The sequence below is a fragment of the Chenopodium album genome, chromosome 7 (assembly GCF_948465745.1).
Source record: "Chenopodium album chromosome 7, dcCheAlbu1.1, whole genome shotgun sequence".
Taxonomy (NCBI): Eukaryota; Viridiplantae; Streptophyta; class Magnoliopsida; order Caryophyllales; family Amaranthaceae; genus Chenopodium; species Chenopodium album.
The window spans coordinates 67,872,753-67,933,700 of NC_137840.1; the positions used below are offsets into that span (position 1 = coordinate 67,872,753).

General features: G+C 36.6%; 3 protein-coding genes and 1 pseudogene across 3 annotated transcripts; all 4 read right to left on the minus strand.

Moving 5' to 3' along the window:
- Window positions 1-712: 712 nt before the first annotated feature.
- Window positions 713-3,623, minus strand: LOC145638177 (7-deoxyloganetin glucosyltransferase-like). Its single transcript, XM_081689138.1, has 2 exons — window positions 3,041-3,623; window positions 713-1,931 (listed from the first exon to the last, which is right to left on the minus strand). The coding sequence occupies exons 1-2, from the start codon at window positions 3,564-3,566 to the stop codon at window positions 964-966; spliced, it is 1,494 nt and encodes a 497-aa protein (XP_081545264.1). The 5' UTR covers window positions 3,567-3,623; the 3' UTR covers window positions 713-963.
- Window positions 3,624-29,399: 25,776 nt separating this feature from the next.
- LOC145638178 (7-deoxyloganetin glucosyltransferase-like) lies at window positions 29,400-32,809 on the minus strand. Its single transcript, XM_081689139.1, has 2 exons — window positions 32,292-32,809; window positions 29,400-30,399 (listed from the first exon to the last, which is right to left on the minus strand). Exons 1-2 carry the CDS (start codon window positions 32,797-32,799, stop codon window positions 29,450-29,452), a joined length of 1,458 nt encoding a protein of 485 aa, XP_081545265.1. The 5' UTR covers window positions 32,800-32,809; the 3' UTR covers window positions 29,400-29,449.
- Window positions 32,810-41,380: 8,571 nt separating this feature from the next.
- Window positions 41,381-45,550, minus strand: LOC145640563 (7-deoxyloganetin glucosyltransferase pseudogene; annotated as a pseudogene).
- An 8,034-nt stretch (window positions 45,551-53,584) lies between these two features.
- LOC145638179 (7-deoxyloganetin glucosyltransferase-like) lies at window positions 53,585-58,771 on the minus strand. The gene is made up of 2 exons (XM_081689140.1): window positions 58,142-58,771; window positions 53,585-54,570 (listed from the first exon to the last, which is right to left on the minus strand). The coding sequence occupies exons 1-2, from the start codon at window positions 58,656-58,658 to the stop codon at window positions 53,630-53,632; spliced, it is 1,458 nt and encodes a 485-aa protein (XP_081545266.1). The 5' UTR covers window positions 58,659-58,771; the 3' UTR covers window positions 53,585-53,629.
- Between the last annotated feature and the right edge of the window lie 2,177 nt (window positions 58,772-60,948).

The window sequence follows — 60,948 nt, forward strand, 5'->3', positions numbered from 1 at the left end:
TTTATTTTATTTGTTTTATATTTTAACGTGATCTGGTCATGTTCTTAATTATAGTAGTCTCAGTGGCAAATCCAAAGAAATGCTAACTTGTGATGCAAATAATTTACAATACTTTGACAAGTTATTACTAATTACAGTAGCTTTAATTTTATAATCTACATACATTTACTTATTAACAAAGCAATATTGTTCGGTCCGTGAATTAATCATTTTATTCAGTTTTATTACAATCACCTTTCAACTATATGGTGTGGAGTACCAAATATTTTTTTTTTTCACCGTATAACTTTGGCTTTTTATTCAATTCTTTTCACAATAATTACGTCCGTGGGTGTTTTCATAAGTACTAATTGATGCATGATTAGTGATATGTCTTTAATGTCTAACAAAGATAATAATGTTAGCCTATTAACCCTAAATGGATCACCTCTTAACGCGAAATCTCCCTTATCTTCTATTAATAGTTAACATTAGTCACTATTTTTTTCTTTGCTTTTGAAGTTTCCTATGTTGTTTAAACTTAATTCAACTATGAAATTGAGGTATTTAAAATGACAAACCTTGGTTCTCTTCTCAATTTCTCCACCAAATTGCCTAGGGTTCATGATTTCTCCATCAATAATTTTAAGTTTTTCTTGTTATTGATTATGTTGCTTTGTGCATTGTGCATTGTGCTCTTGGACTTTTGAAGAAGAATAGAAGATGGGACCTCACAAAACTGGTTCCATAATTTTTCCAAAATTGATTATCATCAAAACATGCTGCCAAAGCCCAACAAGCCCATTATTCACCAAACATATTAGGCCTACTTGCTTGTTATGACATATCTTTGACTTGACCCACTCATACAAACACACACTTCATTAAATTACCTCTAATCCAAGCATACCATAATACAATATCATAAAAATAAGATAAAGAACTAGAAGTAATACTTTCATAAATCTAATCAGGGTCATTTTTTCAGTTTTTCAGTGGAATAAACACTTTATTCATCAATTGTTCCAGATTCAAGCATGATGATGATCCAGTAGGCATTGTTGATTCTTCAGCTAATTTTTTCCACTTCAATGCATTCTTACGCATTTCTTCACCCTTTTTACCTTCCATTAACTCAATCACTTGCCTCTCAACCTCATCCCTTTTAACATCTTTGTCTATCTCCATGCCCATGCCCCATTTGTTGCAAAAATACCAACAATTAGTTTGTTGCTCGGCGAAAAATGGCCAACAAAGCACAGGCTTTCCTCCACATATAGTATCAAGAGTCGAGTTCCATCCACAATGTGTTAAGAAGGCACCCGTGGCCTGGTGGTTTAACACCTTTTCTTGATCACACCAACTAGCTAACATCCCCCTATCTTTCGTTTCAACTAAAAAATCTGATGGAAGAATTGCGGAATCACCTGTTACAATATCCGGTCTAACTATCCATAGAAACGGGTGTTTGCTATTTGCTAGCCCCCACGCGAATTCTACTAGATTTTCATTTGTCATAGTTGTGATGCTCCCAAAACTTACATACAGCACGGTATTTGGCTTCATCGAATCGAGCCATTGAAGGCAATGCTTGTCCTCTTTCCAAAGATTAGACCTTAGAGACTTGATCCCACAATCACCATTATTATTTTCAAGTTGGTTTATATTTTGTTTTATTAGAAAATGTAACGGTCCAATGGTGTACGTAGGACCAACCATTATTTTGGATATGTCGTTGAGAACATCTTGTTCCAATGCATCAAAAGTATTGAAAATTACTGGTGATGAAGATTTGCAAGATTTTTCTACAGAAATCATCAAGAGATAAAGCAATATGTCATCTTCTTTCATGGTTCTAATGAAGCTTGGGAAATCTTTTAACCGTATGCCTTCCATGCTAGGGACCCAATCAACGATTGCATCCAAGCAGCCGTTTGTTAGGTAATTAGGATCTGCAAAAGTTAATTAAATCAGTACGTGACACTGTGGGACAGAGGAAGTATATACAGTATAGATGACGCTTATTTATTACAGTATTTTTTTTTTACTAAACCCCAACGTAAACATTCCTATTTCTATTGGCGACTTTAATGCCTTAATAATTGATTATATGATGTCTATTCATTACTTTTTACTATCTTATTTTCTTTAACAACCGCATAAAATCACTAAATTTACAATATTTCAAGTTCGCATGGAGTAACTTAACATTATATATGGGACTTGTTTGGGAAGTGACTTTTCATTGATTTTTGGCTTTAAGTTTTTTCATTTGGTCAAAGAGCCAAAAAAAATAGTTTAGTAAATGGCTTTTTAGCTCGCCGAAAACAAAGCTTTTATATCAAAATGAAAAAGCTATTTGGAGCAGCTATTGCCTTTTAGATATCAAAGTTTCTAATAAAATAAGGCACAAATTATACCAAACAAGTTTTACAAAAGTAAACAAAACCCAAGATAAATGGCAATACAAACAGCTAGTGATCAAACCAAGTTAAAACTAGTAAAAAACCAATTGTCAACAACTAATTGCCTAACAAATTAAAGCCCATATGTGTGGGATTGAATTAATTAGTTTCTCACCCTAGCTTTTTTTTTTTTTTTTTTTTTTTTTTAACATGCGTGCCATTTAGAGTTGTCAAATTCCTGACCCACCTCAATAACTCGACCTAAATTCAAATTGGAAGTTACTGAAAAAGAACTCGAACCGACCTGAATCTGAATCCAAAGTTATTGAGAAAGAACCTGAACCTGAACCTAACCCGACACAACTCAACCCAAATCAAACGACCTGAACTTGACCCAATTTGATCCATTTATCATATTTTTTAATGTCATGTTTTTACACTATTTGAGATAGAATTAATATTTTTAGCATGACCCGAAATTTAACTCAAGCATTGACCTAAATTGACAGGTGTAATTTATTAATTAATGTACAAAGTAGCAAGTATAGTGGATAAATATAAAAGTTAAATTAATGATACGGACTACTTACAATTAACAAGCTAGCAAATCGAATTCATAGTAATCGTAGATAAATTAAGGAACAAGGAAATAAAACCTTTGAAAGGCACAATGCCCTTCTCAAGAAGAGGTCGATATTGAGCATAACCCAAGAACCCACAAGCGCTAGCAGTCCATAGAAGAACCACAGGCAAGTCCCCAACCTCTCGAGCGGCATCTTGAGTGAAAGGCATGATACAATCCGATAAAATATACGTGACACGAGGTGTACCTTCTTCATCATTAAGCCTTACTAGAAGTTTCTTGAAAGGCTCAAGACAATAATTTAAAACAGCATGGAACATGGCTGGGACATCTTGGGTTGCATCGGGGTCCGAGGGTGGTATGCCATCCGGGATGGCCTCGAATCGAAAAGACGATGGGAGGCCATCTAGGAAGTTCGGACCCCTTGACCTTAGAAACCGACTATGGTTAAACTCGGTATTGACAAAGGTTATATGGATGCCTTTGGTATGGAGTAATTTGGCTAGGTTTAACATGGGGCTTATGTGACCTTGTGCGGGAAATGGGACACAAACTACATGAACCTTAGCCTCATTTTTTACTTCAATTAATGAGCCCATTTTTTGTTAAGTAGTTTGACTAAGCACTTTCACTAGGGAAAGCTATACTCTAGCTATTGGTGTGGTTGTTATGATGTACTAGTTGATGAAACAAGATCCATTTATATAGAAATTGCATTTACTGTTTATATTCCACTTGTATTGAATTTTGTTTTTTTGAAAGACACTTGCATTGAATTAACCGAGAACGTTCAGTATTTGTATGTCTGTTGATAACCTATTTACTAAAATGGTTAATTTAGCAAGAGTATTTACCAACATGACTATTCATAAATTCTAAACTAGCTAAGTAATTGACTTATAAAGGAAATTTCCGATTGAACCATGATAAAATCCCTTTACTCCATACTTTTTTTAGTGTGTGATTTGGATTATCCCCATATAATTTATATTCAAATTAAAGAATTAAGATCAAGCAATTTCTTACAGACTTTATAATACTCATGGCCCTGTTTGGGAGAAAGCTGAAAGCTGAAGCTGATTGAGTTAGCTGATTTTGACTAGCTGATTTTATTAACTGATTTGACTAACTTATTGTATTAACTGATTGTATAAAAGTTTTTGGTAAATAGCTGATTACTTAAAGCTGTTTAAGTATGCAAAATGACCAATAAGGACATTGGCATATTTAACTTTGAAGGATTAGTTATTTAATAAAAGAAAAATTACACTATAAACTTTGTAATGTTACAATCATTTTTATGATATTAAAAAAATTTATGTTTATTAAATTAAACCTGTTCCTTCAAAAAAATTATCTAACATAAAAAAAAACAAATAATTAAAAAAAAATGACTGATAAATAAAAAAAAAATCAAATTTATTTGGTTTGGGTCAAGGATTTCGAAAATTTTAGAGGAGATAAGAATTACTAAAAGTTAGATTAAAACATTTTGAAAGAAAAAAAAACAATAAACAAAACAAAGAAAAAACTGTACTAAAAAAAATAATAAACAAAACAAAGAAAATTAAAGGAAAAGATTGTTAAAAAAAAAAAGGAAAAGAAATTGAGAAATTTAACAAAATTAGATCTACTATGGAGTATGTGGACTTGTGGAGTTGAGGTAGGAAGAAGTGAGAAATGAATTGCAATTACATTGCTGACTTGCTGTATGTCATATGGTTTAATACCATGAGGGCAAATTTGTAATTTAAACTCACCTAACCAAATAAGCTTTTTGGAAACGTTGCTCATACCAACGTTTTGTAAAAAAGCTTATTGAGGTAAATAAGTTCTTCCAATAAGCTTGCTACCAAACACTAGTATTAACTTATTTGACTAGTCAATCAGCTAATGTTGGTCAAATAAGCTAATTTTCTCCCAATAAGCTGTTTACCAAACAGGACCCATTGTAGACACCCATTTGTGTCTCCCCAAAACCAAACCCAGTGATGAGTACCTTTCACGTCGAATCATAATCGAATGAAACGAAAGTGTGGAAAGGTCTAGTGTTGCGGAAAGTTTTATTTCTTTTCTTTTCTCTTCTCCCTGTTTTTGAAAACTTTATTTTAAGAAAACAGCCAATCCAGTTTGGTTGGTCCATGATATGGGTCCAATAGTGGTGTAGTTGGATGGGGTTTGCAAAGACCTTTCCAACGATATATTATAAGCCCAATTCCGATGAATATTGAGGAATTTATGGCCAATTTACTAAACTGGGTCCGGTTTGAGTTTTAAGTACGGCCCAATGATCTAGGGGAAGGCCTAATATGATTTATCATTCCTAATGTAATTAGGAATGGTTTTGGTCTTCTAGAACATTCTAGAAGGTCTTATCATTCTTAATTCAATTAGGATTCTTCAGAGTTTTAATTAGATCAAATAGCATTTTCGACTGAAATTATATTATTTTATCTTCCAGTACGGTAAGTTTATCAGTTTTTCGAAAACGCGTTGAAATCCAAATTGGCGTCCAACCCCAGGCCTTGGCGCCTGGAATCAGGATTGGCGCCAGACGCCAGTATTGGCGCCAGACGCCAGTATTGGCGCCTGGCGCTAGCCACTGGTCCTGGCGCCAATGAGCCAGGGCTGGCGCCAAGGTGTTTTTGTGGTCTTCAGACTCTGTTTTGATAAATTATCTTTTTTGGATGATTTTCTCTATAAATATCGTATCAAAACTCCGATTTCATAGAGAGGAATATTCAGGGATTGTCCATATTCATTCATCTACAATTATCATTCATCAGTTTTCAATAACATTCATGCATTCTTTCTTCTTTGCTTTTTAATACAAAATTCCGCATTCGCAAGATCTAGAAACACCTAGCCATATTCGAAGTTGCCTTCGCCCTAGACGTGAAAGGTTTTAATTTATGAGGGTTTGGTCCCAAATCTCTCTTTCAATTATTTAATTTAATTGCTTTGCTTATTATTTTCCTTGAAGTTACTAACGCGTGTATTTTGTAATTAGAAAAAGGTACGAGGCATCCAAGTAAGTATTTTAATTGATTAATTGATTTATGATGTAGATATCATGCTTATATTGTTATTTTGATTCCTAGTATCATGTCTAGGGTATTTTTAATATTAAATATGATTGCTATGATGCCTCTTATTGTCTTCCTAATATTTATTCATGTTAGTATCATGTTAGGGCTAAAGATTTGATTTTTATTGTTTAGTGACATGCTAGGGTTTGTTATTAATCTTGTTAGTATCATGCTTAGGATCTTGCTATGTTTTAACATGATTATTATTATTATTCATGATATTGATTATTGATTTATGTTGCTTGATGATTTATTTATTTATTTATTGCTTGATCACCTTTTATGTATGTTAAAGGGAATTGGTACTTGCAATCACGCTTAATAAGATATTAATAATCTTGTTAGGTTAACTTTGATTATAATTCAAGTGATCGCCAATAATAGTTTGTTTGTGCATTAATATTCAACCAACATAGATTAAACAGGTTTAGGGTTAACCTATTGATTGTATGTTAATCAGAAAGCGCACATGAATACGAGCAGAATAAAGTAGAGGCCTATTATTAGGGCAGGTTCAATCTCTTTTAGGTTGGATTTGTACCATCATCCCCGAACCCTATTTTGGTTCATGACCTTATGGAGTTGACGATCTCTTGGATCGTTAAGGGGTGTAACCTTCACCTCGTGAACGGTTTACAAGTTCCTTAAAAACTTGTTGGCGACTCTTTTGCTCTATCTTCTTCCCTTTTGGACGCCACCGTACTTTAGTGTATGATCACAGTGGGGTTCAAGCTAGTGGGATTTTAAAGGCTTGAAATTATTCCCTACAGTTTTTGGCAACTCCACTGGGGAGGATTTCTATTTTAATTCCTGAATTTGTTTCGGCAATGATTTAGAATGAGTGGATGAGACTCGAAAAGTTCTAAATATTTCATGTGCGTAATTTTGATTAACATTATTGTCATATGCATAAAAAGGTTCTCATTGGAAAGACCATCCGTAATGAGTCAAAAACATAGGATTTTTACACGTAGGAAATTTGAGAAACGTCTTTCACAACTAGGACTGAAATAACACCGCGCGAAACTGGATGATTTTATTGAGCACAGAAAGCTGCTGAGGCATGTGGGAAGTAGCGTCAGGGGCCAGAGCTTGGCGCCATACTTTTAGCCGTAGCGCCAGACGCCAGTATTGGCGCCAGGCGCTACAGTTAAAAGTTGGCGCCAGTCTCTGTTTGCTGGCACCAATTTCCCCCAATACCGAGCCAGAAATATGCATTCTAATTTCGACCGGTTTTTCGTATTGTTTGCTCGATCCTACTTCCTGATTGAATTTTTTTCTCATTTTTCTGAAACCCATATGTGTTCTACATATGGACATAACCCTCTGGGAATTCATGCTCTATCTACCCGATTGAACGCTCCTGGCAACAAAGGGTACATCTGAGAGGTTGAATTCACCAAACCATGGAAGCGAGTTTTTTCTAAAAAAACTCGCGGTGTTCTATCCACACGCGTTAACCCTTCACGGTTAGGCTTCTACGCGGTGCATCTGAAAAATTAACCATGGACCCTATTTGACTAAACCATATCCCGAACTTTAGAGAACTAGAGCCATGGTCAGGTTGCGAACTCATTGCATCATATTGTGCCTACTTGCCTAATTGTGCATTATTTGTTGTGCATATATATCCTATGCTCTTCTTAACCGTTTGTTGATTTGTGTTAAGATTATAATTAATGACTTAAAGAACTTTATTTAATTAATTAATTAATTAATTTGAGCTAATAAATAAACATAAAATCGAGTCAAAGTTCCTTTAAGTCAACCCGGATTTTTATTCCCGTATACTGCACAAATGTCAACTTGTTTTGGTCATAGATGAAGTTCTAGAAAGAACTACGAGTCTTACAACCTATGGATCTGTAGCCCCGAGTTTTATCTTTAATTTGGCGTTGGTTTCATCCCAATCAGAGTCGCAGATCAAAAGTTATGACTAAAATACCACAGTCTGTCCAGTTTAATGCATATACGTGAAGTCTTAACTTAATCTTTGCTTGAGTCTAGTTACATAGTCTAGCCACATGGTCATGACACGAGTCTTAACATGTCACTTACACTCACTAGTCTTAGCACACACTTTGAGTATACATCACCATGGCCATGTCTTAGGTTCATGCATGAGTCGGTTTTTTTCCGTCATTTGAGTTGAGGGGGTCCATTCTATTCTTAATTCTCCATATCCCTCCATCTAAATCTTCTTTCACATTTTATTCCAATTTTCCTTCATTCCTCCATCCATTGCATGTTGAATAAAGTTTGAGTTAAATAATTAATGATAAGTATCCCCAAATTCCTTTCCCACAGTACTTGGTCGAGGAGAGAAGGGCGATTAATCAAGGACAACCTCTTTATTCAAGTCTCGCTTTTTGATAAACCGATTCGTCAGAAGAGGAAGGCTAAGAAGATAATGGCAACTCAAGAAGAAGTCAATGAGCTTAGGAACCAATTGGTAACCATGACTGAAACACTGAAGCTCCTCACACTTAAGGTCGATGATCCCGTGAAGCATCAACGGATGGATCTCATGCAAGAGAGTCTAAGCAAGCTATCTAGTGACTATAAATTTCAAGGCATGAGTTCACAAGGGGTCTCGTTGGATAAGGAACTTCTTCCGCATAAGTTCAACACCGCTGACATCCCTAAATTCAAGGCAACAGATAACCCTTACTTCCATATAAGAGCTTTTGAAACTATAATGAGCATTAAGGGTATCGATAAGAAGGTTTTCCCCTCTCTGTTCCCACTATCTCTTGAAACCGTTTGCCAACAATGGTTCTTCTCCCTTGACAAGGAGAAAACCTCTACCTGGGAATCGATAGCAAACGCTTTCGTTGATAGGTACAAGTGCAATATCCAAGTTGAAACCGACCATAGACAACTTGAGATGCTAAGACAAAAAGAGAATGAAGGCTTTACTTCTTTCTTTAATAAATGGAGGGAAACTTCCGCCAAGATGATTGAGGTCCCCACTGAAAAAGAATCCGTGAGGATGTTTATCAAAAATCTCCAAGAAAAGTATTCAAAGCATTTAAAATATCAACACAACTTGAATACTTTCAAAGTCGTCTATGACATAGGTATCGAGATCGAAGATGACCTCGCAAAGCAAAAAGCTACTAACAATAGTAACCACGGTGGCTGGAAAGGAAAGAAGAACGACAATCCTTCTTCTTCCGAAAACGCCCACTCTAGTAATAATGTTAGTACCTTTGACCATAATGGTGTCTTAGCCATAGATAATCAAGGATCTAAAAGGAAACCCAGGCGAGAGTTCACATCCATTGGAATGACCTACGATGTTGCTTTCGATCGTCTCTATGATCGAGGATTAATCAAACCTATTGGCCCTACCGAGGATCCAACACCAGAAAATCGATCTTCGAGATGGAATCCAAATTCCTATTGCAAGTACCATCGAGGAAACGGTCATACCACTGATGAATGCTACAGGTTTCAAAATCTCATTCAAGACCTCATAGAAGCAAATAAGGTCCCATTGCCTCTAGCTAGCGAGAAGACTGGGTGATGATGAAGCGAATGACACAAGACAAGAGGCGAGCTGCAACGACAAGATTTCATGGCCTCTTTTTCTATTTCTTTTTCATCTTTTCTTTCCCCAATAAGTCTAGCATAGGCACCTTTTCTTTTCCTTTAGATTAATTTTGTAGATTATTTTCTTTCTTTTCCTTTAATAAAATGAGCACTTATTTTCTTGCATATGATCATTTCATTATATTGCATTTAAAAAAATAAAAAAAAAGAAAAAAAATCCATGTCGAATTAAGCACAAGGTATACTAATGATTTGAGGCACCCCTTGTAGCCACATCATATCTCCTTTCGCCCTTCAATTATACAATCCTTTCTTCATAAACCACTTTGAGCCTCGTCTAACGATAGACCCTTCTTTTTTCAACCTACATCTACCTAACCTTGGGATGGGATGGCGTGCAACTTATGCAATTCTAAAGAAAGCTTGAGCAAATTCAAAAGATAGCAAAAGCAAAAAATAAATAAAAGTGTACAAAAGGGTAAGTGTTCCAATGTCTTTGATATGAAAATATCTTCGATAAGAACACGTCTCAGATTGCGTCTCTTATCGAGTGCTCGGTACCGTGCCTGAGAAACATGAATGCCAAGTGAGTGATAGACCGCATGATCGGGATTGCCCACACTTATTAAAATAAAATAAATGCTAAAGCAAAAGAAAGAGCTAAAAAAAAAAGGATAGAAAACTTCAAGCATGAAAATACAAAGATTCAAAAGCAAAGTTGCACACCCTGGGGGCTTATCTAGGGTCTTGAGCCTTTATCCCCTTCTTCTTTAAACCTTTAGCCTAACCACGTTACAACCCTTAAAAGACCTTTTTGAGGTATACACACACTTGTGCGAGGTTTGGCTAGAGCTACGTTCGGCCTGATTCCTAACGGATACGTAGGCAACCTCACATCGAGGTGCGGCCGTAATAAACATGCATTCATATTCATATTCACACACTTGCACCATGATCATATCAAGGGATCTCCAATGCTCATCCCTATTCATTTAGAACTAGACTTGGGGGCTTGATCCTTACATCATTAGCTTACCTAGCCTAAGAGTCACCACCATTTGACTCTTTTCAATATATTTTTCCACACACTTAGCTCTTGCGGCCTAGCTTTAGTGTCACTATCACACACTGCACAGATACATGACCAAATATATTTCCCTTAGGAACCCTTTGTCATGAAATCTTAACATAACGATGAAGCATGCCTTGTCACATCACTCAAAATCACTCATAATCATCATTGCATCACGAAGTATGAAGTGCTTAGCCTCCGTGCCTAAGTTACCCAAATACTTTCATCATTGAGTCAACAGTTGAGATAGCCTAGGATGAATTAATCCTTGAACCTTGAGAGATAGTATCAAACAACATTTGACTAAGCTCATTCAACATGCATCTTCAAACTTTCGATTCCTTTTCGCGTCTTTCTTTTTCGGGAGAAAGTCGGTACCCTCCACAAAATTGACAGAAAATTTTTGCTTTTTTGCATTTTTCGAGTCGCACGATCACATTACAATGCACACATGAGTCATGTACACATTGAGTCATGTCGTGTCATATCACTTTGATTTGAGTCTAACACACATGTCATTTCACTTCGAGTCGAGTCAACCTCGAGTCAGTCAACATATCGAGTCAAGTTTATGCCTTGAGTCGTGTCAAGTCGATGAGTCAAGCAACATTAAGCCTTAAAATCAACCCTAAGATAATTAAAAAAGATTGGCAAAGTTCTATAGTCAAAAATAAATACAGATGCAGCAGAACAGGGAAGACCCTACTCCAGTGCCTGGCACCAGAGATATTTCAGCAACGACAGGGCTCGAAGCCTCCCAGAAAGGTGATTTCGACTTCATGCAGCAATTTCGGGTTCCTTGGTACGCTAGTTAGCCCCTATAAGCAATTTGACATGATTAAGTAGTCGGTTTGATTACAATCGTAGTAAGTGATTGACCTGACAAAAAATCGTCTCACTTAGCTTAAGCGCCTAAGTATTAGCTCATTACAAGCACCAAAGCATCAGTTCAAAAGCAAGCACTTAAACGACAATATTTCCAAATATGGATTGTCGCGCATTCTTATTAAACGACAAAGTTTTCCAAAAATTGGATTGTCATCCCCAACTGACAATATTTCCAAAAATGGATTGTCGTGCATCTTCTTCAACGACAATTTTTCCAAGATTGGATTGTAATCTCTGGCAAAGTTTCCAAGCGTGGATTGTCGTGCTCCTTCTTTGTTTGGCAATTTTTTCCAAGTTCGGATTGTCAACGCTGGCAAGTTTTCCGAAATTGGATTGTCATACACCCAGTTCCCTATGGCAAAATTTCCCAAAGGATTGTCGTAGGTCTCTACCCATCATAAATTTCGGCAAAGTTCCTCAACGTGTATTGTCATTCATTTCAGTAAGTGGCAAATTTTCCCGAAGTGGATTGTCGGTCGACTCTTTTTTGCAAATGTTCCAAGACGCGGATTGTCAATTGTGGCAATATTTTCCTAAAAGGATTGTCGCATAGCGTTGGCAAATTTCCAAGGTGGATTGCTTTCAAGAGTTATATTCCAAGATGTGGATTGTCGATCGTAGCAAAGTTCTTATGAAAGATTGTTACGAAGCATTGGAAACTTTTCCAAAAATTGGATTTTGACAAATTTTCTGAGATACGGATTGTCGCTTCATCGTGGCAACATTTCCAAGGATGGATTGTTACGTGGCATTGACAACTTTCCCTAAATCGGATTGTCATACATCATACAAGAGTTGTGTTGGCAACTATTCCCAAAGAAAAGAGGATTGTCATCACAGTAAAAGCACCGACATACTGGTTCACAAGCAGCAAAGCGCCGACATACTGGCATAGCAAATATTAAAAAGCAGTGATCTTTTCGAAGAATATCACAGCGAAGGAGGATAGTTTCAGGCGAAGCAATCTTCCAAATTTGGAAGCAGTTACAGGCGTAGCGGTTTTCAAGCGGGATGGCATTCTCTAGCTTGCAGAAGGTCATCAAAACAGTAAAGCAGCAGCAAATCGGTTACTTTCAGAGACGTGTGCTCGACGGTGCAAGATACGCGTTTCTTAACTCTTTTATCTGTTTAACTAATGCTAGTTTTGCAGGTATCGGCGTTATAAGATTGATTTAGGATCGCAGAACGTTCTGAATCATTCTCCGTCCCTATCGATACTTTGACTTTCGTTTTCGAAACATGCGTTTCTCCAAACTCAGTCAAAGTGGGGGCTTCTGTAGACACCCATTTGTGTCTCCCCAAAACCAAACCCAGTGATGAGTACCTTTCACGTCGAATCATAATCGAATGAAACGAAAGTGTGGAAAGGTCTAGTGTTGCGGAAAGTTTTATTTCTTTTCTTTTCTCTTCTCCCTGTTTTTGAAAACTTTATTTTAAGAAAACAGCCAATCCAGTTTGGTTGGTCCATGATATGGGTCCAATAGTGGTGTAGTTGGATGGGGTTTGCAAAGACCTTTCCAACGATATATTATAAGCCCAATTCCGATGAATATTGAGGAATTTATGGCCAATTTACTAAACTGGGTCCGGTTTGAGTTTTAAGTACGGCCCAATGATCTAGGGGAGGGCCTAATATGATTTATCATTCCTAATGTAATTCGGAATGGTTTTGGTCTTCTAGAACATTCTAGAAGGTCTTATCATTCTTAATTCAATTAGGATTCTTCAGAGTTTTAATTAGATCAAATAGCATTTTCAACTGAAATTATATTATTTTATCTTCCAGTACGGTAAGTTTATCAGTTTTTCGAAAACGCGTTGAAATCCAAATTGGCATCCAACCCCAGGACTTGGCGCCTGGAATCAGGATTGGCGCCAGACGCCAGTATTGGCGCCTGGCGCTAGCCACTGGTCCTAGCGCCAATGAGCCAGGGCTGGCGCCAAGGTGTTTTTGTGGTCTTCAGACTCTGTTTTGATAAATTATCTTTTTTGGATGATTTTTTCTATAAATATCGTATCAAAACTCCGGTTTCATAGAGAGGAATATTCAGGGATTGTCCATATTCATTCATCTATAATTATCGTTCATCAGTTTTCAATAACATTCATGCATTCTTTCTTCTTTGCTTTTTAATACAAAATTCCGCATTCGCAAGATCTAGAAACACCTAGCCATATTCGAAGTTGCCTTCGCCCTAGACGTGAAAGGTTTTAATTTCTGAGGGTTTGGTCTCAAATCTCTCTTTCAATTATTTAATTTAATTGCTTTGTTTATTATTTTCCTTGAAGTTACTAACGCGTGTATTTTGTAATTAGAAAGAGGTACGAGGCATCCAAGTAAGTACTTTAATTGATTAATTGATTTATGATGTAGATATCATGCTTATATTGTTATTTTGATTCCTAGTATCATGTCTAGGGTATTTTTAATATTAAATATGATTGCTATGATGCCTCTTATTGTCTTCCTAATATTTATTCATGTTAGTATCATGTTAGGGCTAAAGATTTGATTTTTATTGTTTAGTGACATGCTAGGGTTTGTTATTAATCTTGTTAGTATCATGCTTAGGATCTTGCTATGTTTTAACATGATTTTTATTATTATTCATGATATTGATTATTGATTTATGTTGCTTGATGATTTATTTATTTATTGCTTGATCACCTTTTATGTATGTTAAAGGGAATTGGTACTTGCAATCACGCTTAATAAGATATTAATAATCTTGTTAGGTTAACTTTGATTATAATTCAAGTGATCGCCAATAATAGTTTGTTTGTGCATTAATATTCAACCAACATAGATTAAACAGGTTTAGGGTTAACCTATTGATTGTATGTTAATCAGAAAGCGCACATGAATACGAGCAGAATAAAGTAGAGGCCTATTATTAGGGCAGGTTCAATCTCTTTTAGGTTGGATTTGTACCATCATCCCCGAACCCTATTTTGGTTCATGACCTTATGGAGTTGACGATCTCTTGGATCGTTAAGGGGTGTAACCTTCACCTCGTGAACGGTTTACAAGTTCCTTAAAAACTTGTTGGCGACTCTTTTGCTCTATCTTCTTCCCTTTTGGACGCCACCGTACTTTAGTGTATGATCACAGTGGGGTTCAAGCTAGTGGGATTTTAAAGGCTTGAAATTATTCCCTACACTCATATATATTCAACATAATATATGTATGCAAATATGCAATAGTTTTATATGTTATATTAAGTTTTGCAAAACAATATAGGGAGTACGAAAATCCATCTTTATTTTACTTCCAATCCAAATTTATTTAGCTACAGTAACTTTGAATAATTTACACTGTAACTAGTATTTGAGTCTGGGCGATGCCCCGAGTCATTATATTTTTCCTTGATGATAAATTTATTCGTTATACATATTAATATTTTGTATCAAAAGGTAACATAAAACATCACATATCTTGGTGGTAAGATGCTCAAACCTCTAATTAGAGGTTTGTGTTCAAATTTTGTGAAGAGCACTTTTACAAAAAAATATACTTCCTCCGTTTTTTTTTAGTTGACACCGTTTGATTTTTACACTATTCACACAACACGATTTGACTCGCTTTTGTGGTTTATAGATACGATAAAATTAACATATTCATGTGGGATCTTGTTTAAATCGTTTAAATGTATATTTTATTAATATATACTTTTTATAATTTTACAATATTAATAATTAGATATATTAATCGTTAAAAACATGGGTTGGCAAACATGATGATAAAAAAGGTGTCAACTAAAAAAAAGAGGAAGTAAATAACTAAATACTGACATGCAATAAATGAGAAACATATGGAAGGAAGAGCCATATGCCGTTGAGTGGGTGACATGGCGAATAAGAACATGAGTGGATGATGTTGCGTAATAAAGAGTGCATGTGACACATAAACTTTTTTAAAAACGCTTTTTAATAGATTAGTATAGACATAAACAAAAGTTTGAAATAAATGGAATACTAGAGGTCCTAGAAATTAAATGAAGATGTTATATTAGAGGAAGTATATGTGGAGGGTTGTGAGACATAAGTGAAATGTCTCACAATTATTAAAAAAATAAAAAGGTACAATGAAGAGAGAGAAAGGAGGAGAGAGCTAGGAAGAGTGAAAAAGTAATGTGGGCTCCACTAATACTTTTCAGACATATGATCACGTGCAAAAACGGACAAAAATTTATAGGGACCACAACCATTGAGTCTATATTTTGTTCCACTTAAACTTCACTTGAATTTTTTTGAGTACCACTGAGACTATATTTTATACCGCTGAAAGTGTATTTTGTTCCACTTAAGCTCCAGTGGTACTATTTAACAGTTCAATGAGACATCCCTAAAATAATGAGACATCTCTAAAATAATAGGGCACCCTGTTAAAATTCCTGGAACCAGAACCAGGTTCCCCAAAATGGGAATCGGAACCGTTTCTGAAAATTGGGAACCGAAGGGTATCCTGTCTTGTAATATACTTCCTCTGTTTTTTTTTACTTGACCTGTTTCTTTTATCACGCTTGCTAATGCAAAACTTTAACGATCAATAACTTAAATTTTTCATAAGTAAAAATTATAAAAGTTATATATTATGATAATACTTATTGAGACGAATCCAAAAAGATCATAGAAGAATATATTTTTCCTTACATATTATTCACAAAAGATGGTCAAAGGAGGGTGGTGAATAGTGTAAAAGTCAAAGCGGGTCAAGTAATAAAGAACGGAGAAAGTACTAACTTTTTGCATATTTTTTAACAAAATTGGTTGGTCACTAATTTATAATGTTTACAACTTGCAAATAAAACAAACTAATAGTAGTTGTCTAACAAATTTAATACATATACTCCCTTTTTTTTTTAAATGCATCACTTTGATTTTTGCACTATTCACAGACCATGATTGACTTGATTTTTTCACATCTATAAAAAAATGTTATTATATAATATTTCCTCTGTCCCCAATTGTTTGCCCCAAACCATAAATCTACTTTATTAAGGCTTTGGGCAAAAATTGGTGCATATGGGTTGACACAAATATCAATGAGGAGAGAGATAGAGAGAGTGCAAGTGGGAAAACATGCCAAAAGTAGTATGGAGCAATATTTTAGGGACACCTTAAAAAGGAAAGTGCAGCAAACAATTAGGGACAGAGGGAGTATATCATTAAATTCGTCATAATGCCTAATTTCATAATATAATTTTGTTATAATTTTTACAAATTAACAATTAAAGATATTAATGGTCAAAGTTGCGTCTTGGCAAGTGACAGTCAAACTGATGCAAATAAAAGAAAACAGAGGAGTATTTATAATTGTAATTTATTATTTTAATAAATAAGTTAGAATTGATGTATAATTTAAAATTAAATGATACTTTTATCAGGTTACAAAGTACCCTACAGATTTTGATTCCAAAATTGAGAACCCGAACCGGAACCGAAACCTGTTACAACAAGTTCTCCATATTTTGCTACCTGGAACTGGAACCTCTTGTACAAGTTCCTAACAAGTTTCGGTTCCGATTCAGGGCACTCTGATTTTTTTACTCACCCCTAATACGCACACTGCTAATTTGAATGGACCAGCCATATGATGCCATCCCCTTTCGACAACACCTCCACAAAAGTTGTGGCTGTTAATATGGATAGCTAGCTGCCATTGACTAGTAAGAACGTAATCTAGTTACTAGCTCGAGCAACTACGTCAATTAATGCCACTCAATTTATATCTATTTGATTGATAACAATAATCAAGATTTGTGTAGTAGACTAGTATTTGAAAGCTCTCCTTTCACCCATGCGAGAGGAAAATCAATAGATACTAGTGGGGTGATGGGATTACATACATGCAATTGATAATTTGATATGGATGTCTAAAAAATAAAAAAGATAAATCAATCGAAGTAATCAAGTAATAAGAGTTTCTTGACCTTACGACATTGCATATTGTAGAGGTTAGTTTTGTCGAAATTACAAATATAACACTGGCCTTGTTCAAGATAGTGACTAAACTAATATAAGGTTGATTTGGTCTTATTTCATTATGAGATATAGGTTTAGTTTATCGTCCTTTTCCAAACAATGAGGTAATGTTAAATCGTAAACTATATCTATGCTATGAAATAATTGAAATTTACGTGGATTGGTCAATAAAATCTAGACCATGAATAATTAGCGATCAAATTAGGAAATTTTGTGTAGAACAACCCTAAAAATAGGGTCATTTGTGAACAACTACCCAATTTTTTTTATTTGTTTAGAACTATCCGTAAGTTTGGAAAAGTTTGGGTAGCACTACCCACTAACGTTTTTCGTCTAATTAAAACGTTATTTTGGCCTAATTTTTCACTTTTGGGTTGATTCCAATTTGGGCTTTGGCAGCCTAGTATTTGGAGCTTTGGGCAACATTGGCAGGCCCAAAGCTCTCATAAATCACTACAAAATTTATCATCGAAATTTATACTACGTATCATACTACTAGTATATCTTCAAAGAGTCTGCCCCAATTTTTGTTTATCAGAAATTTGTACTTTCTCATCTTAAAATAAGAAAACAAAATTTGGCATGAACAACTTATAAGGTATTATTGTCACTGTTTAGGGTATTTTTACCCTGCCACGTGGCCCAATCAGAGGGTGACACGTGTCAGCCTCAGATTGGTCCAAAATGGACCAATCCCTGCTTGACATGTGTCATTCCAGAAATAAAGGGGAAAAGGCGGCCTTTAGGCCCAAATCCCGAGAACGCCGGAAAACGGCGCAGCCCACCTATGATTAGGGTTCAGTGACCTAATCAGGGGCAATTCCCAAAGACCCTATAAATAGGGAGATGTCTCTCATTTTGAGGGCACGTTTTACCATTTAATATATCTGCATTCTCTTACATCAGAGAAACACCTGAGCTTGGAATCCGAGCAGATACCCACCTAAATTTCCGTACTCTTTATTCCTTTTCAAGTTACTAACTTGACCGTCGAGGCTGAGCTCCAACCACCCGGAGTCTCCGTTATTGTGCAGGTGCAGCTCAAGCCGGATCAGTCTTCGTGACGTAACTCTCCCGAGGGACAAAAACACCCAAAACATTTGGCGCCGTCTGTGGGGAGAGTACCTCGAAGATGGTTCAAGAGTCTGTACCCCCTAACCGTCTGGGCGAAGACCCAGAAGTCTTTACAGACCATGAGGAGGATGAGGATCCTCAGGTCGAAACCTCCACAGCCGAAGACGACTCTCTCAGAATCAAGCGCATCCGGCCCAGAGAGACTCTGGAGCGGGGCGCCTCCCAGGCGGGTCCGAGCAGACCCACTGGGCAGCCGGAAGGGGAAACCCAAACGTCAGCTGGATCAGCCCCTGTCACCCGAGACGAACTCATGAGGTTCATGACCAGTTTCAAGGGCGAAATTAAAGAGCTGATCACCAAAGGCCGGGCTGGCCCAAGTAAAGGTCAGTCGGCGAAGAAGACTCCTCTAGAGAGGGGGAAGTCAGTCAGAAACCGGCAGCCCACTCCCCATCTAAAGGAGAAGGCAGCCGGGACCATTGATTGGTCAAAAATTCTCCTTCCTGGGAGGAACACCAATAACACTCGCCGGACCTAGCAGCCGGTGAGAAGTAAAAAATCAACACTTGATGCCCGGGAAATCATAAACCGGAGGAGAAACCAATTGCTGTCTGAGTCGGCTTCAACGTCGAACTTTCCAAACAGCTTCAACAACATTTCCGCAGGGAGTGCACCCTCCTTGCATGAGAGCCAGACAGGCGGTAATACCGTCCACTCTGGCCCTCACATGATTGGAGCTATACCGTATGCGCCTACTCAGGCTTACGGACAGTATCCCCTTCACTTCATGCAGCCGGCCTTCTTTGGGGGTCAGGCGGCATACCCAAATGTCCAGCCACTGGACTGGCAGCTTCGTCTGCTGCGCCTGGGTGAACAACCTTCTGCGTTCACTCGGGAGATAACCAAGGCGGCTCAGCCGGCCAAGGTTAAGAACGTGTTGGTTGGTACCTATGATGGTACCACCAATCCGGAAGGCCACCTCATGGCTTACACCAACCTCATGTACTTGCAGGGGTTGGATGATGCCACTTGGTGTTGGTGTTTCCCGGCTACATTGAAGGGCATTGCCCAACAATGGTTTGGTAATTTGCCAGCCGGGTCCATCGATAGCTTCAGGAAGCTCGCCTTCCTGTTTCCTTCCAACTTCTCAATGAACATCCCTGCGAAGAAAACAAGCCTTGATTTGAGCACTGTTAAGCAGGGAGAGAGAGAAGGGATGCGCTCATATGTCAGGCGGTTCAATCTGATAAGAATTCAGATTCAAGGACCGTCTGACGAGGTAGCTTTTACAAACTTTTTCAAGGGTTTGAGAGACGGGTCGACTTTTAAGTTCGACCTCGTCAGAAAAGGGGCTTTCACCTTACAGGCGGCCCTGAGGGAGGCGGAAAGCTACATCCAAGCTACCGACCTCTGCTCGCCTGGTAGCCAGTCGGACACCAAGAAGTCCGACAAACAGAAAGACAGCCGGCCAGCTCAGCCGGCCAAAAACAGAGAAGAAAGCAAGAAAAGAAAAGAAGTCTGGGCGGTTACTGACTCTGACCAGCCGTCCCAGAAGAAAAAGAAAGAATTTAAACCGTACGTCCCCAAGTACGAGTTTAATAAAGACTGCAACTCCATCCTCATGGAGGTAAAGGACCGGCTGTCCATTGAGAAGCCGAATCCTATGAAGAGTTCTGTCCAGTCACGGAACAAGAATAAATTCTGTCAGTTCCATGAGGAGGTCGGCCATGACACCAACGACTGCTTCAGTCTTCAGCGTGCGTTGGACCGTCTGGCTGAAAAAGGGCTATTGAAGTCCTACATTTCTAAGTCCCCAGCCGGGGCAAAAAAGAAAAACAAGGGTCAGTCCTCCAAGACTACCCCCCAGCCTGCTAGTAGTTCGGATACCGACAAGGAGCCGGTCTACACTATAGCAGGCGGGTTCTCATGTGGTGGCCCTACCATCCGGGGAACCAAGAGCCATCTTCGAAAGATGGACAAAGATGATGATGAACAGGCGGAAGCCAGCTCCTCCTTCCCAGACGTCTTGATCACTGAGAAGGGCAGGGGCAGCGTCCGCCGCCCGCATGATGACCCGATGGTCATTGAATGTAAGGTTGTCAATCAGCTGGTTGGGCGGATCCTTATAGACACCGGCAGCTCATCAGACATCATCAGCCTCCGGTGCCTGCAAAAGCTGAAATACAACGTCAGCAACATGCATCCGGTCACCCACCCCTTGGTTGGTTTTGGGGGTGGGATGGTCTACCCAGCTGGGAGAATTGACTTACCCATCCGGCTGGGAGAGAAAGGCCAGGGACGACATATTGTCGTCAGATTCTTGGTCGTTGAGGAGTTGACCGCCTATAACATCATTCTTGGCAGACCAACCCTCAACGTAGCCAAGGCAGTAATCATCCCGTCCCTCATGCTCATCAAGTATGAGAGGGATGACGGCTCTGTTGGTTCCTTGAACGGGGATCAGAAGACGGCCCGAGAGTGCTATCTCTCAGTCGTTCGAGATACCGTGGCCCCAGGCAGTCAGGAACCAATAGACCTTGACAATGTCAAGGATTCCGACCCAGCTCCTGCCCTACCAGCAGCCGGAAAGAAAAGAAAGGCACCTCTGCTGGTGAAGGTGAAGAAAGAGAAAAAATAGCAATCACTGACCGGTGAACGGTCAGATGAGCTCCGTCTCCAACCGGCTGGCGAAAGCATTGATCTCGTTCTGGATGACAGCCGTCCAGAACGTACTGTTAAGGTTGGGACGGTTGCTCATGTTACCTTGGGTGCAAGCTTGCAACTTCTGCTGAAGGAATTCAAAGACATTTTTGCCTTTGAAGTGGAGGAGATGCCAGGCGTCAGCCCGGATCTTGCTGTCCACAAACTCGCCGTAGACCCCAAAAAGAAGCCCATCCGGCAAAAGAAAAGAAACCACGGCGAGGAAAGAAGTCAGGCAGCAGCTGCCGAAGTCAAAAAGCTGCTAGACGCCAGGTTCATTCGGCCTTGTAATTTCCCCGACTGGGTGGCCAATGTGGTCCTTGTTAAGAAACCGAATGGGACCTGGCGCATGTGTGTTGATTACACAGACCTCAACAAGGCGTGTCCAAAGGATAGTTACCCGCTTCCAAAGATCGACAGTCTGGTCGATTCTACAGCCGGTCACGCCTTGATAAGATTTATGGATGCCTACTCCGGCTTCCATCAGATACCCCTGTGGAAGAAAGATCAAGAGAAGACGGCCTTCGTCACTGATCAGGGGCTATTCTGTTATACTGTGATGCCGTTTGGCTTGAAAAATGCGCCTGCCACTTTCCAACGGATGATTAATACGGTCTTCATTAATCAGATTGGGAGGAATGTGGAGACGTACATTGATGACATGGTAGTTAAATCCAAGCAGCAGGCGGATCACCTTGCTGATCTCCGAGAAACCTTCACCACACTCAGGCGGCATAAGGTTATGTTAAATCCTAAGAAATGCGTTTTTGATGTTGAGTCTGGGAAGTTTATCGGATTCCTGATTGATCAAAGGGGGATAGAGGCTAACCCCGAAAAGATACAGGCGGTGATTGATATGAAGTCACCCCGTTCTGTTAAGGAAGTTCAGAGACTCACCGGTTGTCTGGCCGCCTTGGGGAGGTTCCTCAGCCGGTCAGGCGACAAATGCCTCTACTTCTTCCAAGCAATCAGGAAGAAGACCAGATTTGAATGGGGGGATGATGCTGAGGCGGCGTTCCAGAGGTTGAAAGAGCATTTACATTCTCTACCTAGGTTGGTCAGTCCTTTGCCTAGGGAGACGTTGTACATGTATTTAGCCGTCTCAGACCATGCCCTCAGTGCCGTTCTCCTTGCTGAGCGAGACCATGTTCTTAAAAATGCGGAACTCCGGTACCCCATGGTTGAAAATTTTGGCCTTACTTTGTATATGGCATTCAAAAAATTGAAGCCTTATTTTTTGGCACATCCGGTGGTGATCTACACGGACCAGCCACTCAAGCGGCCAATGTCTACCTTGGACTCATCTGGGAGAATGTTGAAATGGGCTATTGAAATGCAAAGCCTTGAAATCACTTACGAGCCAAGAAAGGCAGTGAAAGGTCAGGCGTTTGCCGACTTCATTGTTGAAATGACTCGTCCGGTGGCTCCGGATAATCTTGATCAGGTTTGGAAAGTGTACGTAGACGGGAGCTCTACAAAGAACGGCTGTGGTGCAGACGTAATTTATGAGTCTCCTGAAGGAGACAGATTTGAATATGCACTACGCTTCAAGTTTCAGGCCTCTAACAATGAGGCGGAATATGAAGCCCTGCTAGCCGGCATACGCATGTGTAAGGCGGCAGGGGCCATGAAAATTGACGCCTACTCTGATTCTCAATTGGTCGTTAGCCAGTATGAGGGAAGTTATGAGGCTACCCATCCGGCTATGATCAAATATCTTCAGGCAATCAAAGAAGAGGCCGGGGCACTTGAGGAATTCCAACTAAATCAAGTGCCTAGGTCTGAAAACAATCAGGCGGATGCATTGTAAAAACTGGCATCTTCCGCCTGCCATGACACGCCTCGGTCTGTCTTTTGGGAAGTCCTGGAAAAGAGAAGCATCTATGAAGATCCCATTGGAATTCTGGACCGAAGCTCTACCTGGATGGATGGAATCCGGGCTTATCTTTCAGACGGCACCCTTCCTGATTCGCCACAAGAGGCAGCCGTCCTGAAGAAGCGAGCTGCGAGCTTCGAGTTGAGAAATGGAGAACTCTTCAAGGCGGGGTTTCTTAAACCCCTGTTGAAGTGTGTCACCCCAGAAAAGGGGAGGGAAGTTCTCGAAGACTTGCACTCGGGATTCTACGCCTCTCACATAGGCGGCAGGTCCCTGGCCGTCAGAGCCAGACGACATTACTTTTGGCCCACTCTTGAGGCAGACGCTAAGGAATTGGTGAAAAAATGTGACAAGTGCCAAAAGTTTGGCAAACTTATTCATCGTCCGGCTACTGATCTGACGGCCATCCATAGCCCAATCCCGTTTGCAAAATGGGGCATGGACATCCTAGGTCCTTACACGTCTGCTCTGGGCGGAAAGCGCTACATCTTAGTGGCTATGGATTATTTCACCAAGTGGGTTGAGGCTGAGGCGGTTAAAAATATCAAGACCTCAGACGTAATTTCCTTCATCTGGAAGAATGTTATCACCCGGTATGGGGTACCCATGTCTATGGTGTTTGATAATGGTCCTCAGTTTGAGACGCCTCAGCTAAAAACTTGGTTGGTAGATCAGGGGATCTCAAGCTGTTTTGCATCTATTGGCCGGCCCCAAGCAAACGGCCAAGTTAAAGCCTTCAACAAACTCATCTCAGACGGAATTAAAAAGAAAATAGAAAGAGCCGGTGGCTTGTGGGCAGAAGAGTTGATCCATGTCCTATGGGCCATCCGGACAACGGAAAATGGGGCAACCGGTAAAACCCCATTTCTCATGGTTTACGGTGCTGAAGCCGTCTTGCCCATCGAACGTTACGAGTCGACTCTTAGAGTCGTGCTGTATGATGAAGAGGCAAACTAGGAAGCAATGCGCCTGACATTGGATTCACTCCCAGAGCGCAGGGGCAATGTCGCCTTGCGTCATGAGATTTACCGTCTGAGAATGACTAGAGCCTATAACAAAAAAGTACACAAGCGTCCTTTGAAAGTTGACGACTTAGTGTTACAAAAAATGGAGGCAACCGGTAGGGCCAATGAGTTAGGAAAGCTAACACCAAATTGGGAAGGCCCCTACCGGATCTATGAAGAAGTAAGGGACGACACCTACCGCCTGGAAACCCCAGACGGCAGGCGCCTGCCTAGAACTTGGAATGTAGACAATCTGAAAAAGTACTACTTCTGATAATGTAAATTTTTGTAAACAAATGAACTAATCAATGAAATCAAACTTTGTTTGCAAATTGTGTTATTTTTTGATTCTCCATCCAAGGTAATACCCATGCGGGCTCTCCTTTACCCAACTAGGTTTGATACTTAGTAAAGGTTACATTTGTTGGACCGCCTGGGTAATATTCGGATCCCTTGTTTATTTGACTGACCCGTTTGTCTAAAAAACTAAGTTCGATACTTAGTGTAAATTCAATACTGATTAGAAACTAAGCACAAAAACGTTTAGTGGCTACACAACCGGTCTCCAACAAGACCAGAGGCTAAAATGGCCCGGATGGTTGCTCATTTTATAAAATCGCCTGTCCCAACATGGACAAAGGCGTCCGGCGACACCCCTCCTGGTGCAATCGTTGCAGAGAACAGACTATTTGTCGGTTCTATGTATCCATGCAGACGGCAAAAATTGAACGGCCAAATTGGTCAACTCATAGCCGTCTGACCAAAATAACCTACGAAGAACGAATAAGTTCCTAGATACCGGATGCCCATGGGCATCAGTCGGTCATCGGCTGAAGTTCTCACTTAGGTTATTTATTCCAAAAATTGCACCTCTTACCCCAATTGGGGCAAGAGTTCAATGGCTATGAAATCTCTACCAAGACGGACATACGCCGTCTGTCCAAAACGCCTGTTAGTGTACGACTGTGCACTTGGTTTGGGGCAATCACTACTGTGATTGATTGACTTACAAACATACCATGCTCTTTGCAGCATCAGACGTTTTCAAGTCAATCAACCAACTCCACTTGAAACCAATCACACAGCCGTCCAGGGGCAAGGACAGCCAGACTATTGACTAGTTAGGCAAGAAATCGCCGCATGCTTTTGATAAGTTAGGCAAAAATTAAAATTTGCAAAAAACAAAAATTCAAATGCAAAATGATCAAAACCGACTCAGTCGGTGCATTTCATAAAAGTCCATCCAACCAAACGGTTGTAATGGATCAAATGTTAACCGGACCCCGTCCAGGAGAAAGAAATTGTTAATTAACCCGGCTCCACAGCCGGTAAATACACAGATACTCGGCACGCAGGCCGGAAAAAGCAAGTTTTGGCATACAACCGCTGAATAAAAAGAATTAAAAAAAGCAAAGATTGGCATACTGCCGCTGAGGGGTCACTTCTAGCCTGCAGACGGAGCCTCCTGGTCCTCCCCCTTCTCCTCATCATCTGAGGGAATTACGTGCGCTTCACAAGGACCAGGAAGCTCAGGCGCGGTCGGCTCATTGGAGTTGATCCAAGGTTCAAAGGAGGCAGGCTCTGGCTCGCCTTGCTCTCTCAGGTACACCACGTACTCGGCATAGCTGTGCGCCATTGCCCAGATGCTATAATCCGCGTCTGGGTACAAGGCAGCCCAAGCAATCTTCATACGGGCGTCGTTGTCAGCATCACTCTCAGCAACAAGGCGGTTTTGCTCCGCCTCCAGGGTTGCTGCAAAGTTTTTCTGAGCTTGAGCAGCATCCTTCTCCAACCTCTCAACCTTGGTCTTCAGTTTGCCAAGGTCCGCCTGGGCTTCCTTGAGCGCCTCAGCAGCCTTTTTGGCGTTTTCGTCCGCCTTCTTCTGCGCCTCCTCCGCCCCCTTCTTGGTCGTCTTAGCGTCCGTAGCCCGCTGGTCGGCCGCCTTCAGATCTAGCTCCAGCTGCTGGATTTGAGACGCCTGTGTCATAATTATTGCTTTAGTTTCAAGTTCATTTACGATAGTCGAGTGTAAAGCAATATTATCAGCGTCTATGGCGGACTTCTTGGCCCTTTTTACCTCTTCCCGTTTGCGGGAATAAGGAAGTTTGAGCCCGTCCACCCGCAGCATGGCCTGCAAAAAGTCAGGCGGCATAAGTAAAAAAAAATAAAATAATAATACGATTAAATTAACAAGTTTCTTACCTCAGCAAGAAGGGATAGAATGCGTTCAAGATTGAACGTCTCTATCCCAGGGATATTGTCCTTATCCCTCTTCCGGACGGCTTCCAGCATGGCCTTGGCATGCTTCTGGACGTCTGGCCAGCGGGGAGATTGATCTGCACCACAATCAATACGTGATGAGTGCGAAACTAAGGCAGCACCTATTTGTTGCCGACCGTCTGAGGATGACGTCTGTTGGGAGTGGGATTTCACCCGTAAAGGACACCCCAGCTCAAGCGGGGATTCAAAAGGGTTCTTACCTTCAGAGCCGGCCAAGCGGGAACCGCTTGCAGGCGTGGTGAACCCCGCGACTGCTGATAAGGGCTTGACAAGATCAAGGCACAGGCTGCCGCCTACCTTCTCGAGTCGCCCCGATACCCGTATCGTCTTAGCCCCGGCTGAGGCGCCAGGAGTTGACGCAGAGGCGGACTTTTTTATTTTATTGAGAACGGCTGGGGCCTCCTCTCTAGCCCGTTTGAGATTCTTCTCAAACGATTTCCCAACTTCTCCCCCCTGCGAAAATAAACAAGTCAAAGTTAGTATCCGGGCAAGATGGTTTTTAAAATAAACTTAAGAAAGGATCAGGCGCTCAATACCTTGGCCCTGAGCTCGGCCGCAGCTTTCTCCGCAAGATCTTTGCGGATGGTCGCAGAAGACCGCTTGGGAGTTTTCTCCGACTACAACATGTTTAGTGCTTCTTCTGCAAAAAGAAAGAAATTGGTCACTATCATAAATCAATTTCGATAGAAAAATACCACAGACGGTATAAACTCAGGCACATACGTTTGGTAAACATGTGCCCTAGCCCGTAGGCGGCCAGGAAACATTCATCCCTGAACCAGGCGCTCTTGGGAATCCAATTCTTAGGAACTTTTATTGTTTCCCCGGTTGACAGAGTTGCGTCTGTGAGGCCGAAAAAGTCTGCCTCAATTATTTTGTCAAAGTCTTCCTCTGGGATCCGGGGAAGAGCGCACTTCCTGCCCAACATGTCAGGCTTCTTATTGTACAGACGGAATTCATAGTTTTCCCGTCTGGTTGGGGCTGACATTAGGTAGAACCTGTGCTTCCAGCCATCGAACTTGGAGACCTTGTCCAAGGTCATCATATATTGCGGCTGCGTGGTTAGAGTGTACCACGCCCTCCAGCCGCCTGGGCTTCTGCTGAGGTAGTGCATGCTTGCAAAAGCCTCCCAGCCGGGGTTAAGCCCCTGGAACTCGCAGGCGGCAACATACCCCAGAATATTGGTCCAGGAGTTGGGGGTAAGTTGCCAGACCCCAAGGCCGTAGCCTCTTAAAATTGCCTTCACCGCCTGGTGAAGGGGGAAGCGAAGGCCAACTTTGAACGCCGCCTCATAACAGCCAAAATAGCTGTTGGCGTTCTGTTCATCGTCCTCCCAGGCGATGGTGCCATTCTCAGGCGGCACCCGGATCCTATACCCGTATCCTAGCGGGTGCATTTTCGTAAAGTTCTTTAAGTTCTCTTCCATTTGGATCCGGTCCTTGGAAGAGACGTGGATGTTCAAGGGATCGTCCTTCTCGCTCCACTTTTTCCTTTCTTCCTCCTCGCTATCCGGAAGAGGGGGTAAGTCATCGCTGCTCTCATAGGTAGAGGCGGAACTGTCACTCTCCGTCCCCTCCTCACTTTGGTCCAGGGGAGCAGAGACGGCCTCGTCGCCGTCTTTATCGCACTCTTCCAAGAAAGAGTCAGCAAGGGTTGAAGGGGCGCGCGGAGGGGATCTCTCCAGAGCCGTCTGGTCTCCCTGACCAGACGTTTCTCCCTCAGGCGTTTGGCCGCCTGAGCCTTCGCTCTTGTAATTTGGGTCCGTGGCCGTCTGCATTGTCCGAGCCATGGTGTCCTGCACAGACACATAACTGGTCGGAATCCATGGCAAAGGGTGGTCCCAACACCCCGAGCCGGCACTCCCAGTCCTAGACTCAGCCGTCCCTGGTGACCGGCTGGACTCTAACCTAGGTTGTGCCGTGTGTGTTGGTGATGCATCCATTTATTGCAAGAAACATGTACAAGCGGTGAAAAGAGAAAAGAGCTGAGAGAGACAGAGACGGTACCTTTTTATCTGGTATCTGAAAGTAGGCGGGACCGGCTGGGTTGCTGAAGAGCAAACTTTCTTGCTCGCGTCTGACTCAAACGGATGACTTTTGCTCTCTCAAAGTTTTTCTCTCTAGGAAATTTTTGTAAACGTACAAAATTATGAGGGTAAAACGGCTATATATAGAGGGTAAATTTGGGGGCATTTCCGTAATTTACCCGGAAGGTGAACGGTTACTCTGTAACGGTAAAATTACCGCCAACCAGAGCGTGACATGTGTCACAGATGCCACGTGGCGTGCCACGTCACATCTGTGAGGGGCAAATGTTTAGGGTATTTTTACCCTGCCACGTGGCCCAATCAAAGGGTGACACGTGTCAGCCTTAGATTGGTCCAAAATGGACCAATCCCTGCTTGACACGTATCATTCCAGAAATAAAGGGGAAAAGGCGGCCTTCAGGCCCAAATCCCGAGAACGCCGGAAAACGGCGCAACCCACCTATGATTAGGGTTCAGTGACCTAATCAGGGGCAATTCCCAAAGACCCTATAAATAGGTCTCTCATTTTGAGGGCACGTTTTACCATTTAATATACCTGCATTCTCTTACATCAGAGAAACACCTGAGCTTGGAATCCGAGCAGATACCCACCTAAATTTCCGTACTCTTTATTCCTTTTCAAGTTACTAACTTGACCGTCGGAGGCGGAGCTCCAACCACCCGGAGTCTCCATTATTGTGCAGGTGCAGCTCAAGCCGAATCAGTCTTCGTGACGTAACTCTCCCGAGGGACAAAAACACCCAAAACAGTCACAATTCTTTTAGAAATGAACGCTTCAAATTGTGTGTTATGTAATCAATACACACTAGACAGAAATACAAACAAATGTTCACCAAAAAAAAAGAAATACAAACAAATTAAATGCTAGTAATTCAAATTCTTCAATAAAAAAAGTCCTTTAACAAATTGTAGAGTTCAATCAAATTTCAATTGTGAAGATTGAAGCACATCGATAACCTTGTCCAAATTCTTGTAAGAAGATCCATTTGGAGCAGTAACAGCCTCATGTGCTAGCCTTTTCCACTCCATCACTTTTTCCTTCATCTCCTTCCCTTTCTCTCCATCCATCAACTCTCTCACTTGTCCCTCAACTTCACTCCTCTTCACATTCACATCAATTTCCATCCCGATCCCCCAACCGTTGCAAGAAAACCAACAATTAGTCTGTTGCTCGGCGAAGAATGGCCAACAAACAATAGGCACCCCATTGATTAAAGTCTCTATTGTCGAGTTCCATCCACAATGAGTCAAAAATCCTCCAATCGCAGGATGAGTCAACACTTGCTTTTGATCACACCAACTTGTAACAAGTCCCCTATCCTTTGTATTCTCTAAAAACTCCGGTGGTAGAACAGCTGAATCTCCTATGACTAAATCAGGCCGAGTAATCCAAAGGAACGACTTTTCACTATTAGCAAGTCCCCAAGCAAATTCTATTAATTGATCATTAGTCATAACAGTAACACTTCCAAAATTCACATAAACAACGGAGTTTGGCTCATAAGAGTCAAGCCATTCGAGGCAACGTGTGTCCTCTTTCCATAAACTCGTAGATATTGCTTTCGTTTCACCATCATTGCAATCTTCAATGGATTCGAGGAGTTCCAATGGACCAACAGTGTAAAGGGAAGGGAAATCGGAGGATAGAGCTTCAAGAACATCGTGTTCTAACACATCATAGGTGTTAAAAATGACCGCGGATCCTTGTTTTATCTTGCTAATTAGCCGTGGAATGTAATTGACCATAAAGTCATTAGGATCTGTTGTTCTTATAAAATTAGGAAGATCTTGCATTCGGATATCCTTCATTGCGGGTACCCAATCTAAGATTGTTTGAAGGTCTCCATTTGTAGCGAAGTTTTCATCTACATAATTTAAAATTGTACACACACTAAATTAGACAATTTCGAAAGATGAAGCTTAATTAAATTAACATACACAAAGTATTACCTCCGTTTCATATTAGTTGCAGCTTTAGAATGTTTTTTATCTCACAAATAATACCCCAAAGTTACAACTTATATGAAACGAAGGTAGTAATTATTTATTTCTCCATCTAACAATAGGTAGTGTAGAGTCTATTGTCATTCATTAGTATTAGGATCGGATCCTATGTAGCTAAATAGCAATTCTAATTTTACGGAGTAGCAATTAAAGCAAATGACAGCAACTTGCACAAGGTGAAAATTTTAATGTACTCTAGGCTCTAGCATGCATGCATCACATAATTTTGGGGTTTGCATGTGGACTTTTCAATCACTTGTATATTGTTTGAAAGAAATTCAAAAGGACTTTAATTTTTAATAATTAAAATCATACAACACTTACAAAATCAAACAAGAATTAGGGAAGGGTTAAAAATAATGAAACACCTATCAATATCTTGGGGTTTGCATGTGGACTTTTCATTCACTTAAACAAGATCTAGTCCATTTCATTTTATACAATTGAATGTATCCACAAATTCGAAATCATACTCGTGTCAGAGTCTAATTGTAAACATGTTAAGTTGTGGTAGAAAATTTTCTCACCTAAAATAAATGTGATGTCATCTTTTTATTTTATTTAGTTAAAATTTTTGGTTATGTATTTCACTATTTGTTTTTTATAATTTGAAAATTTATTATTTTATTAATTAATATCCAAATTAAGTCCAATAATTTTGTAATTGTGATAATATAACAAATTTATTTGTAAAAATAGTGCATCACCTAATTTTTCTCATTCAATTGAATTCAAACTTAAATCTAGATAGATGTGAGCTTGCATTGACTTTTTATATTATGTTTTGAATTAATATGAAGGAAGCCCAAGATTATCTTCTTGATAAACAAAATTAGCCCCAATTCATCAATTCAAACTTTGGCGGAATTGGATCTTCATTAATATAATGTTGTGCCGTTTCATTCAAAAAATAAAAAAGTAATATAAAAAAAAAGTATTTATCAAAGGATAAAATTTTGCCTAAGGCCGCATGATATATTTTTCAACTTTTTAATAAATATAAGCCCCACGGTCGTTGATTTATGACAAACTTTTAAATAAAACGGATGTTCAGTAAATTACTGAACATCCGTTATAAAGTGACAATAAAATGTACAAAAGTTACACTAAAACGCACAAAAGTTACCCTGACATATATAAGAGTTATTTATGCTTCATTGATAAATTTGACAAAAGTGACACTAAATCTGACAAAAGTGACACTAAATCTGACAAAAGTGTACCCGATGTACTGTATATTACTGAAAACCGGGTGTATATAAAAGTTTTCCTTGATTTATTTATACTTTTATCATTAATATGTTTATCAAGGTAATAAACTTATACTTTCTCATTAATATGGGATATTTAATGGAAAAACCCATTGAAAAATAAATTTTAATTTCAAGTTTTGGTCTCTATCGAATATAGTTATGTGCATTTCATTCCTATAGGAGTAGTATATATATACAGATATACGGAGTATACTATACAATGTACCCACGTAGATCTAACAAAATTAAAACATACTACCTCTATTTCATACTGTATTATTTACAATGATTTGATACATATCATTCTACTCTGATCAAGTATTGCAAATAATATGAAATAAACTGATGTATTATGCATTGCACGTATCTCTAAAACTATGAACATAGGATTAAACACCAAAAAAAAAAATTAAATAAATAAAATAAAATAATACTGAGTAATAAAATAAAATAAAAAATGATGAGAAATTAGGGAATGAAGAAAGTCATTATTACATTACCTTTGAAAGGAAAAAGTTCCAAGTCAATGAGCTTTTGGTACTGAACATAACCCAAAAAACCACAAGCACTAGTAGTCCAAAACAAAACATCAGGAATACCAAACTCAACAGCTGCATCAACCGTAAAAGACATGGCACCATCTGAAACAATACAGCTCACAGGAGGCACATCGCCTGCCTCATTGAGGCAGGCGATGAGCTCCTTGAAGGGTTCAAGGCAGTTGGTCTCGGTGGAGGCGCACAGCGAAGGGACATCCTGTGAAGAATCAGCATCAGTAGGGGGCAACCCATCCGGTATGGTTCTGAAACAAAATGATGGGCGATCAGCAAGGGCCTCAGGCCCCTGTGATCGCAGAAGGCGATTGTGATTATACTCGGTGTTTACGAATGTAATGTGGAAGCCTCTAGAGTGGAGGATCTTGGCTAGCTGCAGCATTGGGTTTATGTGACCCTGCAGCGGGTATGGGATGCATACAGCATGGGGTTTTTGCCCTGATGTTAAAGCCATTAATACTAGCTAGTATATATTTTCTTTAAGCTAGCTTGTATTAATGGCTTTTGTATTGGACAAATAATGTTTAATTGGAACTTTCTTTTTATAGTATTTGTGGCCTGGGGTTGATTTTGATTATAGTATACTTCGTATATACTATATTCATTATAATTGAAAGCATCAAGAATCAAGCATGTTGTTGTGAGTATGCATGAGACTATGAGAGGGATTAATTCAATTTGTTAATTTTTTAATTTGCTAATATAGGTAAGGGGATGGAAGGCAATAATTGGTCAAGATCACACAAAAGTCAACCCAACTCAATAATAAGACAATAACTAATTGATAATTTAATTCATCTTTTCCCCCTTTTTTTCCCCTAATTTTCACGTGACCAGACATGACTTGGTTAACGCCGGAAAAATTCAGTCAACTCTCACTTTCCGACCAAGGGTAGTATCTTACAACATTTAGTCTTTTATAAGGTAGTTTATTACAACATTTTTTTTATAAGGTAGTTTCTCGCAAAAAAATTGTTTTAAAAGGTAGTTTCTCACAAAATGTCCTATTTTAATGTACCTTTTTGCCAAAAAATGAAGTGTAACACTTATTAAAATACGTCCGAATTTGGTAAGTGTAACACTTAAAAAAATACGGAGGGAGTATCAACTACTAAAGTGGCAAATTCACGAGTTCAAACCTGATCATATACTCTCCTTTTAAAGTGGAACTAACGTGTGATTCGATTTTTTCTTCGGGTGGTACTTTGAATAATTTGTTTACTTATATTGAATAGTTTAAATAATTTGTAAATATTAATTTACTGTGGATGTATTATAATACAATGAAAAACATAAATTATAAATTATTTTGGATTTTTTTTTGTTTTTATTCTGCATTCTAAGATGGTAATGCACATGTGGTTTTCATTTAGTAAATTTTGGTGTTCAAACCTCTTCATACGCATTTTTAGTTTATAATCTCACGGATAAAGATTGTCGAATGCATGCTGAAGTGGTGTGATGCTAAAGGTTGTTGAATGGTGACATGACACGATATCGGTACAAGAAGGGGTATACATGACACATAGACATTTTTAAGAACACCTTTTGATTTAAAAAAAAAGAAAAAAAAAAAAAAAGAAAAGATATCTAACATTGGAGAAGAGGGAGATTGTACCCATACCATAATACTGACTTCAACCTTTTACTGATTGAGTTAATAGGTATTGCTATAGTTTTTAAATTTTAGTTTTATAAAATCATATGATATAAATCATATTATATATACTACTGGAAACTACTCCGTACTTTTTTCTTTTTCCTTTTAATTTCTTATTTTCAACAAAATCAAAAAAATAAAAACCAAAAAACAATCATGCTCCCTCCGTGCTTAAATAAATGAAACGTTTTGACTTTTAAGGAGTTTTATGTATTACATGTTTAATTATTTTCTGAAACATATTATATAATATTTCATATTTTCTAATTTTGAATCTATTCGTAATAGTTTATACTAGGGCCGAGTAAAACTACCCGAAAAACCGATCAGTAACCGTTCCGAAAATTAGGGTACCCGATCCGATAACCATAACGGTTCGGGTACCCGTTCCGATAATTTGTTATCGGGTATGGTTATGATGGGTATCATTTTAAAATTAACGGTTACCCGATTCGATCTGATAAGCATTTTTTTGCTTAAATCTATTAATATAAATCTAAGGGTTCGTTTGGCATTGCTGTGGTTTTCTATTTTTTGGTTTTTTATTGTATAAAAATATATGATATATGTCACATAATGAATAAAAAATTATTTAAACTTATTAAAATCATAATAATTTTGAAAACTGACAACAAAAAAGTGGAAACACCTTTTTCTTGTTTCTTGTTTCCTGTTTTTGATTTTTAGTTTTCAAAAAAACAGGAAACTAAAAACCAAAAATGATGCCAAACAAGCCCTAAACTTTTACCTTACTTTATAATTTAATCACTTTATAATATCAATGATTAGTGATATTATTAATAATTTGGTCAAGATCATATGGTATTGTTGTTAATTAGTTGTAAATTATATCATAATAACTACATATTTATGTTTAATTATCATTATTTGGATATCTTATTGGGTACCTGATAACCGATCCGAAAATTCGGGTACCCGAACTTATCGGTTCCGGTTATGGGTATCACTTTTAGTGATTTTGGTTATCGGGTACCCGAACCGTTAGTACTAACGGTACGGGTTCCCGTCCCATACTCACCCCTAGTTTATACGAGTATCACTTTTTTTGGTAAAATTTATTGTCATTATAATTATTTAACAACCATGGGTATTGATTAGGATTTAATATAGTGTTATTAAAAAATATAGAGAATTATTAAAAATGGAGAGAATTTACTTAAAAAAGAGTTTTATTCATTTATAAACACGACTGAAAAAAAATATTTTATTTATTTAAACATGTAGAGAGTATAAAGTTCATGATTTGACGTGCCTTCCCGTAACAATAGGTTGAATTGAAAGCGTCTATAATCTCTATATATATACATAATTTAAGAAAAAATAAATAAAAATAAAGTCCTCTATCACACGTTCATTGATTTTTTAGGGGGGTGCAAACGACTTCAATCTTTATAATTTTTTGTTATGGGGTTCATTCTTTATTATTGTATAAAGTAATTTTCTAATGTCCTACAAAAAAAAAGTAATTTTCTAATGAAAGATTGCCTTCACATTTGATTTGCATGACATTACAAATAACGTTTTAAATTTTCTACTCCCTATCCCTCTTTACCTTTTCCGTTTCTATTTTGAGTGGCTCAAGCATTTTAAAAGGTATGATGTATAAAAATTCTACATTAGTCATTTGAAAAATAACTATTATACCCGTCAAAAAAAAAATAACTATTATAATTTTTAAAATTGGACGATTATGATTTAATGATTTTTAAATTATATTTTAATGTTATTTTTAGGAATTCAATTTAATTTGCTAAAAAAATGATTTTTATAATTTACATTTTTTTAAAAAAATAATTTAAGAAATTCATTTAATATTATTAATAAAATTAAAAATTAGGAAATAAATTAAATTTAATAGGAGTTAATTAAATTGAATTTTAATTAATACTAACATCTAAATATAATTCAAAAGTTTTTTTAATTTTACGGGTACTTCACCAAATACCCCTGAGTAATTTGCTTATTCATGATATACCTATGAAACTTTTGAAATACACCGTATACCCCCGAGTGTAATAAAAATGTAACCAATTACCCAACTAACAAACGGATGTCAACTTCGTTAGTCATTAACACTTAATTGTGCTAAATATAACCATGGTGTGTTCACTTTCTCCGACTCAGCCTACCCTACCTCTGACCCTGGATGATCCCGTGTCAAGAAACCCTAACCCGCGACCCACTTAACCCAAACTTAGCTTGCACGGCCCGCACGGTGGCCACCTCTACTATTAGGGCCTATTTTGTTTACCTTATTTTTCCTTATTTCATGTTTAATAAGTTCATATATGTTCAGTTTAGAAAAATAAGTTATAACAAAGATTACCCAGGTTAAATTACAACTAAAATAAGTTTTAATAATGTCTGATAAGTTCTGATAAGTTCAAATGAGTTTAGTTGAGTATAAATAAGTTTAAATAGATGAAAATCATGTGAATAGTTTACACCCTTAGAATCTTAGATAATAATGTAGAGGCTACTTGTTAATGTTGTAGAAAACTTTGTTTTTTAAGGGTTACTCAATAAGTATAATTATTATTATGAGTTACACTGTGAGTATAATAGTTACTCTGTCAATATAATAGGAGATACTCCCTTTTTTTTACAAGTGGTATGCCGTATAGAAAACGCGTTGAAATTTATATTTATAAAACATAATGATTTTATTTTATTTAGAGTGCAACACATTTTTGTAATATAAAACTTATTTTATTCATTTTTATAACATAACATTTCCTTTGTTTCTCAAAGGAGAAGTAATAATGGAGAAATGTTATGCATGTAGAAATACATAATAAGGGGCATTCATGTAATTACATTTATGTACGAGAGTGGTATTATTGGATGATCAAATAATACCACTAAAGTTGTACTAAATTTATACATAAATAGTACCACTAAAGATTCAATGGTACTCCCTCCGTTTTAAATACTTGCTCCATTTCTCTTGGACACACATGCCGATGTTAATCTTTGATCACTAATATCTTTAATTACTAATAAGTATAAATTCTAACAATTGAAAATTAGTAATCTATTCATTGAGATGATTCCAACAAGTTCCACAAGACTATATTTTTTCTTATGTATAAATCACAAATATTAGTCAAAGTAGGACAAATGAATAGTGCAAAAAATAGAAATGGAGCAAGTATTTAAAAACGGAGGGAGTACCATATAAGCTTACAGTGGAACAATCAGCATGTGGTCCCTACTCATATAAGCAATCTGACCAAAAAATAGGTGGGGTCCACCTACAGACCTCTTTGTTCCTATCTCTCTCTCCTCTTTTCTTTCTTTACCATGTGTTTTTAAAATATTTTAATCATTGTTATATACTTAAAAATACATAACATTCCTCCCTATAAAACTCATCGTTTCTCAAATATTGCAATAGGGGATAAAAACAAGACTTTTATGATAGGGGTCAAAGAGATGAGGAGAGAGATAAGGAGAAAACTTATGCAATAAAAAAGAAAAACAGTCTTATAATGGCAATTGGCGTACTGGCTCTTTTTTTTATTATTATTAAATGCAGCATCAATTCGATTGATACATTTGCTGAGACGTAATTGTAATCGATCATTAATAATTTTTAATTACCTATTGGAAAAAATTAACACATTAAATTATGAAAATAGACCTTGCGACTATGATAATGAGTTAATTAATGACATGTTAGATCATAACAATTATTTATTTTATAATAGTAAAAAAAATTAAGTCAAACATATATGCTATGTGATGAATGATGCAAAAATAAAATTGATGCATATATATATAAAAAGAAAAAATAAAAAATAAAAAATTGAGGGAGTCATATTAGAGGAGTGGAAGAAGTTTTATATAGAAGAACCTGATGTAAAAATGGATGCATCAACGTTGGGTTGGAAAGGTGAGGAAAAGAGATTCCTATGATTTTAAAAAGAGTTTGGCCAAGATTAGTGTAGAAAACTAAGGACAATACATATAAAGGGCCTGTTCTCTTCACCTTATAAAAATCTGTCAAAAATTATATATTATCAAATAAGTTCAAACCAGTTCATATAAGTTATAATAAGGGTCCAATAAATTTAATAAGTTTTAATAAGTTCAAAAAGTTAAATAAGGTCTAATAAAGTAAACAATGTCTAATAAGTTCCAATAAGTTAAGTAATGTCTAATAAATTCTAACTAGGTTTAATATAATTACATAATTTTCAATTTTTCATAAAAAGTACTCCGTATAATATAAATTCTAACTAGGAGTATCATATTAATAATGTCGTTTTGTTTCATAGTTAATTAAGTATTACAATATTATTTTCTATGAATATTTTTTTTGTATATTATTAGCATTTTTTTTTTTTTTTTTTTTGCAGTTTTCATACTATGTGATCGCTTGTAAAAGAACAAAGTAACCTCTATAACACTAATTGAGTGACCTCTATAATACAATCCAATAAGTTCTAATAAGTTCAATCAGGTCTACTAAGTTACAATATATAAGCTCAATAATTCACATAAGTTTAGTTAAGTTCAATCAGACCTACTAAATTTCAAGACAAATTTTTGTATGTGGCTGGCCACACGGTGTGGCCAGCCACAATAATTATTATTATTATTTTTTTTTAAAAAAAAAAATCACAACTCTTTTCTCTCTTCTTTTCTTATCTTCTTCTCCAAACCATACATCACCAACAACCATATCTCTACTATACCCATTTTCTCTCTCCTCTTTTTTTAGCTTCTTCTTCAAGCCAAACCACACATCACCAACAACCATATATCTACTCCACCCATTTTTTCTCTCCTCTTTGTCAAATTGCTGCAATTAAAGCCGGAAATTGTAGAAATTGGGTGTTAAATTGCTGTGAAAAATTGTGATTAATTATCCTTAAAATCATCAACAACATTTGAAGTAGTGAAATTGATGAGAACCAAAGAAATGTGAGCTCGTTTTCTTCGTGGAATCTTAAATCAAACATTCTACGTCAAAAATTATAGGGTGTTACTAGTTTGGTTATGGGTACTAGTAGGTGTTACTGGTTTGGTCAGGGGTTACATGTAGGGTGTTACTGGTTTGGTCAGGGGTTACTGGTTTGGTGATGGTGTTACTGGTTTGGTCAGGGGTTACATGTAGGATGTTACTGGTTTGGTCAGGTGTTACTGGTTTGGTGAGGGTGTTACTGGTTTGGTCAGGGGTTACATGTAGGATGTTACTGGTTTGGTCAGGGGTTACTTGTAGGGTGTTATTGGTTTGGTCAGGTTACTTGTAGGGTGTTACTGGTTTGGTCAGGGGTTACTTGTAGGGTGTTACCGGTTTGGTCAGGGGTTACTTGTAGGGTGTTACTGGTTTGGTGATGGTGTTACTGGTTTGGTCAGGGGTTACATGTAGGATGTTACTGGTTTGGTCAGGGGTTACTTGTAGGGTGTTACTGGTTTGGTGAGGGTGTTACTGGTTTGGTCAGGTTACTTGTAGGGTGTTACTGGTTTTGGTCCGGGGTTACTTGTAGGGTGTTACTGGTTTGGTTAGGGGTTACTTGTAGGGTGTTACTAGTTTTGTTCAAGAGTTACTTGTAGGGTGTTACTGGTTTGGTTAGGGATTGCTTGTAGAGTGTTACTAGTTTTGGTCCGGGGTTACTTGTAGGGTGTTACTGGTTTGGTTAGGGGTTACTTATAGGGTGTTACTAGTTTTGTTCAAGAGTTACTTGTAGGGTGTTACTGGTTTGGTTAGGGATTGCTTGTAGAGTGTTACTAGTTTTGCTCAAGGGTTACTTGTAGGATGTTACTGGTTTGGTATGGGGCTTACAAGTAACCGTTGAATAAGTAACAAGTAACCCTTGAATAAGTAATTCATACAAGTAACCTTTGAAGTAACTCATATAAGTAACCCCTGAATAAGTAACTCATTCAAGTAACCCTTGAATAAATAACTCATACAAGTAACCCTTGAATTAACTCATACAAGTAACCCCTGAAAAAAAAAACAACTAAATCTTGAAAAAAAAAAATACAAGTAACCCCTGAAAAAAAATACAAGTAACTCTTGAAAAAAAAAATACAAGTAACCCCTGAATAAGTAATCCATACAAGTAACCCTTGAAAAAATATACGAGTAACCCCTGAAAAAAAAAATACAAGTAACCCCTGAATAAATAATCCATACAAGTAACCTCTGAAAAAAAAAATACAAGTAACATCTGAAAAAAAAATTACAAGTAACCCCTGAATAAATAATCCATACAACTATACAAGTAACCCCTGAAAAGAAAAATACAAGTAACCCCTGAATAAGTAATCCATACAAGTAACCCCTGAAAAAAATACAAGTAACCCCTGAAAAAAAGTTACAAGTAACCCCTGAAAAAAAATACAAGTAACCCCTGAAAAAAAAAATACAAGTAACATCTGAAAAAAAAAATACAAGTAACCCCTGAAAAAAAATACAAGTAACTCTGACAAAACCAGTAACCCCGTTATGCGAGTAAATAGTAACCCCGTTATACTGTATAATCCGTTATTTTCACTGATTTGGCAGCAGGCCACACGGTGTGGCCTGCTGCACCAAAAAAGCTCTAAAATTTCAATATATAAGTTCAATAATGTTAAATATGTTAAGTTAAGTTCTAATAAGTTCCTGCTAGATCTAATAAGGTGAAAAAAAAAACACATCTTAAAAGAAAACATTCTAAATGTTAAAACAAAGGGAAGCTAAAAACAAAATGATACCGAGCTATATATTTTGTGATTTAATAAGTGTTAATAATCAAACTATCAATTAAAATTTCAAAAAAAAAAAAAAAAAATGGCTATCAAAGCATTGTTTTCTTTCAAAATGTAAACAACACAAAGATAATAAAGCCAACAAGATCATATGCAAGTATGCAACCCAACAAGTTTAAGAAATATGTAGTGTTTCAAATCTTACAATATCATGATATATATAAGGTGTTATATAAAAAAGGGATAAATTCACTTTAATAATTCCAAGTTTAGGTGATTTTCTTTTAATAATCCCAATTTGTTATGACTTTGCCTCAACCGGTCAATAACCAGTTCATTATTACATATTACCAAGACATGTGTCAACACTTGATTGGTGCCCAAAAATACTTTAAAAAATTAAAAAAAAAAAAAATAACATACCGTTACCCACGCCCATCCTAACCCCCTTTTCTCCAAAGTGGGCTAGTGCCCAAACACATGCACCTCCCTAGGTGCCACCATTATTGCTCAGTCCCCTCTTCCCCTAACCACCATAACCCTCTTTGTAACCCCTCCCCTCATTCGAAAACCCCCCTTATAATTCCTCTCTGACTGCCGAAAACAGCCAGCCATCGCTCCCTCAAAACCCTAGCCGCTAGGGTTTCGATTAAAGTACTTCAAATTTCTCTTTTGAAGATTGAAGTACTTCGATAACCTTGTTCAAATTGATGTAAGAAGATCCATTTGGTGTAGTAACAGCCTCATGAGCTAGTCTTCTCCACTCCATCACCTTTTCCTTCATCTCCTTCCCTTTCTCTCCATCCATCAATTCTCTCACTTGCCTCTCAACTTCACTCCTCTTCACATTCGCATCGATCTCCATCCCAATCCCCCAATCATTCCAAGAAAACCAACAATTAGTCTGTTGCTCAGCGAAGAAAGGCCAACACACAATAGGCACCCCATTGATTAAAGTCTCTATTGTCGAGTTCCAACCACAATGAGTCAAAAACCCTCCAATCGCAGGATGAGTCAACACTTGCTTTTGATCACACCAACTTGTAACAAGTCCCCTATCCTTTGTATTTTCTAAAAACTCCGGTGGTAGAACAGCTGAATCTCCGATGACTAAATCAGGCCGAGTAATCCAAAGGAACGGCTTTTCACTATTAGCAAGTCCCCAAGCAAATTCTATTAATTGATCATTAGTCATAACAGTAACACTTCCAAAATTCACATAAACAACGGAGTTTGGCTCATAAGAGTCAAGCCATTCGAGGCAACGTGTGTCCTCTTTCCATAAACTTGTACATAACTTATATGTTTCATCGTCATTGCTACCTTCTAAGGAATCGAGAAGGAGTTGTAACGGTCCAAGGGTGTAAAGGGGAGGAAAATCGATAGAGAGAGCTTCAAGGACATCATGTTCCAATGCATCAAAAGAGTTTAAGAGAATCGCGGAGGCTTCTTTGACCTTGTTGAGTAGTCGTAAAAGATAATTAACCATAAAGTCATTAGGATCAGTGGTTCTAATGAAACTTGGAAGGTCTTGCATTCGAATGCCCTTCATTGCAGGTACCCAATCTATGGTTGTTTGAAGGTTGCCATTTGTAGCAAAGTTTTCGTCTGCATAATGTTTTGTAGAAAATGTAAGTTGTATAATTTGAAAGTTTTATAGGAAGAGTACCAAACAAGTGCATCAAGCTAGACACTTTCATGATAAAGATCAGATTAAACGGTGAGTAAATTAATTTGCATAGCATACTATATTACTATGGCCCCTATGTACGTAGGGAACGTAGCTAGCCTAATTCAATGACAATGTAAGCAGTGTTGCGCGTCGAGCTGATAAGAAAATCAATAGTTTGCCTTAATGCGAATATCTGAGTAGCAATTACTTTAACGAAAGGAGTATTATATTGTATTATAAATTAGACCAAAAATATTCAAATCATGTCACATTGTGGACTTATTTGGCAGTTGGTTGTTGGCTATTTCTCTTAACGGGACTAGTTGTTTGTATTGGCTTTTTATGTTGGTTTTGTAATTGTCTGTTGGCTCTTAATAAATATGTTGTATAAAGTTGTCTGTTGGTTGTTTTATACAAAAATAACTAAAGCTAACAACCAACACAAAAAGCTAGTCTTATTAGCTTTTGGCTCAAAGTGAAAAAGCTGGCTAAAGCCAAATGACCAAATATATTTTTGGCTATTTGACCACATCCAAAAGCCATAGAAAAAGCCATGAAAATGTTATTTACCAATGCAAACAAGTCTTATGGCTTTCAAATTTTGCTTACTCGTTTTTAAATATCTTTTAACTACATACGAGTATACCTTATGAAAATTTTATACTCATAGTAGTTGGAAAGTAAAGATATTCAACTTTACTCACTATATTTTTTCTATACATTAGTGTAAAAATAAGGTTAAAATTTAGACTGTTTAGTCAAAAGATTAGACCTTATCTATATCTATATCTATATCTATATCTATATCTATATCTATACTTAGTATCTAAAATCACAAATCACGAATTTTTCATATGAATTATAATAAAAATTTTATTTTCATCTCATAGACTCTAAACTAATATGTCATATGCACTATCTTCATGTATATATATCTAACTAAATTCTTTCATTTTCTTTCACGGCTATTCACACCTTTTTTTTTTTTTTTTTAGAATTAAGACAATTATTTCGTATAAAAACATACCTAGATATGAAAATAATTAATCAAAGTAACAACCATACATTGTATGGGCCAAAAAGCCCAAAAAGCTACTCTTAATTAGAACACAAAAACTTCATCAATTCAGAAGAAGAGAACAAGACCACATGTAACACAAAAACTGCAAGGTGCACAATGTAAAACTGCAGTGTAATTTGTCTTCTCATTTAATATGGGTTTGCATCGTCGCATGTGGACTTGTTACATATCTATGAGAACTACCTAGCTGTTCCGTTGCCCCCTAGACCCTAGTCCCTATTTATAAGTGTCCGCCCCCTAATCAACCGTTATTATCTTCTACAACTCTACAAGACAAATTTGAACATTCTATTATTGCTAATCACTGTAGAATAATTTTTTAATAAGTGTCCGCCCCTAAACAAGCAAGATACTTAATTTAATTGTAGAATAATTATAAACTAATTGATATGATTTCGTCTTATTTGAACTGAGATTTATCAATCCAACTCATCTAATCATATAGTTTTATACAATATTAACTCAATCATTATGATTAAATTATATAAGTAAGGTGCTGATATAAATTGAACCAAACACACCCTTACATGAAGCCGGTGAAGGAGTTAATAGCAAAAAAGCCAAAAACCAAAAAAAATATTAGAAAACCAAAATGTTTATATAAATTTGTCAATTTTAACTCAATTAATTCCTTAAATTTACTGATTCAAAATTTTACATTCAATTAGCAAATTAAAGCAATTAATTTTGAATTACTCTTAAGCAAGTGTTTGACAATCAACAAATCAAAAGAGCTACTCTTAATATCCTAAAATATGACAGCATCAATTGAGGAGCAAATCTTGATTATAGTAGGTAGAGGCCCGACTCCCATAATTTTATGAGTTGTTGGTTATAATTAATATGATTTCCAATGTATGCATATAAAATGTTGTGACACAGTGGTTAAATATTGTTAGGAGTATGTCTAAATAAAAGAGTAGAGGATCAAACTTTAACTCCCCTAATTTTTTGGCCCAAGGTCCGCAACAATGGCGGATGCATGTTCTATCGAGTGGGGTCAAGTAACACCACTTTAATATGGAAAAAAAAAATTGTTACGTAGTATAAAATTGAGCTTTTGTTCCATAAAAATGTAAAATTATCCACTTAATCCTATTAAAATTTATCAAATTTATTTTGACCCTGTTAAATGATTTTTCTAGATCAGTCACTGTACATCAAGTGATAGACAATTGAACATTCAAAACCAATTGGGTAAATTTTAAGAGTAGAGTACCCGGCCCGTCAAAAAAAAAAATTTAAAAAAAAAAAAAAAAAAAAACAACCCAACAAGTTGTGATCAAAATTCCACCCTATACACAAAGTTGACCCAACAAAAATATCCATACTTCTAATACTTTGATATGGATGAGTGAGCAAAGAATGATTAGATTATAACTTGTAACAAAATAAAATCTAAGTTGCAGGATGATGTGAATAAAAAATCCAATAATAAATTACCTTTGAAAGGAGTAAGGCCTAAGTCAAGAAGCTTAGGGTACTGAGCATAACCCAAAAAACCACAAGCACTAGCTGTCCAAAACAAAACCTCAGGAATACCAAACTCACGAGCTGCATCAATCGTAAAAAACATGGCACCATCTGATACAATACAACTCACAGGAGGCACATCGCCGGCCTCATTGAGGCCGGCAATGAGCTCCTTAAAGGGTTTGAGACAGTTGGTCTCAGTGGAGGTGCAAAGGGAAGGGACATCCTGAGAGGAGTCAGCATCAATAGGGGGCAGCCCATCCGGTATGGTTTTAAAACGAAAGGATGGGCGATCAGCAAGGGCGTCAGGCCCTTGGGATCGCAGCAGGCGATTGTGATTATACTCGGTGTTTACGAAGGTAATGTGGAAGCCTTTACAATGGAGGACTTTGGCTAGTTGTAGCATGGGGTTTATGTGGCCCTGTAGCGGGTATGGGATGCATATAGCATGGGGTTTTTGGCCGTTAGCTCCTGATATTAAAGCCATTGTTATATTGTTTAATCTTATATCGATCGATAGAGATTAGACAAGTTGTGTTGCGTTTTATCTAGCTTCTCCTTTTATAGGAGTTATGTGGGTGAATATTGTAATGTTTTTCGTGGAAAGTGTACGTATGTATACTGCGAGCATGAGGGGGATCTATTGATATTGATATTGATTTAATTTTTTATTTGTTAGGTGAACAGAGTGTCGAGTTATAGTTGAAACTCCTGGCCTATTTAAATTTGATCTTACAATTTCTTGGCTGTCAGATGTAAACATTTCCTACTAATAAATAATAAATTAAACTAACTCAATTATGAACCTTATTTTTATGACATTAAAAATGTTTGTTGACAAAATTGATCGAGCTACATACTCAACTTAAATACTTCTGTATATTTGGTTATCAATCTTATCATCTTAACATCTAATTATTATTGGGTTGGCTATGTTTCATATTCAGCTAAAATATATTTTATTTGAATTGAAGTTGTTTATTTTTTTATTAGCTCTTATATATATTGTTTTCAATTTTCATTACATAGTTTATAAATATTATATAACTCACATAATATAATCTATATAATGTTTATTTAAAAAAAAAATAAACATTTTAAAATAAGTTTATATGATATGTGACACTCATTACTAGTATAGTGCATGTTATGCATCATCATTTCAAAGTTTAATACAAATAATGTAATAAAGATACATTGACCATGTATTACAATTTACAATAACTCGAGACACCACCAGTATCTAATAAAAAAAATGCTCCGTAGTTTATTTATTAAAAATAACAATAAATTTAAGTCATCGCCTATCATTTGTGCATTACTCTCACAATCACAGTGTAAATATTCCACTTGAAAGATGGGATTTATGTGTCACACTGACTCTATTAGATTCTATGTTAAAAGTCCATCTAAAACAAATCTTAAGTCGTTGAAATCTATAATTGGTTTATGTATTCTATCAAACTCCTCTTTCTTCAATGAGTATTGCTCACCACGTACAATATACAATCCCTTTTGTCTGATGCGAGATAACATTATCGCTCACATAGTCACATATGAATTTTTTAGGATCTCTACTTTTTTTTCCATCCCTTTAAGGCTTTAATTTTAATCTGGAGGCTACTATATGATACAGTATTTTTTAAGTTATTTATGTATATATACTTTTTTTTAACGTATGTGAGATGGATTCATAACACAAGTATGTACCATAAATTTCGCTGATACAATTCCAATGTCCTTTCCTAGTTTCCTGTAACATTATATTAAAGTCGTCTACTATAATCGGTCTATTGCATAATTTTGTTTATTTTAGAGAAAATAATGTTGTCTTTCACAAATTCACATGAATGACGTCATTCTAATCATATTCATTAATTTATTACAGTATAGATTACGAAGTGTTTTTCTAATTAATCAATGATTGTCTTCTCATTTGATTGACACTAGCAATGACGTTTCAAAATTAAATTTTCTTGTACTTTATCTTAAATTCTTTTATTCAGTGATTGATCCTGTATTAACAATGTGTTTGTCTTATATGGTGGAGTATACTGTATACACAAGTTGAGCTTGACAATATTGCGTGTGTTCAGGCTCTATGCAAGAAAGAGGTTCCAAGAGGAGAAAACATCCACAACATCACCTACTGCCAGAAATTGCTCAAGGATCCAAGTTGGTCAACCAAAGGTAGCACATGTTTTTAGAGGAGGAAACGGAGGGGCGGATTGATTGGCCAACCGCGGAGTCATTCATGACTCTCCCTTAGAATATATTTATAATGTTCTGATTGATTTAGGTCGTATTTTAGAGGAGGATTATAAGAGTGTGGCTTTACCACGCTTAGTCCCTCCGTAGATAGATTTTTTCTTGTTTTTTATTCTTGTATTTTCTTTTCTCTTTCGGTTTGTACCTCCTTAAAAAAAAAAAAAAAAAAAAAAAAAAAAAAAAGGTGTTTGTCTTATATGGTGGAATATACTGTATACACAAGTTGACTTTTACAAATTTTAACTTACATTAATAAGTATTAATATCTATAATTATAATGATTAAAATAAAGAAAAAATGGTATTTTGTAATTTGTATGTAGATATATATAACAAGAGAAATTATACAATAAACCATGATTGATTGAATATGATTTTCTTATGCATGGTATGACTTATAAAAGATGAATAAACGAGGTAATCTATATATATCTATCTATACCATATACTAAAGTAATCACCAAAGGGGACACTTGACATAATTTTGTGAAAAATTTTCCCTCCAAAATGCTATTTATTTATTTTCTTACAAAAATTCTATTACAAATTAAAAAAAAATTAATGAATTTTGTTTTTATACTATATATATATGCTACACATAAGAATTTACAAGATAGACAGTAATAAATTCAAATTTGAAAAAAAATAAAATTATTACATAAGTCATTTAAGTTCAATTAACTCTATTAAAAAAAAAAAAAAAAAGTTCAATTAACTCTATCTCAATTGACTATTATTATTAAAAATCTTATTTTATATATGCATGCATTGCACGGGGCCAAAAACTAGTACTATACTAAAGTAATAACCAGCCTTATCTCCAAAGTACACGTGTCGCATATGTCCATAATTCGGATAAAAACCGAAATCCAATCCAATCCAAACCGAATTATCAATTCGGATCGGATTGAGATTTTTTGGAAATTCGGATTTTCGGATTCGATCGGATTGACCCTAATTGGATCCAATCCAAACCGAAAACCGAATTGTAAAATTAAGCTTGTATAAATATGGATTTCTGTATATTTTGAAGTTTAACTCAAATACTTAATACTACATAAAATAAATTAGAGAGACTTTGTATTAATTAATTAATTAATGACTTGACGTTGAACTATGTATTTTAATCATGATTTTGAAGACTTTTATTTATAGTAAAGCTTTATTTTTATAATTGTATTAGGCGCTAAAAATTATAATTCGGATTTTCGGATCGGATCCAAATAACCGAATTTTAATTCGGATTGGATCGGATTGGATCAAGAGAGAAATTCGGATCGGATCGGATTGGAAAATTGAAAACCAAATTACATTTCGGATTGGATCGGTTTTGGACTAAATCCAAACCGAAAACCGAACGGACACCCCACTCGCATTCACAATAAAAAAAAAAAAAAATCCGCCAAAAACCTTTTTTTTTTCTTTTTTATTCTTAACAATTAATAAGAAAGCTGATAATAATTAAAAAAAAAAAAAGGAAAATTTGTCAAAAATAACACCACCTTTCACTGATCTTCCAAGAATAGCACCACCTTTTGATTATTCCAGAATAACATCACCTTTCACATGCATTTGCCAAAAATGAAACAAAAAACCGGTAACCTGTTTTATAGGTTACATTTGACACATGTCACATATGTGATTGGTTAATTTTTTATTTTTTTTAATTTAACAAATTTTCTAAAATATAATGAATAATAAAAAAAAAAAAAAAAAAACTTAAATTTAAAAACTTAAAAAAAAAACTGGAAAAAAAAAAAGAAAACCCCTCCCCCTTAACGACAGCAACCCCACAGCCACCCCGCCAGGGCTGCCACCACGCAACGACCAGAGCTCCGTACCCGGTTGTACCAGCCTGACCACCCAGCCACTCCCCTTCCCCTGAACCACCTTCCTCCACGCTAAAAACCCTTCTCCCTCTCCTAGGAAACCCCGTTACCCTCACCAACCACCGGCCAGGCCAAACCCCTTCCCCTATGCCGGCGAACCCATTCCTCCCCTCCACCGGCCGTCTCCACCTTCCCCTTTCACTAGAGCTTTGTACGTACTCGGCGCCTCGGCGGTACCAGCCCGACCACCCAGCCCCTCCTCCCCTTCCCCTAAACCACCTTCCTCCACCCTAAAACCATTCTCCCTCCCCTCGAAAACCCCCCTCCTCTCACCGGTTGCCGGACAAACCGCCTCCCCTGTACCGGCGAACCCATTTCGCCCCTCCATCGGCCGTCTCCACCTCTTTCCCCTTTGAACCACCATCCAAAAACCTTAAAACCCCAAATCGATCAAGTGGTTTTAGGGGTTTCGACTTTCTGATGGTGGATTTTATAGTGCAGACGACCGGCGAAAAGGCTAAGCCGGCACGGGGAAGGGTTTTCAGGCGCCGTGGTGGTGGCAACCCTAGGTGGCGGTGGTGGGGGATTTTCCTTTTTTCTGTTTTTTTTTTTTCAATTTTAAGTTTTTTTTATTTTTTTATTTTAAGGATTTTTTTTTAAAAAAAATTGTTATCCAAAAATTAACCAGTGATAGAGTGACACGTGTCCAAGGTAACCTTTTAAATAGGTTACCAACTGGTCATGTTTTATTTTTGGCAGATGTGTATCAAAGGTGGTGTTATTGTAAAATAATCAAAAGGTGGTGTTATTTAGGGAAGACCGCTTAAAGGTGGTGTTATTTTTGACAAATTTTCCTTAAAAAAATAAATAAACAAAAAACAAAGAGAATATGTAACCTAAAAAAAAATAATAATAATAACTTAAATAACTAAAATATTTTTTTAATCGTTAATCAATAAATTAATGTATATTATAATATTCCCTTGAATCTTTAATCGTTAATATATATCTATTTTATTATTATATTATTATATTTGCATGGTATTTTATTATATCTATTTGCATAATAATTTTTATTATATCATTAATATTATTATATTTGCATGGTATTTTATTATATCTATTTGCATAATAATTTTTAAATGCTCATTGATGAGACGATTTAAATAAATTAAATAAGTCATCATATAATTATATACTTTGTAAAAAATGGAGACCGTAAAAAATGGAGAGTCTAAAAAATGCTTTAAATATTGAAATAAACACAAATATTTAATCAATTTTTGTGATTTAAGAGACAATTTAAAGCTTTTGGATTTAATGTGGGTAAATAGGTAAAAGAACATTTTTAGGGATATAAATATCTATGCACTATTCATAAGAGTTTTCTCAAACTTTTTATACTGTAATAAGGATGTAAATGATTATTGGAGTGATACAATTTTATTGGGCCATGTACCAAATCCATGGCGGGGGAGAGTTTGATCACATGCAACTCAACAAGATTTCATCTTAAAAGCACTCTGATTTGCATTGTTCCTACACACACTTACTAAGCCTCAAATGTCAAGTGATTCAATCATTATACATTCAGGTATTCAACCAACAAACACTGTATCAACTAATAATACTACCTCCGTTACAGGTTATATGCATCGATTTGACATAAAACAGAGAGGGAAAATGTCTAATCGTTGCACATAACCTGTAACGGAGGTAGTATGTGCCATTTGCAAATTTTCCCTCCTCACCTTTAAATAGCGAAATGGCTTTTGAGCTAAATGTGTAAGATTTTGTACTTAATTATATGTGCAATTTTTTCTTTCTCAATTATGATTTGCATATATTTTGAACTTAATGTGTACATTTAACATTTTTCCAACAGTCAAAAGGAACTCCTCACCCTAGAAAAACAAATACGCACATTTTAATTAAAAAATAAGAAAGATATGTAAGAAAAAAAACACTGATTAATTGGTCATACAACATTGTATGAGTGCCTGGTGGTGGATCGTTTGTGCCGTGCCGGGCCACCATTTGGCACATCCCAACCCACGACACGACTCACATGCCTTGTGTGTCATGCTGTGCCGGGCACAGGACCGTCCAGAATATTTTTAATTTTTTTTTTTTAAAAAAAATCATATACATTTTTGGGATTTTATCATTGGTACCCTCAAAGATCTGACTTTTATCAATGGTGCACCTCATTAAGTTTTCATTATCAGCGGTGCCCCTAAAACTTTCACCTAATTGCTACAGTGATCATTTGGTTAATAAAACGTTAAGTAAACGTTAATTTGGGGGTTTTGGCTTGTTTAAGGAGTTAGGGAGATGAAAATACTGAAATGCCCCTAGCTCAAGAACTCCCTCCAAAATTCTGTTTATTTTTCCCTCCCTTTTTCTCGATTTTTCCCTCTTTCTTCTGTCTCTTATTTAAACCCTTTGCATCTTTAGAATTCCCTCTTCTCTTCTCTATTCTTCTATTCTCTTCATTTCTCTTTTAAACTCATACTCTTCAATGGCTTCTTCTGGCAGGGATGCATCTTCAAGGAGCATCAGTTGTGAAGGTGCTTGGTTCAAAGCCATGAACTGCAATTGCCAACCAACAAGATATGCAGACATTAGGTTTTCGAACTCAATATCGAATCCTAGAAGGCCCTATTATAAGTGTAGGCTCTGTGAGTTTTTTATGTGGGTAAGGGAAGACCAAATTGTAAGAGACATTGGAGGGAGGCAAGGAGATGCGGCATATATACATGCATTAAGGGCTGACTTTGCAGAGTTTATGCACAAGACTGATGTTTTTGTTGATTTTATGTACATGGTGGTCAAATTGGCTGTGGTGATGTATTTGGTGTTGCTTTTAGTACACTACCATTTAAACTCTATGATCAAATCCATGAGATTACATCTATCAACATCCACTTCAATATCAACTTTATGCACTCTATACTTAAATCTGAACAAAACCGTGTCATCCATTCTGCACAAATAATAGTACACTACACAACACAATAAATCATCACACACTCAAGAACAACACTATAATAAACCTAGGTTAAAAAATTGACAGAACTCTAGCATGCATTACTCAAAAACCACATAATCGAATTACATAGGGAAAATACACCAACTTTATGCATCAACAGTACCTAAAGTGCAACTCTAGCATGAATTCAACAAAAATCAAAATACATTACTCATAATTCCATATTCGAACTCATATTCGAACACCCAAACAAAATAGCATTCACCAACCTAAAACAAAAGAATTTATACAAAATAATTCACAAAAACAAATTCGAAGATGAGTACGAACCTTAAACAGCAATTTGTCAAAGCAATTCTCCACAAATTTTGCTTCAATTAGGGCTTTGCTGCGTGCTTCAGAACAGGGGAAAGAGTATGGAAGATGAACGATCATATTTTTTTGCTTCACTTTGTGATAAATGTTATTATTCTTTTTATTATTCTTATTCTTATTTTTATTTATATTAATTTATGGCCGTGCCAGACCGTGCTTGGCGAGCCAAACTACCGTGTTGCCCGCAGTTCGTTCCGTGCTCGTGCCAGATTTTCGAAATCGTGTTCACGACACGGCCCACTCCTCGGTCTCCATGTCGTGCCGCGCCCGTGCTGCCCGCGTACCGACATGACCCATGCTTAGCTTTACACATTTCAATAGTATTATACACATAATACTATACTGTTTAATTTAGGTTATTTTTTATAAGTGTTTATTCAGGTAAAGTAATTAAGCCCTAAATCAATTAGGTTATTTTGAGTATTTGTTATTTTTAGGCCGGGTCATTTCGGGTATAGTTCGGGTTGCTTCGGGTTCCAAGTCCGCTTGGGTCAATTAATTCGGGAAAAAATCAAGTCGAGTTACTTCGGGTATTGGGTCAATTTCAGGTTAGGTCAAGTTTGGGTCAACTCCACTTCGGGTCAGGTATGGATCGGGTCGGTCAATTTTGTGTTCTGGTCAATTTCAGGTTTACATTTTTGGGTCATGGGTCGGGTCATTTAAATCGGGTCATTTGGCTCAAGTCAGAATTGCCAGCTCTATATGAGATGCATATAGCATGGGGTTTATGCCCTTTAGCTACTGAGATTGAAACCATTTTTCTGCGTTTTCCTTAGGTTTAACCTTAAATTGTAACCTTGCCTTTATAAAACTTGAGGTGGTCTTGCAATGAACACATGAGGAATTAATTCGAGCAATTGGCCACAATGATAAAGCAAAAGGTGCACTTGTTTATGCACAAGATGCCGAACGAGTGGTTTGTTTGCTGTTCAGAAGAATTAAGAAATGAAGTCAGTGTAAAATAAATTGTGGAATTATAGTCAACAATGACATAAAGTGGTGCAAATATACTACAGTAAGATGAAGTATTGACAACATTTCTTTTTAGGGACAAAGAAATTTCTTAAGAAAAATAACAATACTTCACTATAATAAAAGTCACAAATTGGTGCAGAAAGTTAAGAAAAATTTAATATATATTAGCACACTAACTTAATTTCACATCCGACTAGATGTTTAACTATAATTCAAAACTTGATCAAACTTTTATTAAAGGGACCTTAGCACTTTTATGACCTTGTCCAAATTGTTGTAAGAAGACCCATTTGGAGTAGCAACAGCCTCATTAGCCAACCTTTTCCATTCAATAGCATTTCTCTTCATGTCCTTCCCTTTCTCTCCTGCCAATAACTCTCTCACTTGCCTCTCAACTTCACTCCTCTTCACATTCGTATCGATCTCCATCCCAATCCCCCACTTATGGCAAGAAAACCAACAATTAGTTTGTTGCTCCGCGAAGAAAGGCCAACAAATAATAGGCACCCCACTAATCAAAGTCTCAATTGTCGAGTTCCAACCACAATGAGTCAAAAACCCTCCAATCGCGGGGTGACCCAACACTTGCTTTTGGTTACACCAACTAGTAATTAGTCCTCTTCCTTTCGTCTCCTCTAGAAACTCCGGTGGGAGACTAACCGAATCACCAGTGACTAAATCAGGCCGCGCAATCCAAAGAAAGGGCTGGTTGCTATTAGCAAGTCCCCATGCAAATTCCATCAATTGATCATTAGTCATAACAGCAATGCTTCCAAAGTTAACATACACAACAGAATTAGGCTCATACAAATCAAGCCATTCGAGGCAACGTGTGTCCTCTTTCCATAAACTCGTGCTAATCGTTTTAACAACTTCGTCATTTCCACCTTTACTTGAATCATGTAGGAGCTGCAACGGGCCGAGAGTGTAGAGGGGTGGGAAATCAGTGGAGAGAGATTCGAGGGCATCGTGCTCCAAGGCATCGAAAGAGTTTAAGAGGATCGACGAGGCTTGTTTCAACTTGAGGATCATTCGTTGAATATAATTGAGAAAAAAATCATCAGGATTAGTGGTTCTAATGAAAGTTGGGATGTCCTTCAATTGGCAACTTCCCTTCATCGCAGGGACCCAATCTACGACCGTGTTAAGGTCACCATTTGTAGTGAAGTTTGCATCTGCATATACAATAATTATCCACAGTAACACACTATAAATCAGCAATTAACATTAAGGACAACATTTTATTATTACGGAGTAATACCGTTGGATTTGATTCTTGCTCTTTTAATGTGAGTAATTATCTAATAAAACTCATATTTAGCGAGAAACTACCTAATAAAAAAAATGTTGTAATAAACTACCTAATAAAGGTAAAATGTTGTAAAAAAAACTACCTAAGAAAAGGTAAAATGTTGTGAAATACTAACTATACCGAATTTTCACCGTTAGATCGACCTCTCAAAACCACTGCTTTCATTCCCAAAACACTCTCAAAACCACTGCTTTCATTCTCAAAACTAACACAACTTGCTTGCAATCGTGTCCACCACATCTAAACTACCTTTCAACCCTAAAACCACACCACCTCTAACCCTAAAAACCACCATCTTGAAGCACTAATCTACCCTGACCAACTCAGAATATCCTTCAACCACCGCGAAAATAACCGTACCTCCTTGAAAACCAACCCTCACGGTGGTTTTGGGGGTGTTCTAAGGTGGATCAACATCATAAAATTAAATCAACGATAGAATTTCGGTCTAAGGTAGTACTACCTCCGTTACATATTATTTGCAACGATTAGACATTTTTCCTCTCTACTTTATGTCAAATCGTTGTAAATAATATGAAACGAAGGTAGTATATTACAACATTTTATCTTTTATAAGGTAGTTTCTTACATTTTTTTTATTAGGTAGTTTCTTACATTTTTTTTATTAGGTAGTTTCTCACAAATTTTAGGTTGTATTAGTTAGTTTTTGACAAAAAATCTCTTTTTACTATTTATATTGGAGTAGCTTTTAATTACTCCTTATCTTACCAAAAGTTTCATAAGGATAGCATTTTTAGAGTAAATTACAAGCCGTGTACAATGATTATAGTATACCTGGAAATTTTTAAAAGTTTGCCTAAAGTTAAGGCATAGTTTAATAGAGTGCCCCACATTACATATATTAGAAAGTGAGTGAGAGTGAGAGAGAGTAAAATAATTATTGGCTGGATTTCACATAGATCAAATGATGAGTTGAGACAAATATTTAGATATTGACCAAATATGTAAGATAAATATTTAAGAATGTATGGTGAACAAGTTCTTATGCTTAGGCAAATAACACAAGTGACCCACTTAGATTTGAACTCTCATGAGGACGTTTACTCGAGTCTTGACCCACTTAGATTTGAACTCTCGTGAGGACGTTCAATCGAGTCTTGATTGGGATAGCAAATAAAGCCTATATCTATTACTAATAATTAAATAAATAAATAAAACTATTTAATGAAACAATGATTTTGTGGAACATACTTTACCAAAACAAAGATCAGCATGGACCAGATACAATTTGGTCCACGAAAGTTAAAGATAAAACCGTCGAGAAAGGCCATCTAGAGTATAGTAGATAATACTCTATTTGTCGTAACACATTTTTGGCAACACTCCAAAAACAGAATATATACTAGTTTCACTCTAACAGCAAGATACTTATCATCTCATCCTATCACAAATTTGTTCTTTGCTCGAGTATCTTCGGATGTGTATTCATAAGGAAAAATATACTGTTGATGAAATGTTGGAGATATTTTTTTTTTTTTACAACGGCGGAGATATTATTCATAGCTTAGGGTACTTTCAAAAGACTCCCTTCATTTTTTAAATGTTATTTTTGAGATTTTGCACTATTCATGTGACCTTTGACTTAATTTTTTTAACTTATATACTGTATATGTCATGTATATGTTGATAGATTTGGCACAATATCTATACATAAATTAATTATTTTTTTTTTATATAATTTTAACTAATAAGTAAATAAAAATATTGATGGGTCAAACTTGGTGTCTCTACAAATGTGCAAACCCAAGTGTAGGATTTTTTTATTTTTTACACAGAGGGAATAACTAATAATAGAGTTTTTCCAAAATCTTGGTCATTTAGGGCCTTTTACATTTACTGAACTGAACTGAATTGAACTAATTGGAGCTGAACTGAAATGAGCTAAAATGATTATTTTATGAGAGAGCGAAATTAAGAGTTGAACTTAACTGAATTGAACTGATTGGAGCTGAAATGAACTGATTGAAGCTGAACTGAACTAAATTGAACTGAAATTAAATAAATGTGAACAGACCCTTAGACCGGAAATAGTCTAATTTCTTCGGAAATTAGACTATTTTTGACCCTCCCCTTAATATTATTTAGTTTTGCAATTTATGTTTCAATAAATCTACACAAGTAGTGTAGATATTCATTCGTCTCCGTATGGTGGAGTGTCTCCCTATGTTTTAGTTAGTTTAGTTGTTCGTTTATGTTTAGGATTTATTAAAAAGGTAATCATCTTTTTGCCCTATTGTCAGCTCTTTGGTAAAGATTTGTTCAGGATCGCAACAATTGTCAAGTATTCAAATGCGTTCAATTCAAACAAACCAGATGAAAATCATCCTTACGGCTACAACAAATTGTTAGACCGTCTCTCCAAAAATGTTATATATTCCAACGATTGATGTGTGTGAGAGATATACCACATTGTAAGATCTTTTCAACAATCGTAGCTTAGATAAATGAAATCCTAATTTGATTCAATTTTATGTATTTGTTAATTTTGATTTTATTTGTAAATGTCGGATGGCTTTGTATTAATGAATTAGTTTGTTTCAAAAAAAAATAATAATAATAGGGACAATATTATTCGAACTTAACTTATTAAAATTTATGATAAACTAGCTAATAAAAAAATAGTGTAAGAAACTACTTCATAAAAGGTAAATGTTGTAAGTTACTACCTTCAGCTGAATTTCTACCGTTGACTTAATTTTATGGCGTTGACCCACCTCAAAACACATTCGAAACCACCAAGGGGGTTGAATTTTAAGGTGGTAAGGTTATTTTTGGGACGTTGAAGGATATCCCAAGTTGGTGAAGGTAGTTTCGTAATTCGGGATGTTGGTTTTTGGGGTTAGAGGTGGTGGTTTCAGAGTTGGAGGGAGGTTTCGGCATGGTGGAGGTAATTTCAAGCAAGTTGTGATGGTTTTGGGGATGAAAGTAGTGGTAGTTTCGAGGGTATCTTGAGGTGGGTCAACGGTTCAAATTCGATAAAGATAGTTATTTACAACATTTTACCTTTAAATGAGGAGTTTGTTACAACATTTTACCTTTTATTAAGTAGTTTCTCACAATATATTTTTAATAAATAGTTTCTCGCAAATTTGGGTTTTATTAGGTATATTCTAAAATAAAAAATAAAATAAAAGACCTTACCACGTAATCATTATAATTTATAAGCAACCTATATAATCATAAGTTACATTTCGTTATTTGGTAAGTGTAGCGGGATTTACTTAGTCAGTGATATAGGAGTTACTATGTCCTTTTATTAGCGCGCAGCTACACAATGTGATCAGCCGCACACAAAATGCGTTATAATTTATGTTATATACTAGTACAAGTATTTAATTGGGATAAAATCATGGTCGAAATTATGAATTGAATTGAAGCCATAAAATAAAGGCACGTTTGTAATTTTGTATTACCTTTGAAAGGAACGATTCCCAACTCAACAAGCTTATGGTACTGAGCATAACCTAGAAGACCACAAGCACTAGCAGTCCAAAACAAAACCACAGGAACACCAAACTCCTTAGCTGCATCAATAGTAAAAAACATTATACCATCAGAAACCACACAACTTACAGGAGGCACATCGTCTGCCTCATTAAGGCAGGCGATGAGCTCCTTAAAGGGTTGGAGGCATGTATTCTCAGTGGATTCACAAAGCGAATCCAAATCCTGTGAGGAGTTGGAGTCGCTAGGTGGCAGCCCATCCGGTATGGTTTTAAACCGGAAGGATGGGCAGTCAACCACAGCATCCGGCCCTTGGGCTCGTAGTAGACGTTTGTGATTATACTCGGTGTTTACGAAGGTGATGTGAAAGCCTTTAGAGTGGAGGATTTTGGCTAGTTGTAGCATGGGGTTTATGTGGCCTTGCAATGGGAAAGGGATGCATACAGCATGTGGTTTTTGCCCTTTAGCTGCTGATATTGAACCCATTTTTATGTGTTTTTTCCCTTAAGTTTCAGCTTTAAGTGTGGTTGGAGATATCAAATGTTAAGTCCTTGCCTTTTATAGGATTTGAAGGGGTCATCATGCAATGAGCACGTGATTAATTATTTTATTGGCCATAAAAATAAGCTAAGGATCCAATCAATTATCAATGCACAAGATGGCAAGTGAGTGGGTGTGTATCGTCTTCATGTTAAATAAAGTGTGTATCTTGTTCATAATAAAGTTTATGTGATTGATTTGGCTACTTAATATGATGTTAGAAGACAAACCTAACCCAAAAAGTAAGCAGATGGTTGAATCTGATGATTAGTGTATGCACTTTATAAGGCCCCTTCCAGTATGGACTTCTGGTCCTCATATCCAGCGCCACATATTTCACTTGAAAGTGGATAGTGAATTTTCACGTTGGCAATACTATGTTAGAGGTCCAACTCAACCAAAAAAATTAGTTGGTTGAAGCTCATAATTGGTTTATAGCTCTAGCATATAAGTTTAATATGATGTTAGAAGACAAACCTAACCTAAAAAGTAAGCCCATAATTGGTTTATTCATGTCGTACAGTGATCAATTATTATTTCTCCATTCGTTCTTCAATACAAGGTTTTTTTCATTTAATAATATAAACTCATATGAGGCATTGAGGCCCATATGATGTTTGTTCCATTTAGTATATAAATTATGCACATTATGCTTAAAAAATATGCACATCTCATTTGAGTTACACAAATAAAAAATTGTATACGTAGTTGTAAAAAATATGCATATTCAAGATATAGTTGACCAATGTTTAAGGCCTAATATATTTTTAGGTTGTATATAAACCTTGTCATACAGATATACAATTAAGAAAAATCAAATCTGTCAATAGTATCAAAGCTAGCCTCTATGCTCGAAAACTCTAAAACCTAAAAACTAAAATTTAAATTATTGATATCATGTGAGGAATTGATTTTCCTCAGTTGTATTTCTGTGTGACAAGGTTATATATATACAGCCTTATAAATAAATTATGCCTTAAATATTGGCCCAAATACTAAATACAATATTAGGGCTTAACAAGTAATGAAATTGAGAGTGAGGAGTAGCTCAAGTGGTTAGAGCTCCCCTCTCGGTTTTAGGTAATTTTAAGATCGATTCTCATCACCTGCCCTTGTGCTCTCTAAATACCAAAAAATAAAAATAAAAAAAAATAATGAAATTACAACAATCATCAATTAAAAAGGTTTACATTTGACAGGTGAGGGGGTACTGCATAAAATTGATGTTACGCTTATAAATAAGTGAAAACTTTCTTCTAATAGTAGAGAAATGGTTACTTAAATTAACAAATGAGTTTTTTTTTTTTTTTAATTAACGGATGTTAGTCATGAAATTGGGATTACAGTTGTTGACTTAATAAGGTTATTCGTATAAATCATTGAGGTTATTAGGAATTACGAATAAGAGTTATTCTATATACAAATGTAGTCACACTATGTGGCTAGCTATACATACACAAGACTTGCTGAATTATAAAAATTTTATACTGACATGTGTATTATTCAAATTATTGTGTGTTGCAAGTAGTGAGTTTAGGAAGTAAACAAATTTGTTTATTCTTACTAATTATATTACCAATACAAATTTTTCTGTTACTAGTTGTGGACTTGTGGTCCACCTCTAAACATATACGAAGTATAAAGCTTGTGAGTTGTGGCTGTGTATAGCAAATTGAATACACGGTTTCTAGAGATTGTTCGCAACATCCTGAGGAGCTAGAGGTCAAATCTCTAATCATGGAGTTGCGTTTCGTTTTTTTTTCAGACAGAAACGTTTATTTTAGGATGGTAACGTTTCATGTTATTTAGCTACCATAAGATTTACAATATCATTGAATTTTTGGAACTTACTTACCCATTTTAGAATAATTACAACAATTTTACATACACATATTATTCACAATTAAGATGATGGAATATGTAGAAACGAGTATCTTTTATTGTATTAGGCTTTTTTTTTGTTCGTCTAATGAATATTGAAGAGTTAGGGTTTTATAATCTCAAGCTGAATTAGTGCTAACTCAAGAATTGTATTGTTTCGAATGAAGTTTTTTATTAAGGCAATCGTTAGTTGATCGAATATGAGATGTAACTAATCTGAAGGTGATTAGTAGTTTTGCTAGAATTTTAGATTTCCTAGGTTTTGCTTGTAAGTACCATTTGGCAATCTTCTGTTAAAGAAATCCTTTTTCTTGTAAAAATAAATAAATAAATAAATAAATAAATAAATAATCAT

What these genes read in the sequence shown, in the direction of transcription:
- LOC145638177 (XM_081689138.1), bottom strand. Translation starts at nt 3,566, where the DNA reads ATGGGCTCATTAATTGAAGTAAAAAATGAGGCTAAGGTTCATGTAGTT. An exon ending in GGGCATTGTGCCTTTCAAAG is followed by an intron (nt 1,932 to 3,040) that starts GTTTTATTTCCT and finishes TAACTTTTGCAG; the next exon opens with ATCCTAATTACCTAACAAAC.
- LOC145638178 (XM_081689139.1), bottom strand. Translation starts at nt 32,799, where the DNA reads ATGGCTTTAACATCAGGGCAAAAACCCCATGCTGTATGCATCCCATAC. An exon ending in GGAACTTTTTCCTTTCAAAG is followed by an intron (nt 30,400 to 32,291) that starts GTAATGTAATAA and finishes TAAATTATGTAG; the next exon opens with ATGAAAACTTCGCTACAAAT.
- LOC145638179 (XM_081689140.1), bottom strand. Translation starts at nt 58,658, where the DNA reads ATGGGTTCAATATCAGCAGCTAAAGGGCAAAAACCACATGCTGTATGC. An exon ending in GGGAATCGTTCCTTTCAAAG is followed by an intron (nt 54,571 to 58,141) that starts GTAATACAAAAT and finishes TTGTATATGCAG; the next exon opens with ATGCAAACTTCACTACAAAT.